Source organism: Dromiciops gliroides, chromosome X (genome assembly GCF_019393635.1).
Source record: "Dromiciops gliroides isolate mDroGli1 chromosome X, mDroGli1.pri, whole genome shotgun sequence".
Lineage (NCBI taxonomy): Eukaryota > Metazoa > Chordata > Mammalia > Microbiotheria > Microbiotheriidae > Dromiciops > Dromiciops gliroides.
The window spans coordinates 81,575,079-81,647,167 of record NC_057867.1 but is presented as its reverse complement, the minus strand read 5'-3'; the positions used below and the strand labels follow the sequence as shown (position 1 = coordinate 81,647,167).

At 42.3% G+C, this 72,089-nt stretch overlaps 1 long non-coding RNA gene and 1 pseudogene across 1 annotated transcript; one reads left to right on the top strand and one right to left on the bottom strand.

The window, feature by feature from the left end:
* Positions 1-27,351: 27,351 nt before the first annotated feature.
* Positions 27,352-32,557, bottom strand: LOC122734023 (annotated as a pseudogene).
* Positions 32,558-40,394: 7,837 nt separating this feature from the next.
* On the top strand, positions 40,395-57,960 carry LOC122733809. The gene is made up of 3 exons (XR_006353975.1): positions 40,395-40,513; positions 48,030-48,135; positions 57,747-57,960. It is a non-coding gene; the product is annotated as an uncharacterized LOC122733809 (long non-coding RNA).
* The last annotated feature ends 14,129 nt before the right edge of the window (positions 57,961-72,089 follow it).

The following is a 72,089-nucleotide window of genomic DNA, read 5'->3' as shown; positions in this document are numbered from 1 at the left end:
ATTTGCCTCAGTTTCTCCATCTGCAGAATGAGCTGGAACAGAAGGAAATGTCACAGTACTCCAGCACCTCTGCTGAGAAAACCCCAAATGGGGTCATGAAGCGTCTGACATGACTGAAAAAATAAAAGTATACAAAGAACCATCCTACAGAAGAAAAATATATATTCAATAAAATGAACCCATACATTGAATAGATCTGAAAATAAATTCATGCTGCTGTGCTGTGGATCTTTCATCTCTGGGAAGGGATGGTAAGACTTGTCTTCCTCTTTTGCTTACTGAGTTTTGCATCACTCTTTTTTTTTTCTTTTGGTGAGGCAATTGGGGTTAAGTGACTTGCCCAGGGTCACACAGCTAGTAAGTGTCAAGTGTCTGAAGTCGGATTTCAACTCAGGTCCTCCTGAATCCAGGGCCAGTGCTCTATCCACTGTGCCACCTGGCTGTCCTTGTATTACTCATATAGTTGGTCTCCATCAATAACGCGTGCTTTTCTCTGAGAGCAGGAATTGTTTCACTTTTGTCTTTGGACTCCTAGCACACAGAGCAGGGTGTGTCCTATAGGAGACTTTTAATAAATGTTTTTTGACCAATTTTGTGTCATTGAAAATTGCTACAATCTCTTACTGCCATCTGTTAGTCAAAAAAGAGATTGAAAAACATTATAGTACTGTGATTTGGTGACATCTAGTGGTCAAAAAGAATACTGAAGAATATTATTACGCGGTCTTTTGGTGACATCTCGTGGTAGAAATCAATATTGCAGAATTTTCCTATTTATTAGTGCAATCTTCTGGACATATACAATATTGCATTGTAATAAAAGTTTGAAACCAAAAAAGAATAGATTATACCATTGAGATCCCTATCTTGTGGCCAGTGCAGATATTACATTTTTAGTCGTCTATCTTCTGTCCAAGCCTCTGAATCATTTAAAACCATCTTTTTATTGAGTTTTAGCCCATGTTACAACTCCTTCCTGGTTAAGCAGGCAGAATGGAACCAAATACAATCCTAAATTTATGAAATGAGGAGGGTACTGTATTCCTTCAGTGTCATTAATGAATTCAGACTAAATCATCAATATAAAAATTATTTAAAAATCATCTGATACAGGATAAGAGTTTATAGCAGTGGTGACACCATTGCCATGATTTTACACTCCATTCTGGTTAGGTGGATAAATGTTGCCCAAAAAAGGAGTCAACATTTTGAGGAAATAAATGCAAAAAGTGGCTGATCTTTGCTGTGAAGGAAATTTATGAAAGAAATATAATGTTTGAATGACACTTTACCAGTGTGAAATCAGCCCTTCAGGTAAATATTTGCCCAGTTGCCCAGCAGTACTTGTTCATTCCGTTATGTCCAACTTTATGTTGTGATGCCATGGACTTTTATCTGTGAGGTTTTCTTAGCAAAGATACTGGAGTTGTTTGCTATTTCCTTCCCTAGTGTGTTCCCATTTAAGAGATGAGGAACTGAGGCAAAGAAGGGTTAAGTGACTTGCTAAGGATCACATAGCTAGTCTAAGGCCAGTCTTGAATTTAGATGTTCCTGATTCCAAGTCTGGTGTTCTATCCACTGAACCACTTAACTGCCCTGTCCAGAGCTAATAAAAACAAAACAACAACAACAAAATAACCCTGGGAGTACACAAAATCATATAGTGAAACTACAGCTGTAATCATTGCCCTCAGTAACCAGGAGTCCAATCTGACTTTTCTACTTCCAAATCTCCTCTTCTTGCTGAGAAGTGATTTTTTCTATTATATTAACAACTATGAAGTTAGGATTAAAGCTGTTTCTCTCTCATTCAGGGACCAGTCCTCGTAAATCAGTCAGTCTCTGAAGGAAACTACCAATAAATGAGATTCACAAGTACCCAGGGAATATGCTCCTAGATCTTGGGCAGCAACCCAACCAACTAGAAGACATTACTTCTATTTAGAGTGTACACAGAATCTAATCTAGGTGAATGCCAATCCCAAAGCATGAAGTCTATGTCTTGCAGCCCTCTCCTTGTTTTTTTAGGGTAATTCAGCTCATGAAGGAAAAAAATCAGCTAGTGTGGAAGAGATGGATTGCTTTGTCCAGATTGCTGGAGGTGGCTGAGTTTCATGATCAAGTCATGTTCTCAGCAGGAGGAGCTGAAAGACTTTAGCCCACGTCCTCATTAGTATCCCTACCTTCTCATTAACTGTTCACCAATCAGGGTTGATTTTCATTTGTCAAGAGTATTTAAGGTATTAAAGAGTTCAGGGATCTCCATGGTTTGGTCTTTGGTAATGGAGAGAGACTACTGACCACCAATTTATTTGTTATCAGCTAGCCTAATTAATAAACTGATCATTAATTACCCTGAAATTCTGTCTCTCAGGCTTCTCATTCATTTCATTGGCCCTGAACCATGGTCTCCATCCCTCTCCAACGGATACACTCCTTTCTGAACAAAGCGATCTGTGTCCTTTCAGGTAAGACCAACATTGTCCAATGTATGGTCCATATCTGTGGCCTTAGTTCTTTCTCTACCCAGTTATTCCTTTAAGGCCTTCAGTGGATCCACAGGATCATATGACCCTAGTTCTAGGGATGGGGGTGGGGACCTCAGAGACCATCTAGTCCAATCCCCTCATGTTACAGAGGTGATTTGCCCAAGGTCATGCACAAGGTTTTAGATAGGGATATTAGAGGTTATCAATAGACAGCCTACTCAATTTGTAGATGAGGAAACTGCAGCCCAGAGAGAAATGACTAGCTTAAGGTCACACATAGGAATATAGATCTGGGGCTGACAGGGATCTTCTCACTTTACTGATCTGGGAAATGAAGCGCAGAGGCCTTAAGTGCCTTGCTCAGGGTGACACAGGTCATCAGTGACAGAGCAGGATTGGAGCCCAGGGCTCTGACTCCAAATGTAAGCTCCTTCCATTCTACCCCCAAATGGCCCCATTGCCAATCCCCAGGTGAGGAGAGTTGTTATCAAGAAGCAATGTCTAATTTGGTGACTCCAAGGTGAGGGGAAATGTGAAGGTGAACAATGGAGCAACTCCATTTAGTCCTGGGAGCCAAGTTGAGACAACACTTTGCAGGGAGTGCTGTTCCCCCAATCCTCACCCTTCCTCTGTTTCATTCTGTAACTTCTTATCTCCACAAAGTTTAGCCTTGTGCTGGATAAGCAGTAAGGGCTCAACAAATGGCTTTTTTTCCTATAGTGACCTGACTTAAAGCCAGTGAACAAGGAACTGATGACTCAGATTTTGTTGACCATCATCTTCTCAGCACTTGTTCAGATGTTTTGAGCCTAAGAAGTTCTTGCTAATGGTTGCAACTCTTCCACCTAGACAAAGTTCTTGAAGATTTTCCTTCCTCTTCTGTCCCCTGCCAGATCCTGGAATGGAAAGGAGAACAAAATGCTGTTGAAATGCACACAAGTTCTTTTTTTTTAAATAATAGTAATAAACATTTTAATTTAAAGTTTTTAGTTCCAAATTCTATCCCTTCCTCCCTCCCCTCTCTCCTCCCTGAGGTGCACCTACTTTCAATTCAATTCAATTCAATTCAATGAATATTTATTGATCACCTACTATGTGTCAGGTACTTTGTGCCAGTCATGGGGGACTTTTTTTTTTTTTAGTGAGGCAATTGGGGTTAAGTGACCTGCCCAGGGTCACACAGCTAGTAAGTGTTAAGTGTCTGAGGCCGGATTTGAACTCAGGTACTCTTGACTCCAGGGCCGGTGCTCTATCCACTGATCCACCTAGCTGCTCCGGGGACTTTTTTTTACAGGGCAATTGGAGTTAAATGACTTGCCCAGAGTCACACAGCTAGTAAGTGTCAAGTGTCTGAGGACAGATTTAAACTCAGTTCCTCCTGAATCCAGGGCTGGTGCCTTATCTACTGTGCCACCTAGCTGCCCCCATGCAGGACTTTTTGAAATTAAGTATCATGTATTAGGAACAATGTGCGAGGTCATTACAGTAAACTACATGGAGGAGAATAGTATATAATAAGTCTAACAAGGTAGGATATAACTAAAATGTGAGGGGCTTTAAATGACAATGAAGAGAATCTCTGACCCCAGATGTACAGTGGAGACACTGGAGTTTATTGAACAGATTTATTGACTAATTCTCTAAGCATTTCAGCAAACTGCAACACACTTTAGACCTTGAGATGTCGCAAAGACTGTGCTACATTCCATAGTGGCAAATAATTGATTAACAAGCATTTATTAAGTGCCTGCTTTGTACCAGTCATGGGGGACAGCCTCTGCAAAGATGTGTAGATGGGAAATGAAGTGTCACATGTGAAGAAGAGTAAGCAGGCAAATCTTTTTTTTTTTTTTTAGTGAGGCAATTGGGGTTAAGTGACTTGCCCAGGGTCATACAGCTAGTAAGTGTTAAGTGTCTGAGGCCAGATTTGAACTCAGGTACTCCTGAATCCAGGGCCGGTGCTCTATCCACTGTGCCATCTAGCTGCCCCAAGCAGGCAAATCTTGCTGAATAGTGCTCCTGAAAGGGAATAGCCCCTCCTACCTTTCCAGTCTTCTTGCACCTCCGTCTTTGAACCAGTGACACTGGCCTCCTGGCTCTTCCACAATCAGGACTCTCCATCTCTCAGCTCCTGGCATATTCTCTGGTTGTCCCCATACATGGAATGTCTCAGCCCTGACAACTGGCTACCCTGGCTTTCATTAAATCCCAACTAAAATCTCACCTATAGGAAGCCTTTCTAAACCTCTCTTAACTTTAGTGCCTTCCCTTACTTAACTAAGATAATAGAGCAGTAACCCTAAAGTTATGAGGACCTGAGTTCAAATCTCACCTCAGATACTTACTAGCTGTGTGACCCTGGGCAAGTCACTTCACCCCAATTGCCTTAAACATCCAGGACCATCTCCAGTGTCCTGGTGTATATCTTGCCACTGGACCCAGATGGCTCTGGAGGAGAGAGTGAGGTTGGTGAACTTGCACAGCCCTCTCTCACTTAAATTCCATTTACTGCAAGTCAAGACATCACCTCCCCTCCACCCCACCCCACCCCCTTGTCATGGTCTCTTGGAGAACCACAACAACAATTTCTGATTTATTCTGTATTGAATTTGTTCGTATGTATTGGATTGTTGTCTCCCCCTTAGAGTTGGAGCCCCTTGAGGGCAGGAATGGTTTTTTGTTTCTTTTTGTATCCTCAGCACTCAGCACAGTGCCTGGCACATTGTAGGCACTTAATAAATGTTTATCGATTAATTGTATTATTATCGAGTAGTATATAACAAGGCCCTAAGGGTAGGACATAGCCAGGGTGGAAAGGGCTTTCAATGACAAATTGAGGTATCTGTATTTGATGCTAGTTGTACTGGGGAGCCACTCCATTTTATTGAACAGATTGACCAGGGCTTTTGGAAAATCCCTTTGGCTGCTGAGTGAATGATGGATCAGAGAGGAGGAAAATCCTGATATGGAAAATCCAATGAGGAGGCTATAGAAACAGTCCAGGTGAGAAATGATGAGGTTTTGTGAGTGGACAGGCAATGGATGAAAGACACTCTGAGGAGGTGGTAGTCACAAAATTTGGCAACTGATTGGATATGGGATTTAAGGAGAGGTGGGATCATGAGATAGAGCTGGTAGCCAGGAAGGGGGTTGAGGCTCGTGTCATACAAATCTAGAGGAGACTCTGGGGGATTCTTTGCATGGCATATTGCCTTCAGTAACACCAGAAAGGCTCAAAGTGTTTTGGTGTCTCTCATAACTAAATACTAAATAGAAGGACATGGACAGATGAAGAGCAATTCAGCCAAGGACAGAGTCACAAGGGCACATGGACCTGTAGCACAAGAATCGTATATATATATATATATATATATATATATATATATATATATATATATATATATATATATATATATGTGTGTGTGTGTGTGTGTGTGTGTGTGTGTATGTGTGTGTATGTATGTATATATACACATACACATACATAAATACATATATACATATACTGTTATGGGGAAATAGGTAGGGGTTTGAGAAAGGGGTAGGAGTTTGGGATAGGAGTTCAGGATAGGGGTAGGGGTCCTTAGGAATTCCTCTTTAAAGAATTACACCCTCTTGCACACAAATCCAATTAGGATAAAATCATAATTTATTTAGGGTGCTAGGGAAAGGAAACCAAGAGAGAAATCCTTGGACTTCTTCTCATAGGGAGAAGGCATGGCACAGAGGCATGGCTCTGAAATACCTATCTCCTCGAGCAGGAAACAGGAAGAAACTTTTATAGAGGACTGATGGTGGTCTGATGAGGTGATCATCTGACTGTGGAAAGTTCCCCTATTGGGGGAGGACCATCCCCCAATGGTGGTGGCTGGGGGAAGCTGGGTGAGTGGCAGCTCTGGATCTCTCAAGCCATCTCTCTGCTCCTCATGCCACAAAGGCAGCAGCCACACCTAATCTTATTTCCCCGAGGTGTGAGGGAGACTGGTTAGGTGTGTCTGTCCTTTGGTTTACTTTCTTAAGGAGAAGGTTTTTTGATTTATACCTAAGAACTTCTGGGGTGCTAGGCCCAAACCAGAGAACTTCTGGGGTGCTATATAACATATACTGTTAACCTGTAAATTAAGGAAACAATCAATATAGGAGAAAATAAGGTCTTCAATTGGGGCAGAGGAACTATAGCTCGTGGTATCACAAAGCAAGAAGCTAGGAATACCCAAAGATGGGAACCCAGGACAGGGTTTTTTTGGGGTAACAGAACAAAAGGGAACCAAAAGAATGCTCCAGAGTCACCTACAGAAACTAACTACTTAATGTAAATGAACCTTTAACAAAAGAAATCATAGAACTGCTCCAGAGTTAAGTATAGATGCTATTTAACTCTAAATAGAAACTACTTAATGTAGGTGGACCCTTTTACATAATAATATAAAGTCTAGGGAGTAAGGAGGTATGGGATCATTTTGCTTGGGGGAAGGTCCATAAGTCAATCAAGAGTCTGGAATTGACCAAGACTGGTCAGGAAGGTGGAATTAGAACTGTGATCCACTGGCAAGGTTGTGGGACAGTTTCAGCTATCTATTCTTATTACAAATTTAAATAATTAAGCTTTTAGCCTATTAGACCTGTATAAGAGGAGCCAGTCTAGTTTTAGAGCTGGGAGGGGATGCACAAACATATGTACCGTCACACAACCAGATGCATAACAAGGCCACGGCTGCACACACGAGTGCACACACACACACACACACACACACACACACATACTGATTTCTTTTCTCTTAGTGTTCCATCCACGTGTTGCTTTGTAAAGGTTGTAAAAGCCCAAATGCCCTCCAAGTAGGGACTGGCCAAACAGACCCTGCTCCCTTGTGTCATGGGGTGCAGAGCACCCCAGAAGTTCTCTGGGGCACATCAAGGAATCTTCTCCTTGAGAAACTAAACCAGAGGACAGATAACGCCTAGAGAGATAAATGGAACCAAATTAGACTGAGCTAGCTTCAGATTCCCACCCTTCATTCTGGTCTCCCTTACCCTGGGGAGATAAGTTTGGGTGTGGCTGTGGCCTTTGTGTCCTGAAGAGGGATCCGTAGCCACCCCTCACCCAATTCCTCTAGTCACTACCAGTGGGGGATGATCCTCCCTCACTAAAGGAACTTTCCACAGTCAATGGTCACCCCTCCCCCTATCAGTCCTATAAAAGTACCTGCCATTCTCCTGTTCGAGGAGATTGGTACCTCTGAGCCATGTGCTTTGTGCCTATCTCCCCATGAGAAGTCCACGGATTTCTGTCATGGTTTCCGTTCCTCCACCCTTCCCTTCCCTTGGCCCTAAATAAACTGCCACCTTATTCTAACTACTTTTTGTGTGCAAGAGGGTGTAATTCTTTAAAGAGGAATTCCTAAGAACCCCAACCCATACCCCATTTCCCCCCATTACATTTTGGCGCCTGAACGTCTGTAGGGACACAGGAATTTCCATTCCATAAAGCAATTCGGAATGATGCAAATAATGTGACTAAAATGTCCATACCCTTTGAATAAGAGATTCCTTTGCTGACCTGATACCTCAAGAAAGCCCTGATAAGAAGGAAGACCCTATATTCTCCAAAAATCTTTATAACAAGGACTTGTGGTGATTGCTAAGAGTTGAAAACAAATAGATACCTATGGATGACAGGGAATGGCTAAACAAATCTCAGTCCATGAACATAATGAAATATTACTGAAATGTAAGAAGTGATGTCCCTGATGCATGCAGAGGATCATGGAAAGAGCTTTATGAACTCATGCAGAATGATGTAAGCAGAGCCATGAAAACAATTACACAGTAACCACAACAGTGGAAATGGAAACAAATCGCCAAAAGTTAAAAGGAAATGTAACAAAATCACAAAAATTAAGCATGATTTGAATGAAGAGATGAGAATATCTGGATGTAAGAGGTCCATGGCTCTTACAGGTTGCATATATTTTCAGACTTTTTCAAAAATATCAATCAGTTTTGTTGAATTATTTTCTTTGCTTTAAAATATATGATGGTTCTCTGGGAGGGGAAAGGAAGGGGATATGTAGGATAACTAGGTATGTACCATGCACACACATACAAATACAAAATGGATAATTTTGATAACATTAAATTAAAAAGGTTTTGCACAAACAAAACCAAGACACCCAAGATGAGAAGGAAAGCAGAAAACTGGGAAATAGTTGTTATGACTAGTGTTTCTGTTAATTGCCTCCTTATTCAAATATATAGAGAACTGAGTCTAATTTATTAGAAAACAAGTCATTTCCCATTTTAGAAATGGTCAAAGGATATGAAGAGGCAGTTTTCAGATGAAGAAATTAAACGATCTATAGTCGCATGAAGAAATGCTCTATATCACTATTGATTAGAAAAATGTAAATTAAAACCACACCAAGGTACTACCTCACACCTATCAGATTGACTAATATGACACAAAAAGAAAATGATAAATGTTGGAGAAGATGTGGGAAAATTGGAACACTAATGCATTGCTGGCGGAGTTGTGAACCAATCCCACAATTCTGGAGAAAATTTTGGGAACTGTGCCCAAAGGGATATAAAAATGGGCATACCCTTTGATCCAGCAATAACACTACTGTCTTATCACAAAGAGATCATAAAAAGGGAAAAGGACCCACATGTACAAAACTATTTATAACAGTTCTCTTTATGTTGACAAAGAATTGGACATTGATGGGATGCTCATAATTTAGGGAGTGGCTAAATAAGTTGGGCTATATGAATTTAATAGAATACTATTCTGTTGTAGGAAATGATGAGTAGGAAAATTTCAGAAAAACCTGGAAAGACATATAGGAATTGATGCTGAATGAAATGAGCAGAACCAGTAGAATATTGTACACAGTAGCATTATATGATGATCAGTTATGATAGACTTAGCTCTTCTCTGCAGTAGTTTAATCCAAGACAATTCCAAAAGACTCATGATGAAAAATGCCCCCCTCATCCAGAGAAAGACCTATGGAGTCTGAATGCACATAAAAGCATACTATTTTCACTTTTTTTTCTTTCTTGTAGTTTTCCTCCATTGTTCTGATTCTTCTATCACAGCACGACTAATGTGGAAATTTGTCGAAGGTGATTGCACATGTATATCATATGTCACCCTGCTTGCTGTCTTTTAGAAAGGACAGGGAAGGGAGAGAGGGAGAAAAATTTGGAACTCAAAATGTTATAAAAATGAATGTTTGGAAGAATACTAGATTATGCCCATTCCTGTAGACGTTTGCTGATGATTTTAGATAAATATTACTTATTTTAAGGTAAGCTCCATTTATTCATTCCTTTGCTCTCTACTGTTTTTAATAGAAATTGGTGCTATATTTCGTCAAAGGCTTTTTTTGCATCTTTTAAGAAAATCATATGATTTCTTTTGGTTTTGTTGTTGATGTGGTCACTTATGCTGATCGTTATCCTAATGTTGAACAAACTCTGCATTCCTGGTATGAGTCCCATCTGGTCATAATGTATGATCCTTCTGATATCTTTCTCCAATCTCTTTGCTAGTATTTTATGTAAAATTTCTGCATCAATATTCATTGGAGAAATTGGTCTATAATTTTCTGTGTTCTGTTTCTTCACTTAATACTTACTAGCTGTGTGACCCTGGGCAAGTCACTTAACCCCAATTGCCTCACTAAAAAAAAAAAGTAATTTCCTCCTTGCTCCTCTAATTTGCTATGGAGCCCCCTTTCACATCTGATTCATGTATCCATTTGTAGTTTAATTTGATGGATGGTGTCAGCTCTTGATGTCTTCTCAAATTTCTGGCAAACTGCTTTTCCATTATGCCATCTTTTAAAAAATTATCAAATAGTTGGCCTCAGGCACTTGACAAATACTAGCTGTGTGACCATGGGCAAGTCACTTAACCCTCATTGCCCCACCAAAAAAAATTATCAAATAGTTTGTTCTCCCCTGTCCCCCCTTCAGATTTGCTAAACATTAGCATTTTATTTGTTTGCTCGTATACATTGCATACCTAATCTTTTTCATTAATCAGTATCCTAATTTTTAACAAGTATCAATTGATTTCTGGTCAGCTAGAGGTTCTGCTGAACCCCTAGTCAGGAAGACTTGTCATTTGGTGTTCAAATCTAGTCTCAAGAAGAATCAACCTCATGGGTTAGTTGTAATGAAATCTCCTTTCAAATCTAGTCTCAAACCCTCAGAGTGGTGCTCAGCAAGTCATTTAACCCTGTTTGCATCAGTTCTTGAAATCTCAAATGAGCTGTAAGAAGAAATGGCAACCACTCTAGGATCTTTGCCAAGAAAACAAACCCCACAGGGGGTCAAGAAAAGTCAGACGGGTCTAAACCAAAATGACTGTTTTCATAATCACTGACTTCTAGTGTAATTTGAGATCTGCCACTGATAATCACTAACCCAAACCCCTTTCTTTCCTCCTTCCCCCCCCATTATTCCTCTTCCGATTATTGACCTTTTTACCAAAAAATTTTGTTGATGTTTTCTGTTTCTTATACCACCAAGGGATCCCACGTATCTCTCCCTCTCCCCATGCTCAAGAGCCATGCGATGTAACAAATTGTATTTATTGTTTTAGGGAGGAAAAGAAAAGTGAGCAGAAGTGATTGAAGCATTCAGGAAATGGTGTGCAACGTGCAACCCCTGTGGACCGCTCACCTTCTGAATGGGGTAAGGTAATGGTGTCTTTTCACCATTTAGGTATCAAAACCATATTTGTTCCATAAAAGGAATTTGATAGGACTCGTCCTTTTCCTGTTGTTTCAGATACTTTATATAGTATTAGGATGAAATGTTTTTAAAATATCTAGTAGAATTCACTTTCTAATATATCTAGTTCTGGGGATTTTTTCTGAGGGAACTCAGTAATGCCATGTTCAATTTCTTCTTTTAACATAGGGCTATTGAAATATTTTCTTTCCTCTCCTGTTTACCTGGGCATTTTATATTTTTTCTAAGTATTCATCCATTTCACGGACATTGTCTCTTTTGCTGGCATATGATAGGGCCAAATAAGTCCTAATAATGGCTTTAATTTCATCTTTGTTGGTTATGAATTCACCCCTTCCTTCTTGAGACTGGTAATTTGATTTTCTTTCTTCTTCTTCATGAAATTAACGAATAGTTTATCTATTTTATTAGTATTTGGATAAAACCAGCACCTACTTTTATTTATTGATTTGATTTTTTCAAAAATTCTTAAACTCACCTTTTGTTTCTGCATTTCTATTTTGACATTTCATTGGAAATTATGTCATTTGTTCTTTTTCTAGTTTTGTGATCTGTTCTGTCTCTGTTTTATTGATGTAAGCATTTAGAAATAGGAATTTTCCCAAAGTACTGCTTTGGAAGCATCTCACAAATTTTGGAAGGCTGCCTCATGGTTGTAATGTTCTTGATGAAATAATTGATTGCTTCTATGCTTTGTTCTTTGAGTCATTCATTCTTTAGGATTAGATTATTTACTTTCCATTAATTTGTAATCTCTCTTTCCATGTCCCTTTCTTTAACATAATTTTTATTGCATCATGATATGCAAAAGATGCATTTAATATTTCTGCTTTTCTGCATTTGACTGTGAGGTTTATATAGAGATTTGGGGGGAGGGGGCTGGGCAATTGGGGTTAAGTGACTTGCCCAGGGTCACACAGCTAGTAAGTGTTAAGTGTCGGATTTGAACTCAGGTCCTCCTGAATCCAGGGCCAGTGCTCTACCCACTGCGCTACCTAGCTGCCCCTGACTGTGAGGTTTATATAACCTAATACATTGTAAGCTTTGGTGTAGGTGCCTTGTAACACTAAGAATAACGTATATTGTTTTGTATCCCAATTCAGTTTTCTCTAGAGGTCAAACTTTTATAAAATTCCCAACATCTCCTTTTGTCCTTTCTTGTTTATTTTGTGATTATATTTATCTAGTTGTAACGGGGAAAGTTTATGTCCCTCAGTAATCTAGTTTTAATGTCAATTACCTCCTGTAAATCATTTGACTCCTCCTTTAGAAATATGGATGCTATGTTATTTGGTAGAAGTATATTTAGTACATATATTACTTCCTTATCTATGATAACTTTTAGGAAGATGTGCTTTTCTTCTTGGTTTCTTTTAATTATATCTTTCTTTACTTTGATTTTTCTGAGATCATGATTGCTACTCTTGCTTTTTTTTTTTTACTTCACTGAAGCATAAAATATTTTCCTCCAGTCTTTTACCTTTCTTCTGTGTGTATATCTACTTCAAATATGTTTCTTATAAACAGCATATTTTGGTATTCTGGGTTTGAATCCACTCTGCTATCTGTTTCTGGTTTGTGGTTGAGTTCATCCCATCGACATTTACACTTATGATTACTAACTGTGTATTTCCCTCTATCCTGTTTTTCCCATTTCTACTTTTCTCTGTCTCTCCTTTTACCCTTTCCCTCCTCACCAGTGTTTTGCTTCTGCCTACTTGTCCCTCACTCTGTCTTTCTTTCAGCCTCTAACATTTATTTGTTCCCCACTCCTCCTATTTCCCTATAGGGTAAGAGAAATGTCTATATGCAAGTGAATGTATATGTTATTGCCTCTTTGACCCAAATCTATTGAGAGTAAGGTTTAGGCATTACTCACCTCATCACCACCTCCCCATGGCCCCTATTTCATTACCATCATTGTAATAAGCCTTTTGCATGTAGACATTTTAACATTGTTGTCCTTTTCTGAGTTTTTGTTTTGATCTTCCCTGTTATGACAGTATCATTATATGTGTTTTTGTTTTTGTTTTTGTTTGCAGGGCAGTGAGGATTAAGTGACTTGCCCAGGGTCACACAGCTAGTGTCAAATGTCTGAGGCTGGATTTGAACTCAGGTGCTCCTGAATCCAAGGCCAGTGCTTTATCCACTGTGCCACCTAGCTGCCCCACTATCATTATATGTTAATGGATTTTTTTTCTTTTTCAATTTTCTAGCCTATATTTTGACTTGTGGTACAGGGACCACTTTCCCAAGTTTCTTGAATCAAGGCTCAAGAACCTTGGGGCCTGGCAGCTTGCCTGTTGTGCCTGGATCTCCAAGCCTCCCAGGCCTGGCCACTAGGCTGCTGATTTCTGAGTCCCACGTTGGAACATGAGGCATTACAGGAAGCCATTCCATATCTAACCCAGCCCAAAGTAACCCAACACATGAAGTGAAGCACAAGACAGATGCTCAACGTTTGTTGAATGAATGAATTTCATATATGTGAATGGAGGTAACATTTCATTAAAGTGAACATGGAAGCTAGCCAGGGGTGTGTGTGTGTGTGTGTGTGTGTGTGTGTGTGTGTGTGTGTGTGTATTTGCTGGCATTGGGGAATTTGGGAACTAAAGCCTCATGGGTCACAAGGGCCCTGAAAAGTGATATTACTGCCTCATAGGTTGAACTGTAGCTCTGTCTCCAGTGCTTAGAGCCAGGAAGAACTGAGTTCAAATCTTGCCTCTGATACCTACTAGTTACATGACCCTGGACATGTCCCTTAACCTCTCCCCACCATTTTGATGCCTGACTGGGCTAATAAAATGTGATAATGAGGGGATCTTCCTGAGACTCTCTTGTCTCCACTCCAGGGGGAAGAAACTCATAAGGACACAGACCATCTGAGGGATGGCATTTATTATGGTATTCTATAATGGGAACGTATTTGATTTTAAAGGAAGAAGCTGACCACACCAGCATGGATTATATATTTCAATATATTGGAGTTACTGGGGATGTTGGATAAAGGAATTCACTCATGAGACCAGTCCTATGGTGGCAACAGGACAGAGTGATGGATCCCTGCACTCTCAGTGGGCCAGGTCAGGTATTATATAGAAACAGAACAAAGAAGACCAAAAGCCAAGAATGACCAGGGCTCAAGTGCAAAGTTTCCCATGGGACAGCTGAAGTTTCCCTTGCTGTTTCATTCAAGGTAGTTTGCATTCTCTGTGGGATTATAGGTCCTCCTCCCAGACACTTGAGCCCACCCAACATCAAGATACTTGGCAAGTTCCTAACTCAGGTAGGGCAACTCAGGTTTTTCCTCAGGATTGGTGATGTACTTAGAAAGGGCTAAGTGTATAAGCTCAGTGTATTGAGAATGAGCCCCTTTTCTACCCTTCCCTGCCTCAAGCCAGCCTCCTGAACAGTGGCTTGGCAACAGTCTTCTGGGATCTCTGAATCTCTCCATCTAGGGGGCTTAGGGTTAGAACACCAGGCTTGGAATTAGGAACATCTGAGTTCAAATCCAGCCTGAGGAACTTATTAGCTCTGTGACCTTTGACAAGGGCAAGTCAGAGTGTTCCAAGTCCAGCCCTCTTTCACTTTCTGCCTCCTCAATAAGATTGACAACCATTTCAACTTGTCTGTGATCTTACAGAGTTGTCTGGGGCATTAAGAGGTTAGGTGACTTGATTGTGGTCATCCTGTTAGCATGACTCTGAAGCAGGGCTCAGTCCCTGAGCCTTCCTGACTTCAGCTGGCCCTCTTTCCTTAGGCCTCAGAAGATCCCCCTCTTTCATCCAGACACAGTGCAGGCATCATCTATTCCATGAAGTCTTTCTTTCTTTTCTTTTCTTTTTTTTTTTTGGTGAGGCAATTGGGGTTAAGTAATTTACCTAGGGTCACACAGCCAGTGTCAAATGTCTGAGGCCAGATTTGAATTCAGGTCCTCCTGAATCTAGGGTTGGTGCTCTATCCACTGTACCACCTAGCTGCCCCCCATGAAGCCTTTCTTGATGCCAACTTCTAGTGGCCTCGCTCCCAGACTGCCTTGGACTTTGCCTTTATTTGCATTTATTCTCTATACCCTTTAGTGTATTTTCTGTCTCATTAGAAGGTATTCTTCTAGTGCTTAGGGACTGTGTCCTACTGAGTGTTTGCTTCTCCAGGGCCCAGCACAGTGCCTGTGAAGCAGTAGGTACTGAAGGAGTGCTTGTTGATTGCTTAATTGGCCCCGTCTTTCTATATGCCCAGCATATAGGAGGAACTTAATCCATATACATCAACGGAATAAATTAATGAGTTGGAGGTCTAAGAGTAATTATTAATGATTATAGTAGTAGTAGTAGGCTTCCGCCAGTTGCGGACGACCATGGATCAGCGCCTTGAAGAGCCACAGGCCACAGTGTGGCTGTGCAATCTGATATGGGAGCCGCAGCTCCTGCCATAATGAGGACATCGGAAAACTGCTCTCTCTGTTGCCCATAGGTTCCTCCATCTCATTCGTTTTTCTTCCTCCAGAGTTTGAAGGCCCATCTTAGCTGCGCGCAAGCTACTCCTGAGTACTGAACTCCATCGGGAGCCGTCCTTGGCCATCTCCTCCCAGCTGCCGATGTCTATTCCCAGAGCCCTCAAGTCTCACTTGCATACATCTCTGTAGTGAAGCTGGGGGCGTCCAGCAGGTCTCTGGCCTGAGGCTAACTCGCCATAGAGTAGGACTTTAGGAATGCGCCCATCTTGCAGGCGGTGCACATGACCAAGCCAGCACAGCCATCTTTGTTTCAGCAGCATGTAGATGCTTGTAAGTTGCGTGTATTGGAGCACTTCTGTGTTGGTGATCCTATCGGACCAAGATATGCCAAGGATGCGTGGAAGGCAGCACATGTGGAAACTGTTAAGCTTCTTTTCTTGTCTAGTGTATGTAGTCCATGTTTTGCTGCCATACAGTAAGGTAATATATTAGTTATATCTCTCATTTATGATTTTGTTATTTTATTATTTTATTCTTCATATTTGATTCATGTATCCACTTATAGTTTAATTTGATATGTGGTGTGAGGTATTGATCTCCTCTCAAATTTGTCCCAAACTGTTACCCACTTATGCCCTCTGTTTTGTTTTTATCCACTACAGAGAGTTCAAGCTTTGCAGAAGTGGACCCTTGGGAAACCTCTGAGTAGAGTAACATTGAAGTCATTTGAAGTTGCCCATGCAGTTAGCTACAAGGGAGGGAGGGAGACAGGAAGGGGACGAGGTGCCTGTGAAGGAATGTGGACAGGAGATAGTTCCAAGCCACACAAGGGGGTCTGGGGACAGAGAAGGAAAAACAAGAGGAGGATCAGGTGTGTGACAGGGCCAGCCACTTGATGGCCTAGCCAGAACTGAAAGGCAGCATACATGGGGGACAGACACTTGGAGATGGGACCTGGTCTCACACAGGAGAGGACAGGCGATACGGGGACCAAAGAAAGACATACGGTCCCTGATCTCAGGTGAACAGAAGACAGACACCTGAATAAATGGGCAGAGAAGCCAACAGTCTGGTCTCATGGCACTGGAGGTCTCAAACCAAGCCCTGATGCTGATGCTGCAGTGGTGGAAGGAGTCACTCTGCAGCCCAAAGTCCCTTTCTTTCCTCCCTCCTGCCTCTCCATTAGTACCCTTTAGATCCTTGACCTCATTTAAAAACTCCTCATTGATGTTTTCTGCTTCTTACATCCTGGGATCCCGTGTATCTCTCCCTCTCCTTTTCCTCCTCCCTGAGAGCCATGCCATGTAACATATGAATGGTGTTCTTTGTTTTAGGAGGGAAAACAAGTCAACACAAGAGTGGGAGACAATATTTCTGGGAACAGTCCAGTTACTTCAGGCTAACTCTCTGTGGAAGCACAGCTAATGTCAGAACACTGAACAAACAAAATGCTGATGGGTGGAGACACATGCTCTGAACACTCAGAGGAAAAGATGCTTGTGGCAGAAGACACACTTTCTGGGAACATTCTGGTGTAAGAGAGAAACTGGGAAGCCTTTGTGGGCAAAGAAATCAGCCCTTAAGAGAAACATAGGTGGGGTCTACAGTTCACCCAGTGTGGCCTGAGACCCCACCTTTGTTTCTCTGAATAAAGGTTGTTTTCTTTGCTCAGGAAGGCTTCCCAGTCTCTCTCTTACACCACTTACTAAAGGCTTGCTTTCTATGAAAAAACATCCAGCCTCAGAACACTCAGAGGAAAAGATACTTGTGGCAGGAGACACTCTCTGAAAACAGTCCAGTTACTACAGACTCACTCTCTGTGGAAGCACATCTAGCCTCAGAATACCCAGTGGAAGAAATGCTTATAGGTGGAGACACCCAGCTTCAGCAATTTTCCATCACTATACTTTTTGCTAGGCTCCATCAGAGGAAGAGACAATTTGTAGACAATCAATCATTCTGATTGTTTACATGTGCATCTGTTTGTAGGTGTAATTTTGAGTTTTTCCCTCTGCACAGGCTCTGACACAAAGTGGGGTAAGGTTGTTGTCCAAGGGATGTCTTGAGAGCTCCCCTGAGAGGACAGAGGCTCCCTGGCTCAGACCTTGGCAACCCCACTCCCTGGCTCCACAAACTTTCTCAAGAAGAGATCAGCCAATACAGGACAAGGGCCCCCAGAGACTCTCTGCCTCAGCCTGTCCAGGTAAGAAGGCCAGTGCTCCAGAGCTGTTTTTTCCATGAAGACTTCCTGAGGTGTCACAGATTGATAGATAGAGGGAGTGAGTGAGCGAGTAAGCATTTCTTAGGTGTTTACTATGTGCTAAGCATAGGCATGGTGTTCATCCCACAGGAGGGCATAGGAAAGGCATCAATATTGGAGAAAGAATAGAAGAATTTGGTAGAGTGAGTCTAGGTAGTGGTGAGGTGAATCACCACTTGGGACATGAGAGGCCATCACAGCCAACCTCATTTTTTACAGATTTGTAAATGGAGGCCCAAAGCAGTCCAGTGACTTTCCCAAGGACACATAGTTAGCAAGTGTCTGAGGGAGGGTTACACTCAGGTATTCTTGACTCCACTCACAGTGTTGTGTCTACTGCAAAGCTGGGCTACCTCTTCATTCTCCATCACCTTCCATATCCTATCAGTTATTAAATCCTAGCATTTCAGCCCCTTATTTCTGGAGTGTGTGCACCCTTGTCACTCCCAGTACCACCACTATTACTTCAAGATGTTCTCTCTAGCATCCCTTCTCTCACTTATCTTCAATCTCTCTCCATGGGTGGCTTCCCACATGCTTACAAACATGCCCATGTCTCCCCCATCCTCTCCTCCCTTTTGTTACTAAACTCTCCTGGTGCTCCTTCTACCTCTCTGACCGCTCCTTCTTAATCTCCTTTGCTGGATTTCCATCCAGGACACATCAGCTCACTGTGGGTGTCCTCCATGGTCCCATCTTATACTTGCCTCTTCTCCCTCTATACTTGGTGATTTCAGTTCCCCTCAATGCAGTTGTCCTCTCTATGATCATGATTCTCCCCTCCATTTATTCTGTCCTAACCTCTCTACTGACCTTCAGGCTCACATCTCCAACTGCCTATTGCACCTGTTGAACTGGCTGTCCCATAGAAACCTCCAACTGAACATGTCCTCACGTGAACTCATCTTCTTCTCCCCTGAAGTCTCCCCTCTTCTGAATTTCCTAATTACTATTGAGGGTGCCAGCATCCTCCCAATCACTCAGGTACACACCACTTGGGGGATATCTTTAACTTGACACACTTTCTTATCCCCCCATACATAATCTGTTGCCAGGGTCTCTTGATTCTGCCTTTGTCACATCTCTTGCCTACACCTCTTCTCCTTTGTCTCTCTTATTACCTGGGTTCTAGCCCTCATCACATCATTAGGCCTGCACTACTAAAATGGCCTTCCTGGGGTCTCCTGGCCAAGGCTCTCCCCCCCTTCACCCAGGTGTCTAGATGGTATTCCTAAAACACAGGTGATACCCAAGCTCATTCTGCCTGTCAGTAAACTCCAATCTTTCCCTCTCACCTATAGGATCTCTTTTTTCTAGCTTCAAAGTGCTTCATTGCCAGTCTCTCCTCCACCTTTCCAGTTTTTTATGCTTTCTTCCCTTGCCCTTCTTATACCTTTTTGATCCAGGGGCTCTAGCCTCCTTGTTGTCCTGCATACAAGGTGCTCTGTCCTCTGACTCTGGGCACTTTCACTGGCTGTTCAAGTCACTACCCAGCCTGGACTCCATATTCCTCTTCAGACACAGTGGTTTAGGCTCTAGCTATCTTCAAACCAAATAGAATATTCGTTTATGACCTTGACATTCAGATTCATCCCGAAGTCTCCATGTGAAATGTACTCTCCCCATGTCTCTACTTCTCAAAATCTACCTTCAAGGCTCTCAGCTCAGGGGACATCTTCAGGAAGCCTTCCCTGGACCTCCTTCGATATCTATGCTCTCTACTGCCTCAGTATTCCTTTCATTTATTGATCTGGTTTCAACTTTCATGATCCCTTGGTGGAATGGAATGGAACCTCACTGAGGGCAGGAATCCTATCTGTAGCACCTGGAACAATGACCCAAGGACCCTTCCTGTTCATTGAAATGAATTAACATGATGCTTGACCTGTGCCTAACACATTATTGCCATAAGTAGAGGTCAGTGCATAAAAGGTTTAAAATGCTGTGTTTGTGGGCAGCTAGGTGGTACGGTGGATAAAGCACTGGCCCTGGATTCAGGAGGACTTGAGTTTAAATCCAGCCTCAGACACTTGACACTTACTAGCTGTGTGACCCTAGGGAAGTCAATTAACCCTCACTGCCCCCCCCCAAATATGTAGTGTTTTGTTTTGTTTTGTTTTTTTGGTGAGGCAGTTGGGGTTAAGTGACTTGCCCAGGGTCACACAGCTAGTATGTGTCAAACGTTTGAGGCTGGATTTGAACTCAGGTACTCCTGACTCCAGGGCAGGTGCTCTATCCACTGCGCCACCTAGCTGCTCCAGTAGTGTTTGGTTTTTAAGAAAAGTGCGATACATACTTGCTCAGTGCTAAGTTCTCATTTGTGATTTCTTGCCAGGAACTCCATTTTGGCAAATTGCCAAGACCAGCCAAGCTTCATTCCCATCTAGCCTGTGCTTCTGGTTCCCAGACCTCCACACCATGTCTCAGCTGTAGCCTCACCCTGAAAAATCCCTCAGCACCTCGACCTCATCCTCACCAACCTGAATTCTATTCCTTGCTCCTGAATTGCTTACACCTAAGGTGCTAGCAGTAGCAGGTTGGCTATTAGTATGTTCCTGATCTCTGGGGTAATTCTGTACCCTGATATGTTCTGGAGCAGTTCTGGGCAGAAGAATTGTATTAGGATTTGGATCTCCGGGGAAGCTAGATGGCGCAGTGGATACAGCTCCAGCTCTGGAGTCAGGAGTACCTGAGTTCAAATCCAGCCTCAGACACTTAATACTTAACTAGCTGTGTGACCCTGGGCAAGTCACTTAACCCCAATTGCCTCACAAAAAAAAAAGGATTCGGATCTCCTAGAATGGCTGAATAACCCCAGACTTCTTCACTGGACACATCACATCAGGTGGCCAAAGGTGATCAGAAAGTCTTTCTACCACCAGTGGACAGTCTCCATTGCTCACCCTTTGCTGAGAGATGTGTGTATCTGCTCTCTCCACCTGCTCATTAAAAAGTCCACCTAGCTCTCCTTTGGAGAACATGTGGTTGGTAATAGTTCCCAGTCAAGATTAGCCACTTCTATTCTCTGGGGCTATTTTGTAAAAAGGAAAGGTGCCCAGTCTTTCAATAACTGGGTATGAGTCAGTTTTCCATGGGCCACCTAACTTGGGAGCCCTTTGAATGCCAAGGTTTCTCAACAGAACTCTGTCTTCTGGTTAAAAGCTTTGACACTATTCCAGCATCATCATGACTTTTGTTTTTGACACAGCTCTTCTGAGATGAAGCCTTGGCTTGCTGGTATGTGCCTCTCGCCTGCCTCACCTATGAAATGCACCCAGTGTTAGTACTGACCTCATCTCCATGATCTAAGCTACAACACATCCATTAGTAGGTGTGCTTCTCTCTCAAACATGAACAGTCATGGTCTAATGCCTGCAGATTCATTCATACTGTAATTACATGCCTGTGCTAGAAATGACACATGTTGATTTGAGTGGGATTTTTGTTCATGTCTCACATGTCCCAGCGTTCCACACGGTTGTTTGAATTAGTGGCTGCAGGAGGCTGAGGCCAAATAGAAGACAATCCAATGTGGAATTGCCAATGTGGAGCATCCATCTCCTCCTCAGACAATGCTCAGACTTCTCCAGAGCTTTCCTGAGTAAAAGAGTGAGACTGACTACTCAGACCATCACACACACACACACACACACACACACACACACACACACACACACACACACACACACACAGACTTGCTATGATGCAAGCCAGCTATCTGGCCAAATTGGAAAGAACATAAATCCTCAGCTAGAAAATTAAGGGGGAGAAAGAAAAAAAGGAGGTGTGTGGGAGGGACAGACTCCTGGGACACACTGGCCTTATAGTCAAGACACCACTGCCTCTGGAAGAGCAACAGACAGGGAGGGGAGTAGTTATGTTTAGGGCAGGGAAATCCAAGGTTACCTGTGGAGGGGGGAAAGATCATTGCCTTGTAGCTTCTTGTTTTAGCTTATTTTTGTCCTTATTGCTGAGACTGCCAGCCCCAAGGTGTGGCAGAGGAGACCCAATGAGGAGGCTGTTCCCATGGATGAGGTGAGAGTGTGGAGGACCATACTGTGTGAGTAGAGAGAAAGGGATGCATGGGATTAACGTCCAACAAGCAGAAATGGCAAGATTTGGCGGTGGGGTGAGAGAGATGGATCTGTTGAGGATCACTCTGAGGTTATGAATTGAGTTCTTGGAAGAATACAGCTACCAGTCAGTTTCCAAAGGAAGAAATCCAAACCATCAACAGCCATATGAAAAAATGCAGCCAAAATTAGAAGGAAAGCAGGAAATGGGAAATGTTTGAACAGCAAGATTCTCAGACAAACGATCTACTTCTCAAATATATAGGAAACTGAACTAAATTGATAAAAACAAGAGTTTTTTTCCCCAACTGATAAACGATCAAAGCATGTGAAGAAGCAGTTTTCAGACAATGAAATCAATGCTACAATAGTCATATTAAAATATGCTCTAAAGCACTAGGCATTAGAGAAATGCAAATTAAAACACCTCAGATATGCCAGCTAATACCTGCCTATCAGATTGGCTAATATGAGAGAAAAGAAGAAATGACAAATGTTGGGAGGGGATGTGGGAAAACTTAGATTCTAATGCACTCTTGGTGGAGTTGTGAACTGGTTCCACCATTCTGGAGATTGATTTGGAACTATGACTAAAGGACTAGAAAAGCATGCATGCCCTTTAACCTGGCAATACCGCATACCCTCATTTGGGGAACAGCTGCACAAGTTGTGATATGTGATTGTGATGTAATGCTATTGTACTATAAGAAATGATGAGCAGGATACTTTACGGAAAACCTGCAATGACTTCCATAAACTGATACAAAGTGAAATGAGCAGAACCTGGATAACACTACACAGTAAGAGCAATGTTGTACAATGCTCAACTGTGAATGACTTCGTTATTCTCTGCAATACAGTGATCCAACACAAATCCAAAGAACTTTTTGCTGAAAAATGCTATCTCCAGAGAAAGAACTAGTGGAGTTAGAATGCAGAACAAAGAACTTTATTTTTCCTTGAGTATGTGTGTTCTCTTTTGCAGCATGACTAATATGGAAATAAGTTTTGCATAATTGAACATGTATAACCTTTGACAAATTGCTTGCCTTTTCAATGAAGAAGGATGGGAAGAGATTTTGCCCCTCAAAAATTTTTACAAGTGAATGTTTGAAATTTTTATCTATAAATGTACAAAATAAAACATATTAAAATTAATGTTAAAATGTTGAAAATTTAAGTGAATATTTAATGAAATAAATAAAACTATGTTAAAGCCAAAAACAAATGTGCACTCTTTCAGCACAGGGATAGCCTTTGTTTTCTTTTTCCTTGCTTTCTATCCCAGGCACATAGCAAGTGCTTTGAAAAACTGTTTAAGTGACAGACCAAAAAGGGAAATGACAAATGTTGTAAGAGCTCCAGGAAATCAGGCACATTAGTGCACTAGTGATCAAGCTATAAATTGGTACAGCCATTCTGGAAAGCAAGTTGGAACCAAGCCCCAAGAGTCACTCAACTGTGTCTACATTTCTACTCAATGATACCAGTGCTAGGCTTATACAAAGCAATCACAGCAAAAAGAATAGGACACACATGTATAAAAATATATCAGCTTTTTTTGTAGTAACAAAGACCTAGAAAGTAAGCGGCGCTGACTTTAGAGAATGGCCAAATGAATCATGGTACACCAATGGGATGGATATATGGGATTAGATATGTCAAGATGGGTGGTTCAGAGAAACCTGCGAATCCTTGTATGAATCAATGCAAAGTGAAGTGAGCAGAACCAGAACAATTTATACAGTAACAACTTTGTGCACTCAAACAACTGCGAAAGATGGAAGATCTCTAATCAACACAACTAAATTTAACTCAAGACTACCCACTTCTTGGCAAAGAGGTAATGAATTCAGCGTGTGCAATGAGATCTAGTTTTGGATATGGTCGATTTGTTTTTCTTGACTATGCATACATATTCCAAGGGTTGTGTTTTTTTTTCTTTTTCTCTTCCCAGTGGAGGTGTGAAGGAGAGAAAATTAATTCTTGTTAATGCTAAAGAAAAACTTGCCAAAACGTTGGTTCTCTTTAAAGAAATTTGCAAATTGGGGGAAGGCCTGGGTTTCAGGGAACTATGATGTCCAGTAGGTGGTCTTGCCTAGTTAGTTTTAGGGTTTGGATTATCCTGTTATCCAGATATTCACAAGAATGCAAAGGGATGCTGGGACTTGGCAGGTACTCTCTTTGAGGATCTGGGCCTATATTAATAATCTGGTAACCAACTGGTGATCCGGATAAGGCCCCCATGAATCAAATGATGATCTCACTGGAGACCTGGCACTCAGTAAATGTTCTCCCTTGGGGGAGGGGGCGGGGTCCAGCTCTCCCTTCGTGGTCTCAATGAGGCCCTGCTTCCCAATGGGTGATCTCTACTGGAGTCTGGCATTTGATTGGTGGTTTTTATGAGGGTCAGCTCCACAAAGGGACATGTCAGTAGAATAATGGCCCTTAATTTTAGGTCTCTTCCTGAATGTCAGTATCTATGGCAGCCATCACCTCTGTGTTGGAGTTCTATAACCATTGGGATTATGGTAGGGAGATTTCAAAATTTCTCATCTCTAAAAACATAGCTGTAGTTTCCTCTAAGACCATGATGCATCTAATGTTAACAGGTGAATTTGACACTTTGGATCCTGAATACTTATTGTGAGGGTTCTGTTTTGTCGTGAATATAGATTTTCACATTGAATTTCCTAAAAGATTTTCAAAATAGGTCTGCCAAATCCCATTAAATAGGTTACAAATCCTAGGTGGGAGCTGTATTTTGTCCCTTTTCAGTGCTCTAAGATGGGGGGTTGTGCAAACCTGTTCCCATAAAGGCACATTCTTTCTGTATCCAATTCCCTGAGAGAGGGGACAACAAAGGAGAGGTTGGAATCCCTCAAAGGGATGGTTTTTGCCACATTGACAGACTTCAGAACTGACAAGTGCAGTGGCCAATTAACATGGAATCCACCTTGTGACAAAAAGGTGATGGACTCAAGATGCGGAATAAGACAACGTTTTCAGACACAGCCAAGGTGGGAATTTGAGTATACCTACTTGTTTAAAGCATTGTTTTGTTTTTCTCCTGGGGTTGGGGGGTGGGAGGGTCAGGGGGGATAGGAATGGAGGAAGGGGAAAATACGAATGAGAAGAGGGTTACCAAGACACCCCCTTTTTAATCTGTCCAACTATGAACATGGCAGTGCTCCCTTGATTGGGCATCCTTGGGGTCCAGAATAAAAATAAACAGTCATTTAAATGAAAAGTCAGGAAAGAAAAGGGATGACTGGGGATGAAAAATTAGGAAACAAACCGAATGAGTGGGGAGGGGAGCTCCTCTCACCAATCTGCTCTCCCTCCTCCCCCAGGAACAGAGGGACCATGAGACACACTACTTCCCACCCTCTGGATTCAGGCTGAGATGCCCGCTATTGGGGACAGGGTGGGGGGACCCCAACAGATCTCTCAGAGGGTCACCACCCCATCCATACCCATGAGCTGATGAAGGCAATGAGCATGCTCTTGTAGGTGGATGAGAGGTGGCCATCTCTGAGGAGGGGCCAGCACATGAGCCCAAGGAATTGAGGCAACAACCAAGCCCAGAGGCCATTCATCACCTGCATGGTGATGCCCCTCTGTGCAATGCCCCTCCCCCAGGCAAGCCTTGGGGCTCATGAGCTTTCTGCTGGATCAAACTTTCCCTCTCTCTGTTGAGGACACCACCATCCTTCTACTCACCAGAGTCACAGGATCAGAAATCTAGAGCTAAAATGTCCTCAGCATCCATGGAGGCCATCCCCCTTAATTTACATTTGTGGAAACTGAGGCCCAGAGAGGGGAGGCACTTCACCGGTGTTACAGTGCTGCCAGAGCCCAGATTTAAAGTGTTGGCTCACCTTTCCCTCCAAGTTAGCAACCAACTCTTCCCCTCGCAGAAGTGCTCTAATCAGAGAAGACATTCAATCTCTGGTAGTCATCTTGGCTTGGGCCTGCTGCTTTTGGTGAATGCCAATCTAGTCACTCCAAGAAGAAAGGCAGCTTACCTTGATTATACATGACCTGCCTAAATGTTTCCAGGGTAACAGACTGAGTGGCCTGGAGCTCTTCCTAGAAGAACCCACATATGGCCTTCTCCTACAGATGACACTAAGGCACAGAGACGTTTTTCAGCCTCTTGGCTTTGATGCACTCTCTTCTCTCCTGGTTTTCAGGATGCTTTGGCCCTCTGATTCTCTTACTCAGTAAAGTGCAGTAGCTCTTTGTTACCTCTGAGATCAAATATAAAATCCTCTTTGAAATCCTCTCACCAGCTGGTCCCTCCTTCCCCTCTTCACTTTTTTTAAAAAGATGAATTTTTAAAAAGACAAATTCACTGTACACATTTTATTTACAGTTTTGTACACTGTCTTAATATGAATGGGACTGCTTTTCTAGTTGAGCCATTTTTTAACCAAAGCAAAATATAACCTAAGTAATACAAAGTGTTAAAATACAGCACAAGATACAAAAACAGACACACTATATCTAGTTAGGAATGTAATTATTATGTTACATTTTTTAAATCCACAGCTATGTTTAGGAAATCACACATAGTTCACTGATTTGACTGAAATGCATAAATTTGTAGCAAATCTCTAATGTTACAAAAAACCCCAAAAAACTTACCAAACAATGCACAAAATTAATGTTTATTCCACCTTTATGTCATATTCCTAGGTCCTTCACCAATGTTACATGAGCAAAAAATTAAACAAACAAAAACAAATGAAATCAGAATCACTAATGTTATCAAGTAGGGAAACAAATCAATTAAATCTAGCAGCCATCAGCATAGATTACGGCAAAAAATGATGCTGTAAAAAAAGAAACAAAGAAATTTGCTAGAAAATGGTATGCATCATACTCTTCCAAACCAGTGAAATATGTTACTGCATGTAATGCAATGTACAACAGAAGTAATTCTCTGTAAGGTAAAGAAATGCAAGTTCTTTTCTGAATATTGTGGATAGATAAATGCTTGTGTAATCGTAATGCTTCTACCAAGCAATTACAGAGTGGGCCAGGAACCCAGTTAGGGCTTCTGGGGATGACGCATATTGTAATTCTTTGATTGGGATAATGGTTACTCTAGTCAAAATAGAAAAACATTTGAACACAGAAGCACAAGACAAAGGCGACTGAGACTTCTCCTATATCTTAGCAACATTTAGATGGAAATCAAATTGAAATGCAGGCCACTCTGTTGTTGAAGAGGCTTTGCTTCAGCTCCCTAATCTCGATTGCTTGACGCAGTCTCCTATGAAAGAATACTCAGAAGGTGTCTTCTTAAACAACAAACCTATTTTTAGTGGTGGAGCTGCTCTTAGTAGCTGTGTCTGCGTGGGACTGATAACCAATCACTACCTTTGGAGGGAGTCCTAAGCTTTCCTTATACATATAGATGTGTAACAGCATCTCTTTTCACACTCAGTAGTCCATATTGCTATCTTATCACCTTTAGCTCTAACATTAACAACAGCTCCACACACATCATCATTGTAGTCATCAAATGGCTCCCCAATAAGGCACAGCAGTGTCTCTAGCCAAAAGCGATCAAGGTCACTTTGTCTCTGCTGTTTGTTTAATGTAATTAGCCATCGTCCTCCTCATTTGTTTCTTTCATCTTCCCACATAGGCTCTATCCCATCCTTAAAAAGTGAGTAGTCACAGCCAGGTATTAAATTACTAGACAGCTGGATATGTTTGTATAAAGCCCAGAAGTCCTCAACGCTACCAAACTTAGAGATCAGATAAAGGTTTGCTTGCCAAGTTTTGCTCTTACCATTTAAAAAAAAAACAGAGCTCCAGTCTGTTCTGTAGTGGAGGTTTAACGTAGTGTTCAGGGTTGGCAACCTCCTGATTGGTTTCAGTTTTTTCTTCTGAAGGTGGGGGGTTAGGAGTGGTGGTGGTTTCCGGTTCCACAGTTGCCACCTTAGATTGATCTGATCAGACCCCTTCTTCACTTTAATGTCCTCTACCTACTCTATACTGCAGTGGCCTAGTCTTCCTTGCTGTTTCTTTCTCAAGATCCTCAAATGCCAACTCTAGGCAGCTTCATTGGATGCCCACTGGAATGCTCTCAAATGTGGTTCTTTTAAAGAGTCTATTGCAACATTCTGTTTTTAATCCATTCTGCTATCCACTTTAGTTTTATAAATTCATTCTATTCATATTTACAGTTATGACAACTGTATTTCCCTTCATGCTCTTTTCCCTGGCTCACTCTCTCGCTCTCTCTCTCTCCCCCTTTCTCCATTCATTCTGTTCCTTTTCATAAGTCTTTTATTTATGACCAATGCCTCCTCCCACTAGCCCTCTCTTTTACCAGTCCCCGTCTTCCTTCCTTCCTTCCCTATAGGGTAAGAAAGATTTCTGTATCCAAATGAGCAGCGACCTGATGCTGCACCTTCCATTCCAAGTTCAAGCCTTGGAACAGTGCTGTGCCCATGACATCAGCCTCCCAGTAAGTTTTCTGTATATTTTTATAAGTCCTTGTTTTCTTCCCCCTTAGAATGGAACCTCCTTGTTATAAGCAAAGCTTATTCCATTCCTTGTCCTTATATCCCCAGCAGAGGTGGAAATGTATGCCCACTAAAATACTATTTTAAAAGACATGACAAAGAAGAACTAGAGACATGGTATTTTGCAACACTTCTCCTGACAGCAGGGATCAAGTGGTTTTCCCTTCACAGTTGTTAGGGCTGGCTAGTTCGTCAAATCCTAACCAACTTAGACATGCCAGAAAAACTGAGCTCCTTTGACATCCTCTGGCTAATTTTGTCTTGTCACCTGTTAATACCCCATGAAGATTTGGCTGCAAATACCTCAAGGATGGATTGCAGGAAAAGGGTGAGCAGCTCGACTTGGAGTGGATAGGAACCCAGCATCACATGGTGTCTGATTCTTTATTCATGGGTGATAATGAGGTTACTGGGTGAGATCAAATAAAGCCAGGAGAAAAGAGGGCCCAGGACAGAGCCTCGAGGGATAGCCACAGTTCATGGGCATGACTTGAGTGAAGATTCAGTCATTTGGATTGGTCAGGAGTAGTCAGGGAGAGCAAATGAGAATTAGGAGAGAACAGTGTCATAAAGACTGAGAGAGAAGGGAGTATCCAGGAGATGAGCATGAGCAACAGCTTCAAAGGCAGCAAAGAGCAGAAGAATGGTGGGGAATGACAGAAGGCCATAAGACTTGTCAATGAAGAGATAATTGTCCCAGTGGAGACATCAGTTTCAGGGAAAGGATGAAGTCAGACTGCTCCATTCATATTCCTAGACCCCAGTTTCCGTCTCATTCCCAAATGGTGTGTATCCCCCTTTTTCCCAGGTCTTAGCTCCCTCAGAGATCATCACCTTTATATTCTGGAATCCTGGGATAGAGTGATTGGTGACTTTTCTCCTTCAAGCTCCTAACTGTAACCCAAACACTGTGAAAGGCCCATTGGTCCCTGCTGCTCTTTAGTTCTCCTCTATTCCTTGGCTTCCTAGCCCCTCTGTCCTTGCATTCCTCTAGGCCTACACCCAGCAATTCCTCTGCAATGACCCTGAGGACCACACTGCTCTCCCACATCCCCTCAGGTTTTTGCTTTCAAAGTTAAGGTCTAGGGGCAGCTCTGTGGCATAGCGGATAAAGCGCTGGCCCTGGATTCAGGAGGACTGAGTCCAAATCTGACCTCAGACACTTAACACTTACTAGCTGCGTGACCCTGGGCAAGTCACTTAACCCCTATTGCCCCACAAAAAAACCAAACCAAACCAAACCAAAACAAAACAAAAACAAAAACAACCCCCCCCCCTCACAAAGTTAAGGTCTAACTTAAAGTCAGAGACAACATAGTCCACAGAACCCCTTTAAACCATATGCCCGGCACTGGTGAAGTGTTGTTGTGACAGGGCATTCTTGACACCTCTCTCCCATGCACAATCCTTGTGTGCATACTTGGGTTCTTCCAGAGCTGCTAAGGGCTCAGTGTCATGGCCAGGATACCACTCCTTATGGAGTTGGAGTCATGCAGAGGAGTCAGACTGTTGTCCAAACCACAGGCCCTGACCTCCCTCACACTTTCCTCCATCAGTCCTTCCCAGACACCTTCCTATCTCCTAGATTGGTTTTCCCTTGACCCATGGAACCTTCTTATAAAACCGACCCTAGCCACCATAAATCCTCAATTCCTTCTGAAGCTATTACCTGCTTTAGTGATTTTGCCAGTATCTGCTGACTTGATCTTTGTACTGCTGTATCCACTGCATAGCTGGGCTGCCTCTTCATTCTCCATGATCTTCCATATCTAATCAGTTATTAAATCCTGGCACTTCAGCCCCGTTATTAACTCGGCAAAGTGTGTTCCCCTTTTGCCCCCAGTACAACCACAATTACTTCAAGTTGTTCTCAACTAGAACATGATAAGGTTATAATCTTATTTTAGTCTTGGATGACTGAAGCCATCCACTACCTCCAAAACTACACTTGTGTTGTTGAGCAAAGCTGGAGAAATTCATAAAACTGTGCCAACTGGCTATGCCACAAATTTTTGTGACAGGACTTCAACTGGGTCCTCACTGCTGCATGGCAATCCTTTCACATCTCCCTAATTAATTATCCACTAACCCACTCATCACAGACGCTCTTCCAAAGCTTTTTATCTCTCCTGACATGTCCCAAGGCCCCCATTTCCTCACCCTCTCATATGAGAACATTGGTTTATACAAAAAAGAGCAAAATGGAGTCCATTCACCAAGAGGTCCCTCTTTTCTCCATTCCATCCTGTCATTTCCTATAGATTTCCCCCTATAGCATCCCTTCTCTCAATTATCTTCATTTTCTCCCTATCTATGGCTTGGTTCTGCCCTGCCTACAAACATTTCTATGTCTCTCTATCCCCTGAAAATCATCCCTTGATCTATTGTAGTCTCTTTGTCCTACAGATAGCATTATTCTCAACTTCAGCAGTTTTCCATCACTATAGTTTTCTCAAGGTTCCATCAGAGGTAGAGACAATTTGTTGAAGAACAATAGTTATGATTGTTTATATATGCATGTATTTGTGTGTGTGATTTGAATTTTCACTCTGTATAGGCCCTGATGTAAAGTGGAAGAAGTTTATCATCCAAGAGATGACAGTGAGAGCACCCCTGAGGGGACAGGGGCTCATTGGCTCATTCCTTGCCAACCCCACTCCCTAGCTCCAGAAGCTACATAAAGAAGAGATTGGCCAACACAATACAAGGGCCCCCAGATACTCTCTGCCTCAGTCTGTCCAGGTAGGAAGTCCAGTTCTCTAGATTCATCTTCTCCATGAAGACTTCATGAGGTGTGATACATAGATAGATAGATAGACAGACAGACAGACATATATACAGAGGGAGACAAACATTTCTTGGTTGCTTGCTATGTGGCAAGCATTTTAATAAGTATACGTCCAGGGTTTATCCCACAGCAGCAGGTGGCAGTTGGCAAGGCAACAATCAAGGAGAGAGAATAGAAGAATACAAGAAAGTGAATCCAGGCTGTTGTGATGTGAATTATGGCTTGGAAAATGAGAGACCATCACAGCCAACCTCATTTTTACAGATAAGGAAACAGTGGCACAAAGCAATTAAATAACTATCCCAAGCATGTATAGCTAGTAAATATCTGAGGTGGGCTTATGCTGAGGTATTCCTGACTCCACTCACCGGAATGTCCATCATTTGAGGAATGGCAAAACAAGCTGTGGTGAAGCATACTATTCACCTCCAAAGAACTGATCCTGACTGAAGGCAAACTGAAGCATGCTATTTTTCACTTTATTTCTTTCATTTATTTTTATTTTATTCAAGTTTTCTTATACAAAATGACTAATATGCTAATGTTTTACATAATTGCAAACAAAGATATTGAGTTAAAAGGGATCTCAAAGGTCAACTAGTCAAATCGCATTTTACAGTGGAAAAAACTGATGCTCAGTGTGGTGATGTGAGTCGTCTGAAATCACAAATCTCTTAAGTGTCCACAACTACCAAGTTAGGATGTGAACACAGATCTTCCTAAAACAGAATTGAGTGGTGTATCCATTAGATTTTGCTGCCTCTTATACTCCCATCTCACTAGTGAGCCTTCATCTCTCTAGATCTTCTGACACGAGAAGGTGGGGGGGGGCGGCAAATTTCTTTTTTTAAATATCCAAAGAAAAGTCATTTCCAAAACCTATCAAATTTCACCGCATGAACATTCAACAGACACTTATTGGTTTGAAGTGAATTCTTTAGAAAAATACCTTTATAGATCCTACTCTCTCTCTCTAAGGTGAAAAGTCCTTAACCCAGTTTTAACTTTTGCCAAAATGAGTTTTCAAGGATTTACACAACAGCTTAAGTTAGATGAGATATCAACAGATATAAAAAGTCACTTCAGCACCAAAGACACTGGACAGCTCTGCCATATATCCTCTCAGTAAAGCACCTCATCTAGTAATACTCACATATGCATCAGGGGGACCCCATGGGCACATGGTAGTAGAATGAAGGGCACCTAGTTAGCACAGTGGATGGAACACTGGTTCTGGAGTGAAGAAGACTCATCTTCCTGACTTCAAATCTGGCCTCAGACACTTATTAGCTGTGTGACTTTGGGTAAGTCACTTAACCCTCTTTTCCTTACTTCCTCATCTGTCAAATGATCTGTAGAAGGACATGGCAAACCAGTACAGTATCTCTGCCAAGAAAGGCCCAAATGGGCTCACAAAGAGTCGGACACCAAATGAAAAAATAAATCAACCATGCACAACCACCTTCTGGTTCTGCAAAAACATGATGTGTACAATGGTCAGAAGCAGCCAGACACACACTGGTCATCTGTCATCACAACAGATAATAATGTATCCTATATCCTCATCAAACACAAAAAAACAGATGCTCTCAAACACCTGGGTCCAGGAGATCACTGCAAGAAAAACTCATTCTTCCTATGCCTGCTTGGCTACATATATATATATGTTCCTCTTTTTCTTTTTCTTTTTTTTTGGTGTGGCAATGAGGTTTAAGTGACTTGCCCAGGCTCACACAGCTAGTAAGTGTCAAGTGTCTGAGGCTGTATTTGAACTCAGGTCTTCCTAAATTCAGGGACGGTACTTTATCCACTATGCCACCTAGATGTCCATACTTTGCTATATTAACAGAATAATGAAAGGCATGGCCCATACTGCCATTTCCTGTCATTTTCCCAATCTGAAAACCAGTGACAGTGAATTGGAAAAGGGCTGGTGTTCAATTCACCATGGTATTTTTAAAAATTCATTTCCAATTCCTGTGGAATAGGCCTAATGTTTCCTCCAGAACATGGGTTTGATCCATGCCTCTTGCTTCCCTACTAAAACAGCATGTAGTTTTCCCCCCAAAGGTGACAGAGCTACTTCTGGAGTCCCAAGACAATCTTTTTCTACTTCTCTAATTACCTCCCTATCCTACAATGGCTCTTCAGAAAATTTCCATCTCTCCTCAAACCTTCCATGGCTCCTTCCCACACTCACCCAACCCACCCAGCTGAGAACCTGCCTCATTTTTACTGACAACATTCCTCCTTCTCCCCTCCTCTTCTCACATCACTCAGATGCCTTCTGCCACTGTCTCCTCCTCCACCCTGTCTCACACATAGAGATGTGCTCACTCCTTCTTGAGCAAAACCCCTCTTTATGTGGACAAGTGGTCCCTTCTAGTCCATTTTTGCTAGCAGATTGCTCCCTCTATCCACATTTGCACACTTATCTTTAGTCTCTCCCTATGTACTGGCTACTTCCCCCCCCCCACCTCCCATCTATAACCATGTCATGTCTCCCACATCCTTAAAACATCTCTCGGGGCAGCTGGGTGGCGAAGTGGATAGAGCACCGGCCCTGGAGTCAGGAGTACCTGAGTTCAAATCCGGCCTCAGACACTTAACACTTACTAGTTGTGTGACCCTGGGCAAGTCACTTAACCCCAATTGCCTCACTAAAAGAAAAAAACAAAACATCTCTCCATAGATCCATCCATCCTCTCTAATTATCATCCCATATATGACCTCCCGTTTGTGGCTAAACTCCTAGAAAAAGCAGTTTACAATAGTCACCCCTGCTTTCTTCTTTCTCCTTAACTCTCTACAGTCTGCCTTCTGCCCTCATCATTCAACTGAAACATCTCTCCCTAATGTTCCTAACCATCTCTTAGACGCCAAATCTAACGTACTTTTAAAATCCTCACTCTTTCTGATCACTTTGCAGCCACTGTCATTTACCTTGTCTTGATACTTTTGGCTAAAGTTTTGTGGCATGATTTTCCCTGGGATCTCCTTTTAATCAGTTAATAAACATTTATTAAGTGACTATTAAGTGCCAGGCACTGGCACTGAGCACTGGAATTAGAAGGAAAGGTAAAAGACAGTAGCTCTCCCTGAGCACCTCACCATGGCCACTCCTTTCCAGTGTTCTCAGCTGGATCTTCATCCAGGTCATGCCTGGTAGCCACGAGTGTCCCACTGGGCTCTGTCCTGAACTGCCTTCCCTTCTGTCTCCATACTATTTCACTTGCTGTTCTTGACAGTTCCCAAGGATTCAGTTATCATCTCTATGCATATGATGCTCAGATCTACTTGTCCAATCTGAACCTCTCTGCTGACCTGCAGTCTTATTAGATATATCCAACTGGTTGTGCTTGAGTCATCTTAAATACAATGTGTCCTAGAATGAACTCGTTCTTTCCTCCTATCGTCAACAGTCTTGCCTTTCAAAATTCCTTATTACTGTTGAAGGTACCAGCATCGTCCCCATCATCCAGGCCCACAACATAAGAGTCATCCTTCACTCTTGACTTCTCACCACTCCCCAAACCAACTTGTTGCCAAGACCAGTCAATTTTAGCTTTGTAACAACTCTCATATATGACTTCTTGTTGTCTCCTCTGACAATGCCACCATCTTGGTGTGGGCCCTCATCTCTTCACAAAATGGACTATTGAAACAACCTTCTGGTTGGGGTCTCTACCTCCAGTACATCCCTATTCTAGTCTGGCCTATGCTCAGATCTCAGAATCATCTTCCTCAAGCACAAGTCAGTCCATAGTCCCTCCCCCTAACCCCTGTCTTCTACTCAGTCAAATCCAGTGGTTCCCTATCAACTCAGGACCAAATATAAAATCATCCCTGGCATGCAAATCCTTTTCTAAAGTACCCACTGTCACCTTTCTAGTTTCCTTACATCTCACACACTCCTCCTGTATTCCTCCTCACCCCTGTGATGTACTCTTCAGTCCAGCAACAGCTGCCTCCTTGCTGTTCCTAGAAGAACATCCTCCATCTCCCAGATCTGGCCATTTTCTTTCAGTTTCTGTCTCCCACACCTAGAACATTCTCTTTCCTCATCTCTGCCACATGACTTCTTTGGCATCCTTCAAGTCTCAGCTAAAATCCCACTATCTTTAGGAAGCTTTTACCCTTTCCCACAAGTCTCTATCTAGGACCTTCTTTATGTTCATTATTTACAGTATTTCCTGTATATAGCTTTTTATCTATAGTTGTTTCTTGTCACCACTATTCATCTGAGTTTTGTGAGGGAGCAGGGACTGTCTTGCAGTTCTTCATATTTTCCATGTCGCACAGAGCCTGGCACATAGTAAGCAGCTTAAAAATGTCTATTAACTGAATGGAACCTGATTGGCACCTATGTCCCCTGATGTATCTTCATTGTCCCCTATGGGCATGAAAAGTCTCTCAAATGGGCACTCAGCAGGTCTCAGACTTCTTGTTTTTCTGAAGACCACTCAAGCCCTCATATTCTGCCCTAGGACCCTGTTCTGACAGGCAGATGTGTTTTATGTGAAGAGGAGTGTTGCTATGTCCAGAGAAGCCATGTCACTGCATCATTATTGTATTTCTATGCTGTGTTAGCTCAGAGTAAACCTGCTACTGTTAACTGTCCAATGACTTCCCAGTACCTCATTTCATGCCAACACTGATCCCGAATTAAGACATTGCTGCCATCATCAAAACTATTTGGTCCTGGGGCAGCTAGGTGGCGCAGTGGATAAAGCACTGGCCCTGGATTCAGGAAGGCCTGAGTTTAAATCTGGCCTCAGACACTTGACACTTACTAGCTGTGTGACCCTAGGCAAGTCATGTAACCCCCACTGCCTCACTAAAAAGAAAAAAGAAAATTATTTGGTCCTGGCTAAGAAATTGAGTTGTTTCTCCTTGTTGTTGCTGTTGTTGTTTGCCTTTGTTCATGAAGAAGACCATGACATCAAGGTTTTGTCATGAGTTGTACTGAATAGAATTTAAGTGAGAGAGGGCTGTGCAAACTCACCAACCTCACTCTCTCATCCAAAGCCATCTGGCTCCAGTGGCAAGATATATATTAAGACAACTATCCAAGGCCCTGGATGTTTAAGGCAATTGTGGTGAAGAGACTTTCAGGGTCACATAACTGTCTGAGGTGAAATTCAAACTCCCAACTTTAGGGCCAGTGCTCTATCCATTGTGCCACTTAGCTGCACCGAGAAATAGAGTAGTGGATCAGTGGAATAAGCTTCACAGGCAAAACATTGTAATGAATGACTATAGTCATCTACTCTCCAATAAACCCAAAGACTCCAGCTTCTGGATTTAGAACTCGCTGTTTGAGAAAACCTTCTGGGAAAACTGGAGAATAGAATAGCAGAGACTGGCCATAGACCAACATTGCACACCATATACCAAGACAAGGTATAAATAGGTACATGATTTAGACATAAAGGGGGATGCCATAAGCAGAATGGGAGAGCAAGAAATAGTTTACCTGTCAGATACATAAAGAAAGGACAAATGGATGAGTAAAGAAGAGATAGAGAAGATTATGAAAAATGTAATCGGTAATTTTGATTACATTAAATTAAAAAGGTTTTGCACAAACAAAACCAAGACAACCAAGATAAGAAGGAAAGCAGAAACCTGGGACATCATCTTTACACATAGTGTTTCTGATGAAGGTCTTGTTTCTGAAATATAGAGAGAACTGATTCAAATTTATAAGAATACAAGTCATTCCCCCAACTGAGAAATGGTCAAAGTATATGAACAGGTAGCTTTCAGATGAACAAATTAAAGCTATGTATAGTCACCCGAAGAAATGCTCTATATCAATACTGATTCAAGAAATGCACATAAAAGCAACTCTGAGCTACCATGTCACACCTATAAGATTGGCTCATATGACACAAAAAGAAAATGATATCTGATGGAGAAGATGTGAGAAAATTGGAACACTAATGTGTTGCTGGTGGAGTTGTGAACTGATCCAACCACTCTGGAGAACAATTTGGAACTGCCCAAAGGGCTATAAAATTGGGGCCTACCATCTGATCCAGCAATAACCTTGCTAAGTCTGTATCCCAAAGAGATCTTCAAAATGGAAAAGGAGCCACATGTAAAAATATTTATAACAGCTCTTTTTATGGTGGCAAAGAATTGGACATTGAGGGAATACTTATCAATTGGGGACTGGCTAAGCAAGTTGAGGTATATCAAGGTTATGGAATACAATATTGTTCTGCAGGAAATGATGAGTAGGCAGATTTCAGAAACACCTGGAAAAACGTTGATGAACTGATATTGAATGAAGTGAGCAGAACCAAGAGAACTTTGTACCCAGTAACATGATGCGATAATCAATTAAGATAGACTTAGCTCTTCTCAGCAATAGGATGATCAAAGCCAATTCCAAAAATTCTATCCACATCTGGAGAAAATATTGTGTAGTCTGAATGCAGGTCAAAGCATACTGTTTTTGCTTTTTAGTTGTTTTTTTTTCCTTTCTCGTTGTTTTTCTCTTTTGTTCTGATTCTTCTTTCACAACATGACTAATGTTTAAACTTGTGTAACATGGTTGTGTGTTTATAAACCATATCAGATTGCTTGCTGTCTTTGGGAAAGGCTGGGGGAGGGAGGGAGAGAGGGAGGAAAACTCCAAATCTTATAAAATGAATGTTGAAACTATCTTTACATGTTGTTGGAAAAATAAAATACTATTATTACTTCAAAAAAAGTTATTTCTGCCACTGAAGCCTCTTCTAACAACCTGGCACAAGAGAGACACTCAGAGACTTCTGGTTGACTGACACTGTCCAAAGGAAGCCTGCTCCTGACTATAGGGGCTGCAAGGCCAAAACATTGATTGTATGTTAGCATCAGAGAGAAGAAAAATCATAACGAGTATATACATGAAAGAGTTGGGAGAATCGGGAACACCATTCCTAGGCTCAAAAAAGTTGAGGAAGACCAGACTTGATGATCAGCAAAATCTGAGTTGAGCATTTCCGTGTTGATTAGATTTAAATTCAAATTTCTTTAGAACATAAACATTTTTGATCACCTTCTGAATGTTCTGCATAATGTTAGGCTGTGCAGAGGAATAAGAAAGAGGAAGGGTGTAGATTAGGGGGGACAGCACCCCTGGGCTAAGTTCTAGAACTACATAGGCTGGCTTTGTTCTTCTCCTTTTTATTTCCCCTCATTTACTTTGTTTTGTTTTTTAGTGAGGCAATTGGGGTTAAGTGACTTGCCCAGGGTCACACAGCCCTCATTTACTTTGAATCAGGAAGTATTGTTCCACAAAATTAGACACCCCTTCTGGATAATAACATTGAATATATGAAGATGGATTTGTGGGGTTCAGAAAGTGGAAGTGGGGGTTGGCAACAGAATTATGTACTATAGCACTTAGCACACTTCTTTACACATATTAATTGCTTAACAGATGCCTTTACATTCATTAACCCAATAATGGCTGGGAGGACAGAGCCTCCCTTGAATAGATGAAGGGTTTGGGGCTGAGTAATCAAGAGCCTCCACCAATTTACCCTTAGAAAAAATCTAAAGGAAGTGTCAAAAACATCATGAAAATGCAAGTGGGATGAGAACTTGCAAAGATCGAGTCACCATGGCAACAGAGAGCTGTGACTATTTTGCAGATTAGAGGAATCGTGCCTGGTAATTTTCCTTCTGGACATGCTCTGATTGCTTGAGGAGGTTTCTCAACTGTTTCAGACAGTGGTGGATGGAAGTTCCTTTCAAAGGCAATTGAGGGAGAAATGGGGGGCAGCATGTGCCAGACAAGTCACTCCATTACCACCACCTTGTCCAGCGTCTCCCCACAGACCCGGATGGAGACCCACCTGTGCCCTGAACCCAGAGTCTTGGAAAGAACAGCCCCCCCCCCAGCCACCAGACCTGCTTCTAGTCCGTTGGCATTGGAAGTGTATCTCAACCTGCCCCCCATTTCTGTATCTGTCATACACCCTACACTCTGCCCCCCACATAGTCCAGGATCCAGTGACACCCTCCTCCTTGCTGCTCTTGCACAAGACACTGTGCCTCCCAACTCTGGCCATTTTCTCAGGGTGTCCCTCTTGCCTGCAGGGCTCTCCCTCCTCATCTCTGCCTTCTGGTTTCCCTGACTTCTTTCAGGCCCCACTGACAATCCCACCTTCTACAGGAAGCCTTTCCCAGATCTAGCTCCTGGGCCTTTATTCTCTTGCTTTATTTCCAATTCATCCTGTATATGGTTTGTTTGAACTTCAGCTGTTTGTATGTTGCCTCCCTATGAGACTGTGAGGTCCTTGAGAAAAGGGATTGTCTGGCTTTTCTTTTCCTTGCTTTGTGCATGGCACTCAGCAGGCATCTTATCAATGCTTATTGACTGAAAAACTTAGTCACCATCTGCAATTGTCATGAATTTTAGCCTCTTTATCATACAGTCCATCCTATCTCCTCCCCAGCTTATTAAGGTCTTTCTTATCACACACCCCTTGTCTTACTCGACTCTCCATCCCACACTGGTACTACCAGGTGTAGCTGCTATTCCACCAAGCATACTAACACTAGTTGAAGAACACTCCCTCCTGTGTTTTCCCTTAACAATCAGCCAGTAGAATTCCTTGCTAGCCAAGGCATTGAAATGGCACAGCAAGAACACTAATCACAAAGGAGTTATCCACAGCCACGGATATGAACTTGAGCACCTGAAGCCTCCTACCCTTTCGGTGTGGAAGGTTTCTTCTAGATCTGAAAGGCCTGCTCTTTTGCCTTTCAGTATTCCTGGTTTTGCCCCCTTGCCCCCTTCAGTGCAGACTGTTTGAAGGCTAACCTGGGCACACTATTACAACAGAAGGAAGTATAAGCTTCTGGACTTGGAACTCTATTCATGAATCAGTCAACCATTATTAAGTGCCTGCTATGTGCCAGGACCTGTGCTAACCTCTTTTACAAATATTATCTCACTTGATCCTCACAACAACCCTGTGAGGCAGATGATATTCTCCCCCATTTCACAAGTAGGATGCACAGGTGAATCCACTTGTTCAGTATCACACAGCTAGCAAGTTCCTGATTTCCTCCTGACTCCAGGGCCAGTGATCCAGAGGTATGCTGGATATCACTACTCTGTTACTGTGTCTTCTGCTAGGTCAGTTAATGTTTCCTTTATGAATTGGGATGTTAAGGCTTTGGGAGTGTAAATGTTTGTTATTACTGATATTTGCCTACTGTTTATGGTTGCTTACAGTCTAATGTAGTTTTTTATTTGCATTTTGTTATTGTTTGAATATCTGCTCTTGCTTTATCAGATATCATGATTTCACTGTCTGCTGTTTTGGAATCAATTAATGCATCATATATTGGGTTTTTTCCCTCAATCTCCCCAGGTTTATTTCATGTATGTCTTTGTATTTCAAATGTGTTTTTTGTAAATGTCATATTGTAGAATTTTGTTTTCTTCTCCAATCTGTCCCTCTTTCTCATTTTGTTTCCATTTTCCTCTATTTGTCTCTACTATTATACTCTAACATGATGATAAATGAACAGATATGAGAACACACCTCCAACCTCACCCTTTCTATTTTATTTTATTTTATTTTATTTTATTTTATTTTATTTTATTTTATTTTATTTTATGTTTAGTGAGGCAATGGGGGTTAAGTGACTTGCCCAGGGTCACACAGCTAGTAAGTGTTAAGTGTCTGAGGCCGGATTTGAAGTCAGGTCCTCCTGACTCCAGAGCCGGTGCTCGATCCACTGCGCCACCTAGCTGCCCCAACCTCACCCTTTCTAACCAGAGCTCCATGGCTGTTATAGGTTGCACGTATTTTCAGACTTTTTCAAAATATCAATCAGTTGTGTGGGTTATTTTGTTCTCTTTAAAAGATTATTGGATTTCTGGGGAAGGAAAGGGATATGTAGGATGGCTAGGGATGCACCATGCACACAACCACACAAAACAAGAAGAACTTAATATTTTAAAAAGAAAGAAATTACAAGATATATCATAAAACATCAATGATATGGAAAACTGTTAAGGAATAAAAATTTAAGAATTTAATATACTATAATTCATACCTATTCTATTCCATTGATCCACCATTCTACTTTTTAGCCAGAATGAAATTGTCTTTATAATTACTGCTTTATAATATGGTTTGAGATCTGGTATGGCTGGACTACCTTCTTTTGCCCTTTTATTGATTCTTTTGATATCTTCATCTTTTGTTCTTCCAGATGGATTTTGTTATTATTTTTTGTAGATGTATAAAATAATTTTTGATAGTTTGAGTTGTATGGCATTGAATGCATAGTTGAATTTAGTTGGGATTGTCATTTTTTCTATACTATATTGTCTCAGGTAACCCAAGGGAAATTAATATTTTTCCAGTTGTTGAGATCTGATATTATTTGTGTGAGAAGCATTTTATGCCTGTGTTTCTATAATTCCCGGGTTTGCCTTGACAGGTAGACTCCCAGGTACTTTATATCATATTGGAATTAATTGTTTTAAAAGGTTTGGTAGAATTCACTTGTGAATCCGTCTGGTCCTGGGGATTTTTTCTTAGAAAGTTCATTGATCACTTGTTCAATTTCTTTTTCTAAGATTGGGTTATTTAAGTATTTTCCCTCTCCTCTTAATCTGTATAATTTATATTTTGTAGATGTTCATCCATTTCTTTTAAATTGCCAAATTTGGGGCAGCTAGGTGGCACAGTGGATAAAGCACCAGCCCTGGATTCAGGAGGACCTGAGTTCATATCCGGCCTAAGACACCTGACACTCACTAGCTGTGTGATCTCGGGCAAGTCACTTAATCCCCATTGCCCCACAAAAAACAAAAAACAAAAAAAACCCCAAACAAACAAAAAAATAAATCGACAAATTTGTTGGCATATAATTGGGCCAAATAGTTCCTAACAATTGTCTTAATTTCCTCTTTACTGCTAGTCAATTTACCACTTTTATTTTTGATAATGCTAATTTACTTTTCCTCTTTGCTTTTTTTTTCATTAAATGGACAAATTCTTTATTTTAATTTTTTTCATACAACCAGCTTCTAGTTTTATTTGTTATCTCTATGGTTTCCTTGCTTACAATTATTGCCCTCTTCTTTGATTTTCAGGATTTCCAATTTGGTGTTTAATTGAGAATTTTTCATTCATTAATTTTCAAGATATTTTAGTTGCATGCCCAATTCATTAATGTGCTTTCCCTCACTTTTATTCATATAAGTAATTAGAAATATAAATATGATGTACCATATAAAAAAACCAATGAAAATGTCTTCCTATAAAATGGAAGAGGGGCAGCTAGATGGCACAGTGGATAGAGCACCGGCCCTCGAGTCAGGAGTACCTGAGTTCAAATCCAGCCTCATACTTACTAGCTGTGTGACCCTGGGCAAGTCACTTAACCCCAACTGCCTCACTAAAAAACAAACAAAGAAAATGAAAGAAAATTTAATATATCTCATGGAAAAAACAAGTGATATGGAAAAAACAATTAAGGGGTAAACATTTAAGAATTATTGGACAACCTAAAAGCCATGCCATAGAAAAGAGCCTTGATGTAATATTTCAAGAAATCAAACAAATCTTTCACGACGTCTTAGAACCAGAAAGCAAAGAGGAAATGGAAAGGATCTACAGTTTACCCCCCAGAAAGAAAGCCCCCAGATGAAAACTCCAAGCAACTTTAGAGCCACAAGTCCAAGTTTATAGGTCAAAGAAAAAAATATGGGCAACAGCCTCAAAAGAAAGAATTCAAGTAGCAAAGAGCCATAGTCAGGAATACACAGGATTTTGGGAAATTCTCCTAAAGGAGGCAAAAGTAAAGGCTGTCCTATATGTGTTACGGTATTACCCTGCTTGCTCATGTGCAAGCTTAAGGTCCTTTACCCTTTCTTTGTGGAGAATTAAAGACCAAATTCTGCTGCCTCCTGGGACAACCATGGTTTGGTGCCAAAAGCTGCTCTGGGAGGCAGAACTGTCCTATGGAAAGAACCTTGGCTTTTATTGGTTGGGGCTGTTATGGAATCACAGGACCTGGGTTCAAATGCTGCCTCCGATGTTGAGTACCTGTGAGACCCCAGGCAACAACTTAATCTTGTTAGGCCTCAGTCTCTTCTCACCTGGCCAGGAGCTGATCAGGGAGGTCACCAGAGTGCCTGGGATGATGTTTTTTCCCTTCCCTGAATGTCTCACGGCAGCAGCTTTATCTTTCTCCTTGTGCACACTGCTCTGCAGTCAGCATCTATATTTCTCTTTCTCTGGCTCGGGCTCTGCCTGCCTCTGTCTCTGCATCTCGATGTCTGTCTTTGTTTTGTTCCCTGTCTCTCTGTATATGCACTTTATAGGCCTGTGTGTATATATGTGTGCATGGGTGGGTACCTCCCGATATTTTGTAGCCCCTGGTGATTTGGATCTGCACCCAGCTGGCAGTCCAGAACAAAGCTGGCAAGAAGCCCTCCCCTCCTCCTGGCCCAGGGGTCATAATGGAGGCTGAATAAGGATGTGACCTGAATGCCAACAACACAGCATTGCAGGTATCCTTGGCAACAACCTGTCACCATGGCAACCAGTGATTAGAGCTAGCTGCTGCTGCCTTGCTAGAGGAAACTTTTTGCCTCTAGAGACATTGTATTCTCACAAAGGTGGGTGGCTAACTTGGTCTGGATTTCCATGTGAAAAGATGTGAGACCCCCATCCTATTCCCTGCCCTTTGAACAAGCCGGAGACAAGCATCCTGGGGCCCAGTGGTTGGGCTTTTTGTCATAGGGAGCTTCAGTGCCTGTTTATGCTTTCACATTTATATGAATTAAATCATTCACTTCATCAGTAATGTGCAGTGATTAAGGTAGAAAGCATCAGCCACTCCTACAAAGGCAGGGGATTAAGCTCTGCTGGACTTGCATGGGTTCATTTGTACAAGATGGCAAGGGGGGAATTCCTTTTTGCTTTTTTATTAATTTATTACTGAAAAATCACTGGGAGTGGGGCAGCTAGGTGGCGCAGTGGATAGAGCACTGGCCCTGGAGTCAGGAGTACCTGAATTCAAATCCGGCCTCAGACACTTAACACTTACTAGCTGTGTGACCCTGGGCAAGTCACTTAACCCCAATTGCCTCACTAAAAAAAAAAAAAATCACTGGGAGTGTTATGGCACAATTAACACAGAAAATACTCAGCCAGGTACTCGAGGTGGAGAGAGAGAGAGAGAGAGAGAGAGAGAATTTATTACACGTGGACCCAAAGGGGGTTTCAAGCCTCCAACAATGCGTGGTGAGTCTTGTAGCCCACCTGGTTATATATAGGAAGAGTAGGCATGGTATAGTGGCAAGTATATCAAACGAAGATGAGGTCAGTTATTCACCGAACAAAGGATGCATAGTGGCGCCTAGTGTTTAAGGGAGGCTTTTAGTTGCCGCTGGGGCACCTCAAGGCCAGGATCTGTTTGAGACAGACAAGGTCAGAGGCTACCTGTGATTTTTCCACATCAGGAGGAGGGCCTTGCTCCAGGATTAGATAGACTTAATTTGCACCATACACCCCCTTGGTTCTGCAGGAAGTCTGATGGCGGGAGGAAGAGTTTGGTCTTAATTAGCCTTGAAGGATCAAAAATTCTAGGCAATTGTATTAATTGACTTGCCCTCAAGTCCACTCCCTGGTTGGTAAGATCTCCAGCACAAACTGTGTGAGCTTAGGCAAATACCATTCCAGCAATGATATTCAGTGTTCTGAAGACCCTCCCAGCTTTGTCTGTGTGGTGACAACCCTTCTAGTGCAGCTAGTCAGCAGATAGCCTGAGGTCCCTCTGAAGCAGTGCCATTCTGGGTTCCAAGGTCCCTTTTATCTCTGGCATTCTGTGATGCTAATCTGATCCTCCCCACCTCTGACATTGTGTGTTCCAGGGTCCCTTCCAGCTCTGACATTCCATCTTCTCTGATCTCTGGGTCCTCCCAGACCTCACATTCTCTCATCTAAGGGTGTTCCCAGCCCTGACATTCTGTGATCTGTTCTCCAAGTGTAACATCACCTGACAGTTGTGAGCTCATTTTGAAAATGATCTCAGGGATGATATAATGCCCCACCTCAGTACACAAGGCTCCTTCCTCTGTAACTTCAAAGGATTTTTTAGAGGAAACTTTATGGGTTAAGACAATTCCTAACATTTAGGCAGAGGTTGGACTCTTTGCTTAAACTGACATTTGTATCTATCTCTATTTAACGTCTGTCCCTTAATGGCTGAGGCAAAACTCAGGTTACTAGAAACCTTTGTGTAAATAAAAATCAGATTACTATATTGTCTAAGCCTAGATAGGGATTCAGAGGGGAAGCTGGTGAAGGAGCAGACCTCTTCTTGGAACATTCCTTAGGCCTCAAGCAATGTGCAGAAATGACTAAATGTGTCCTTAGGTTCACCTTATGATATGTAAACACCAAAAACACATCCAGGGAAAAGGTACCCACCTCGGAGTAGTCTTAGGGCCCCCAGAAGTCCAAATTAGGCTCAGACCTCCCATGTACCTCCTTAAGGAGGAGATTAAGATAATGAGGAGATACCCTACTTTTTCTCACTATAAATATAACCATTTTCATCTCCCTATTCAAGACACATCTCTCCTTGGGTGATTCTCCCTGTGGTCATTACAGTATTTTAATAAAACTTGGCAAACTGAGTCATTGAGTCTTATAATTCCTTTGGGACACCTTCTGATCAATTTGATCAGTTAAATCCATCCCTATTACTACATCACTTCCTCTTGTCATCCTTCCTTTTCTCTTAACTGTTTCTCCAATTATTTCCCTGTTGGATAAGATAGATTTTCCTACACAACTGAGTATGGGTATATAGTCTTCCCCCTTTGGAAAGATTCCAATGAATGATGTCCAAGTGTTGCCCACTAACTCCCCCCCCCTCCCTTCCTCCTTCATTGCAACAGCTCTTTCTTGTATGCTTCCTTCCTTCCTTCCTTCCTTGCTTGCTTTCTTGCTTGCTTGCTTTCCTGCTTTTTGGTGAGGCAATTGGGGTTAAGTGACTTGCCCAGAGTCACACAGCTAGTAAGTGTCAAGTGTCTGAGGCTGGATTTGACCTTATGTCCTCCTGAATCCAGGGCCAGTGCTCTATCCACTGCACTACCTAGCTGCCATTTTATGCTTCTTTTCTATGAGAAAATCTCCCCCATTCTATCTCTCCCTTCTCCTAGTGCCTCCCTCTTTCTCACTCCTTCATTTTCTTTATGAGATCACCCCAACATAATCAACAAACAACCATGGTCTCTGTCTATGCAGAATCCTTCTAATTGATAAAGATCTTATGAATTACATGTATTATATATTGTGACAAATTATAACTTGAGAGGCATAGTTTCAGGATAATTCAATCATTTTATTCATTAGGCCTGCAAGTTATTAATAAAAGGATGGTTCTTTTGTTGTCTCAGACTAAAGATGATCATGGTGGTTGGGTAACAGCTTATATAGCCCTGAAACAGTAGGTGGTTCATCAAGTAGCAATCAAATCAAACTTCTTAAGATAATTGGAGGTGGGCTATCTTAAAATGAAGCAGTATACCAGACTAATTATAGCTTTACACTATCCATTCAAAGCCCTTTTCCCATGAATGGACTGAGAGACTCTGGGAGGAAGAGCCTTCCTTCAGCTATCTAGACAACAGGATTTGTCTCCACCCAAGCTGGAGTAGAACACAATGAGCTTCCCTGCCCTAGATGAAATTCCTTGCATGGTTGGCTAGGGACTGATCAAGATGAAGAGGGTTAAATGCAATATTATCATTACAGTCTCTCAGTAAAAATGTCAGGGTTTTTAGAATATAGGAGGGAAGTTCTGAATCTTCTCACGAAACCAGTTATTGATATCCATAACTTACAGTATATGGGAGTGTAAACAATTGAACCTTATTGAGTCTCTTTTCTGTTTATACATTTATGCTTCTCTAACCTTGCATTTTAGAATGCTTAAGCTTTCTCTATTTTATAAAATGTCCAGTACCCTTGACTACTCAGTTTTTCTCTATAGTTTATTCTACATTGTAATCCTAGCTCTTTGCCTTCCCTAATATCTTATTCATAGCTCTCTGATTCTTTAAAATAGGCGCCACTAACTCTCGTGTGATCCTGACTGTGTCTCCCTGGTATTTGAATTTTTTTCTGCTTGTAATATTTTGTCCCTTACCTAGGAGCTCTGGAATATGGGTATAGTATTTCTGGGAGTCTTCATTTTGGGATATCTTTTTTTAGTGAGGCAATTGGGGTTAAGTGACTTGCCCAGGGTCACATAGCCCAGGGTCACATAGTGTTAAGTGTCTGAGGCCAGATTTGAACTCGGGTACTCCTGACTCCAGGGCCGGTGCTCTATCCACTTTGCCACCTAGCTGCCCCATTTGGGGATATCTTTCAGGAGGTTATTGATGGATTTTTTCACTTTCTATTTTACCTTCTGGATCTAAGATATCAGAGTAGTTTTCTTGGATAATTTTCTTGAAATAATGCCTAGGCTCTTTCTTTTATCATGGGTTTCCGGCACTTCAGTAACTTAAATGATCTCTCCTTCAACTATTGTCCAAGTAAATTGTTTTTCTGATGAGATTTTACGTAATTCTTTTCTTTATTTTCATTCTTTCTGATTTTGTTTTATTGTAGGGAGCAAGCCACTCTCCACTGAAATAGGTTGCGCAAGATGGAAAGGCCAATGTTGAGAAGCAAATGCCTGGCCATCACCTTCCAGAGCTCTACCTATGACAGCACTGTAAGTCATGGAGACTGTGGAGTATATGGGTGGAGGGGAATCTGGAAGAAGAAGGGACATAGTTCACTGGTGGTAATTGTTCATTTGTATTAACTCGATGTGAGCTGGTGCCCTGGAGGATGCCATGCGCTAACCTTTCTGCCAATGCTGCTATGCCCCAGCCCTTCTGAAGGGATCTCTGAATCCCTGTTTCATTCTGAACTTTTTGCCTACTCCCTTCCACCTTCTTAATGGTGGTGATAGTGGTGGTGGTAGTGGGGCACTCCTTTCCAAACTCCCAACTCTGCATGGAAGGCTCCCTGATGTTCTAGGGAGTACTGGGCCTTGTCATTTGCCCTGATACTGGCACCCTTAGTGGCTCTGGTCTTTCCACCCACCCAGCAGGTGACCCTTCCTGTGTGCATTGTCATGCCCAATTAGAGTGGGAGCTCCTTGAGAGAGAGAGAGCACTGACTCTGTATTGATTTGTAATGGCAGTGGTTACCATGGTTCTAGGCTCATAGTAAGTAAGCACGGCACCAATGCTTTTTCAGTCATTCCTTTACTTTTCATTAACACTACTTGTATTTTGAGCCTCCTGACTCTGTGTGCTTGTCAGGAAAGCTCCTGTATACTGGTGGGAGTATACTAAGTGGCAGTAGATTGTCAGATGCTGAAGTTCCTATATTAACTGGAGGAGTGTGATGGTCAGGGATACTAGGTAGTGGTCATGAAAGGTCTCTGAAGGTATCTGCCCCCTTCATTGCAAGAGGGAACCTGAGACCAAGGGTCATTCTCCTATGACCTCATTTGTTGACAGGGTAAACCCAATTAGACTCAAGTTTCCAGAGGACACAGGGACCAAAACCTCAGCTGCATGGCAGATCAAGAGAGTGAGGTCTCCTGGGCACACAGGATTGCATGTGACTGAGACAATGTATGTGGCTCTTCCACTGTGAGTGAGTATGTGTGTGTGTACTTGTGTCTGATTGTTCAGTGCTCTATATCTAGCCATGTAGCTGTCCTAGCTAGAGTGATTTCAGATTGCATTAATACAAGCATGAAGTGGAGCCTGGGGTAGATGATAGGGGCCCAGTCTTGAAGTCAGGAAGACCTAGGTCCACGTCCTACCTACTGCCTTGGCCACATGAACATAAGCAAATCGTTTAAGCTCCCCCTGAGTACCAGCCAGCCAGGAGCAGCAGGACTCTGTAAGCTGGAGTGCCCCCACACCACTGAAATCACTGGGCTGGATAAAACAGTCATGCCAAAGAGAGAAGCAACTCTCTGTGGTCCTGGTCTGACCACACCTAGAATATCATGTTCACTTCTAGGATCCACATTTAGGATTGACAGGCAGGGATGGTGAGGGGCCTGGAAACCTCAGCCTATGAGGGCCACATGAAAGGAGGAGGTTGTGTGGTAGACTCAGGACCTAGGTTTGAATTCTAGCTCTACTTCCTGTGGCCTGTGTGACTGTGGAATTGACCCTTGCCTTCAGTCACTGAACCTCTGTCAGAGGCACAAATGAGAAGAGCAGGGGTCTCAAGTCATGGCAAAAGAGACAAAATTGAATCACAGGATCCCGAGTTTATATACACTCTCAGATTCATGCTGCTGGTCAGTGTGCCTAGGCCAGTGGAACCAACTTAAACAATGTAACAGAACTCTCACACTGATGAATACAGGAACAATCTCTTCTTTAGGGGGGGGATGGCTGCTTTTAACTGAAACACACTGTTCAGTGCATTGTATTTGACTTACATGTTTGTTGATATGTATCCTGGCTACAGCCTTGCCTTTCTTCCAGCTGGCGACCCCTAGGTCATTGCTCAGGTACAGTCATCATGCTGTATTTTGTGAACCCATTCCAATCTATCCCCCTCAAATCTTCCTCTCCAGGCCTGCTTCCTCTAGTTTAAGTGGAGGCGATTGGGCGCTGCCAGCTCTAAATTCCATGAATCTCTAAGTGGGCAGCATGTCACTCTGCAGAGGGAAGACAGCAGAGGCAGTGGGAGGTGTCCTGACGTATCTGAAGAACTGTCACAGGGCAAAGGGATTACACTTTGGCCTAGCTTCAGAATGAAAATCCAGAATCAAAAGGAAAAATATAATGCCTGACACATAGTAGGTGCTTAATACCTCTGTGATTGATTGATTAATGGATTGATGCCAGGGATGCAGGATTGTCTTAACATAATAAAAAACTGAACTTTCCAAAGACTGACCTTGGTTGAGAGGTAGTAAGTCCCCCATTATGGAAGGACTCCAAGCAGAGATAGGAAGGCTTCTTGTCAGGGAAATCATAGAGAGGCTTCGTTGTGTCTCAGGCAGGAAATGAGAGGCTGACTCCATCCTTTCCAGGACCAGGATTCAAGGTGCCTGTGAACTGTGTGCTCTGGCACTGCTTTCATAGGGTTATGATGAGGGGCATCTCCATTTCTTTACTCTTCTCTCCTAGAAAGCTGGCAGCCTCTCTTTCAAGAGCAAATACACTAGTTGCCCTTGATCAATCCCTTCTCCATAGGGGCCCAGGTGCTGGGCCCCAGAGATTGTTCCCAGGAGCACCTTGTGCTACCCATGGGACCCTTTCTGCACTGTCCTCAGGATCTCCGTATGGCCAGATCTCTTTCCTGCCTTTCTCTTCTTAGAGGGACATCAGGATTTTAATGTCTGCAGGCTCAGTGTCCCCGGGCATCTTGAGACAGCGCCAGTGTCTCCCCTCTGGTCAGGGCAGGCTTTTTCTCCAGGTCCTTGTTCTCTGGCTCCCTTCCTTTGAGTCATATGTGAAATTCTCTTTCACCTCTCTTGCTCCCACTAGCAATGCCCCTGACCCTTTCTTGCTGGCCCAGGCTCCAGGCTTCCTTTCTGTAACCTTCCCATGGCTCAGTCTCCCCTCATGCCTAATGTTTCTTGCTATTTACTGTACCAGTGATGCTCACTTTTCTTCCATTCCTGGTCCTTCCTAAAGCTTCCTCTTAGTTGGTTCCCTCTCCTTTCTCTCCTCTTCTCAGGACAGAGATCACTTGAGACAATCATAATGAGAGAACCCCTCATGTTTCTGTAGAACTCTGAGATGGATATAGGGCTTTCCTTACAAAAGCCCTGATAGGTAGGGAATGCCAGGATTATTCTACTTTACAGTGATAACTCTGAGGCTTAAGAGCTTACTGGGCAAGAAGGGCAAGGATGAGAAAATGGCAAAGAAGTTACCAGTCAGTGCTGCTGGATGGAAGGGCCCCTGGAGAATTGATCCCTCTGGCCCCCTCTCGTTCACTCTAAGAGCCTTGACCAAGAGATGGTTTACATTTCTATACTGCTTTACTGTCCATAGATCAGGACAGATAGGTGGCTCAGTAGATAGAGTTCTCAGCCCAGAATCAGTAAGATATGAGTTCAGATCTAGCCTCAGACTAGATATTAAACTATCTGTGTGACCTGAGTAAATCACTTCACCCTGTTTGCCTCAGTTTCCTGATTTGTAAAATGAGCTAGAGAAGGAAATGGCAAACCATTCCAGTATCTCTGCCAAGAAAACCCCAAATGGGGTCACAAAGTGACATGACTGAATAACAAAAATATACAGAGCCATCCTACAGAAGAGAAAAAATTTTTTAAATCAATGAAACAAATCCATACATTTAAAATGTCTGAAAATGAATGCATCCTGCCATCCCTGTGGACATGTCATGTTTGTAAAAGAACAGTAAGACTTGTCTTCCTCTTTTTTAGGGCCATGTATTGCTAAGAGTTTATAAATGTTTAATAAATGCCTTTTTGGCCAATTTAGGGACTGTGAAGATTATAACACAGCCTTTTGGGGCCATCTGGTGGTTGATGAAAGTATTGAAGAATATCATAGGACAGGGCGGTCTTTGGTGACATCTGGTGGCCAAAGTCGATATTGCAGAATTTAGCTCTTTGGGGCCATCTTGTGGACATAACGGATATTGCATCGTAATTAAAGTTGGAGGCCAAAAGGGAATATATTATACAATTGAGATCCCTGTCTTGTGTTCAATGCAGATGTTACACTTTTAGCTCACCATTTCATGTCCAAGCCTCTGACTCCATTTCAAACCCTATTTTTTTTTAAATTTTAGCCCATGTTACAACTCCTTCCTGGCTAAGCAGGCACAATGGAGCTCAATAAAATCCTAAATTTAAGAAATGAGGACAGTAGTCAATTCCTTCAGTGTCACTATGGATTCTGACTAAATCATCAACATCAAAATTATCTGTTAAACTCTCTATCATATCAAAAGTCATCTGATGCAGCATAATACTTCATAGCCATGATGTTTTGAAGGAAATTTAGGGAAAACATATAAAGTTTGCCTAAGACTTTACCAGTGTAAAGTCAGAAATTCAGGTAAATATCTGTCCCGTTGTCCAGGGTTTGTTGTTACTTGGTTGCTCAGTGATGTATGACTTTCTGTGATGCCATGGATTTTTAACCATGGAGTTTTCTTAGAGAAAATACTGGAGTGCTCTGCTATTTTCTTCTCCAGTGTGTTCTCATTTTACAGATGAGGAACTGAGTTAAATAAGGGTTAAGTGACTTGCCCAGAGTCACATATCTAATAAGTATCTCAGGCCAGAATTGACGTCAGATCTTTCTGGCTCCAAGCCCAGTGTTCTATCCAATGGGCCACCTATCTACCCTATCCAGAGATACTAAGACAAACAAACAAACAAAAAATACCGGGTTATACAAAGCCAGAGAGTGAGGCTGCACCTGTAGTTATTGCCCTCTGTTTTAGGGCTGGGACACCAACTTGGCTTTTCTACTTCCAAATCTCTTCTTCTTGCTGAGAGAAGGGATTTTTTTCTATTATGTTGATAACCAATTATTGAATTAGGATTAAGGCTTCTTCTCTCTATTAACTCATTCATGAACCAGCCTCTGAAGGACATTGTTGTTATATAAATTTTCCAAATCCTCAGGGAACATGCTCCTTGATCCTAGGCAGGACCCTAGTCAACTAGAAGATCTATTTCTATTTAGAGAAATCTAATCTAGGTGAATTCCAGCCCTAAAGCATTAAGTCTATGCCCTTGCAGCCCTGCATTATAGTTCAGGGTAACCTTGCTCATGAAGGAGGAAACCAACTAGAGTGGTCTGAGTAGAGATGCATTTCTTCGTCCAGGTTCTTGGAGGTGGCTGAGTCTCATAATCAAGCCAAGTTCTCAGCAGGAGGAGTTGAAGACTCGCCTCTTCATTAATATCCTCACCTTCTTAGTAATTATTCACCAATCAGTATTTATTTTCATCTTTCAGGACATTTCCTTTTTTTTTAGGCATTTTTTTTTTTTTTGCGGGGCAATGAGGGTTAAGTGACTTGCCCAGAGTCACACAGCTAGCAAGTGTCAGAGGCCGGATTTGAACTCAGGTCCTCCTGAATCCAGGGCTGGTGCTTTATTCACTGCACCACCTAGCTGTCCCCAGGACATTTCCTCTGCCAAAGTTACTTAAGCATTCAGTGATCTCCATGGTTTCGTCTTTGGTTACAGAGAGGGACCGCGGATCATCAATTTATCAATTTATCAGCTAGTCTAATTAATAAACTGATTATTGGCTATTCTGAAACCACGTCTCTCAGGCAGTTCAATCATCTCATTGCCCCTGAATTATTTTCTCCATCCCTCTCAATTGATACACTCCATTCTGAAGAAAGCCATCTTTCTCCTTTCAGACATTGCCAACATTCTCAAATGTGTGGTGTGTATCTGTGACCTTGCTTCTCCCCCTCCCCAGTCATTCCTTGAAGGCCTTCAGTGGGTCCACAGGATCACAGGACCCTAGACCTACAGATAGGAGGGACCTCAAAGACCATCTAGAGCGATCCCTTCATTTGACAGCGGCGATTTAGCCAAGTTCACACGTAAGATTTTAGATCAAGAGCTGCAAGGGAAATTACAGGTTATCTATCCCGCCTACTCAATTTATAGCTGAGGAAACTGAGGCCAAGAGGGAAGTGACTTGCTTAAGGTCACACATAGGAATATAGATCTGGGGCTGAAAGGGATTTCAGGGGCTTTGTAGCGAAACTTCTCATTTTACTAATCTAGGAATGGAAGCTCAGAGATCTTAAGGGACTTGCTCAGGTTTACACCAGGTCATTAGTGACGGTTCCAGGACTGGAGCCCAGGGCTCTTTGACTCCAAAGCCAGGCTCCTTTCATTCTACCCCCAAATGCCCCCATTGCCAAACCCCGCTTCCTCTTTCTGTGTCCAGGTAAAGAGTGTTGTTGCCATCAAGCAATGTCTAATTTGGTGAGTTCAGGCTGAGTGGAAATGGGAAGGAGAACAAAGGTCAGGGAGGCAGGCTGGGACAAGGCTTTCCAGAGAGTGCTGTTGCTTTAATCCTCACCTTACCTCTGTCTCATTCTCTACCTTCTCCTCTCCACAGAGCCTAGCCTCGTCCTGTACAGGCAGAAAGGGCTCGACAGAAGGGTTTTTTTTTTCCTAGAGTGAACTGACTTAAAATCCAATGGACAAGGGAGTGATAACTCAAATTTTTGTGGCCATCATCGACTCAGTGTTTACACAAATCTTTTGAGCCTAAGCAGTTTTTGCCAATCATTGGAACTTTTCCACATACACAAACTTCTTGAAGATGGTCCTTCATCTTCAGTCTCCTGTCAGATTTTGGGATGGAAAGTAGAACAAGTACAGTGTTGAAATCCACATCGGGTCTTTTCTAATCATAGCAGATTCACGGCCACTGGCTCTTTGCTCCTTTGAGACTAGTCACCTGGCAGCAAAGGGCACCTGGGTCATGTGTTCCATTATTCTGTATCTATATCAGAGTAGCTGTAGAAAGAAGGAGCCAGGTTTGGTACACAGTCTGTATTTTTCCTCTTTGACACCAATACTTGATGTACTGATGCCTATGGGAATCCTCAGATATGTGGGGCTGGGTGAGAAGGAGGTGTTGTATCCCCATCAGACTCTGGTGTTGGGGATTAGTCTAGAAGGTGGGACCTGGTGGTTCTTTAGGTCCCTCTGGTTCTGGCGGGGAGAGGATTGGGGAGGGGAGCCCCTCCCCACTCATTCCTCTTGTTTCCTGATTTGGCAGTTAATAGTGTGTTTATTTTTATTCTGGACCCCAAGGACGCCCAATCAACATGGCATTTCCATGTACGTGGTCAGATGGATTAAAAGGGGGGGGCGGTTCACCGTCTCCCTCTTCTCATTCTTATTTTCCCCTCCCCCATCCCTATCTCCCCTGACCCGCCCCCCAACCCCAGGAGAAAAACAACACGATTTAAACAAGGAGGCATACTCAAATTCCCACCTTGGCTGTGCCTGAAAATGTTATGTCTTATTCTGCATCTTGTGTCCATCACCTTTGTGCCTCAAGGTGGATTGCATGTCATTAACTGCTCACTGCACTGGTCGGCTCTGAAGTCTGTCAAGGTGGCCAAAACCATCCCTTTTAGGCATTCCGACCATCTGGGGAACTGGATGCAGAAAGAAAGTGTCTTTATGGGGCCAGGTTTGCCCAAGCCCAGCTCCCACTTAGGATTTGTCACCTATTTCACTGGGGCTTGCAGACTGATTTAAAAAAAAAAAAACTTTGAGGAAATTCAGTTTGAGAGTCTATAACCACAGCAATAACACAACCCTTGCAATAAGTACTCAGGGTCCAGAAAGACACATTCCCCTATGGACTAAGTCCAGATGTGCATCTCTTTCTGGATCTTAATCTATAACCTCTAGCACAAGAGCGGTGAGTGGCTGGTGTGATTCATCCTCAGTTCTCTGAATTAGGATTTATCATTGCTTTAATCGGAATTCTGAAATCAAAGGGGTTTTTTCCTATAATGTTGTATAAATTATTCTAGTTCTGCTCATTTCAGTCTTCACTACAATATAGTTGTCTGTCCATTTTCCTCTGGAACTGTCCATCATGACTTATGGCAAAAGCATATTCCATTATGTTCTTTTGCCACAATTCGTTTACTCATTTCCCATTAGGTGCCCACCTTCTTAATTTCTATCTTCGGGAAACTATGAAAGGAACTGCTATCAATAATTGGTGTGTACGATGGTTGCTTTCACAGTAGGCCTCATATTGGTTTTGTTTGTTCAAAATGCATTCACAGTTTAGTGCTTGGGCGGGGCGGGGCATAGCTCTAACTTGCTTTCCAGAGTTGCAGGAACAATTCTTATCTTCATTAATCATGCCTTGGTATGCCTGTTTTCCCATAGCCTCTCTGACCTTTTTTGATTTCCAATTCTGGTGTGTAAGAGGTAGAAGCTGAGAGTTCTTTTAATTGGCATTTCTTTCATTATTAGTAATTTGGAGCATTTTGTCATATGGTCTTTGATAGGTTAGATTTCTCCTTTGAAAATTGCCTGGTCAAAGAAGCGAAAATTGAGGGGATGCCCATCAATTAGAGAAGGGCTGAACAAGTTGTGCTACATGATTGTGATGGAATGTAATTGTGCTGTAAGAAACATATTATATGCAGAAATATGTTTAATGTGATCGTACACATATAACCTATATCAGATTGCTTGCTGTCTTGGGGAGGGGGTAGGAGGGTATGGAGGGAGAAAAATTTGAATCTAGACATCTTATAAAAACAAAGGTTGAAAACTAAAAAAAGTATAGTGTAAGGTGAGAGAATTGTTGAAGTGTAAAATGGATAATTTTGGTTAAATTAAATTTTTCTTGCATAAATAAAACCTATACAGCCAAGAATAGGAGGAATGCAGAATACTGGGGACAACTTTCATAGATAATCTCTCAGGTTATGATTGGGTTGTAATATTTCTGTGGTGTAGGAAATGATGAGCTGTTCGATTTAGAAAACAACAAGGGAACACCTGGATTTAGGAAGGAAGATGCTATCTACCTTCAAAGAAACAGATGACAATTGGAAATAAGCCAAGTACAGTCTCACATATCTGTGCATGAGCATATATGTATATGTTTATACATATCTAGGCATATGTATATGTGTGTATACACATGTATGTGTTAAATATATATACAAACATTTGTGTTGTATATATATGTGTGTGTCCTGCTTACTTGTAGCCTTCTTTAGGGTGGGGTTGGGGAGAGGAAGGGAAAACAGCAAAGAAACACAGAAAGCCTATAAGGAAGCAAAGCAAAGCTGGGTAGCTTTGAAAACAAAGTGCGGTATTTATTTCATAGGTTTTCTTGAAATGGAAATTTATTGTTTTACATTGAATCTTCTCTTATGTTCTGCTGTGTACATGGCAATTTTTTCCTCTTTTCTTTTTTTCTGTTTAAGTTTAAAATAAATTCTAAAACTTATTTTAAAAATTAAAAAAAAAAGAAATATATTATGAGCAGGATGGTTTCTGAAAAACCTGGGAAGATTTACATGAAATGATGCAAATTTCAGTGAGCAGAACTAGAACATTGTAAACAGTAACGGCAATGTTGTGACATTGCTCAACTGTGAGAATTAGCTACTTTCATGAAGACCATGATCCAAGACACTTTCAAAGGAATAATGATGAAAAATGCTGTCTTCAGAGAGAGAGAGAGAGAGAGAGAGAGAGAGAGAGAGAGAGAGAGATTGAACTGATGAATGCTGAGTGTATATTGAAGTCTTTGTTTTCACTTTGTTTTTCTTTCCTGTTTTTAGACTTTTCTCAACTTGGCTAATATGGAAATATGTTTTGCATGACTTCACATGTATTATATTGCTTGCCATCTAAATGGGTGGTAGACAGGCAGGAGGGTATCAGAATTTGGAATTGAAAAAAAATTTTTAATAGAACATTAAATGATCCAAGGCAGTTCCAAAAGACTTATGATGGAATATGCTCTCCACATCCAGCAAAACAACTATGGAGCCTGAATGCAGATCAAAATATACTATTTTTACTTTGTTGTTGTTATTTTTTTCTTGTGGTTTTCCCTTTTGTTCTGATTCTTCTTTTACAACATGACTAATATGTAAATAAGCATAACATGAGTGTGTATGTGTGTGTGTGTTTGTGTAAATACACAGGGATGGACGTGGATGGAGAGAGAGGGGGGACACACAGACAAAGAGAGGGGGGACACATGAATGGAGGGAGAGCACAGACAGACAGGGACAGATGGGCCTTCAGGCCATCTGGGTGAATACTTGTCTGAGATGTAGAGTTTCGGGAAGGACAGCTGAGCTCTTAGCTTGTTCTTCAAAGGACATTCACAGTCTCCATAATCCTTGTCAGAGAGACGTTGCTCACAAGGGATATATTTACCTGGGGTCTTTCACATCTTTTTAGGAGGGTCTTAAACTAAAAATGCCTCCATTTTAGGCAGCTAGGTGGCACAGTGGATAGAGCACCAGGCCTGAAGTCAGGAAGGCTCATGGTCCTCAGTTCAAATGTGGCCTCAGACACTCACTAGCTGTGTGACGTTCAGCAAGTCACTTAACCTTGCTTGCCTCAGTTCCTGATCTGTCCAATGAGCTGGAATAGGAAATGGGAAACCATTCTATTATCTCTGCTAAGAAAACCCCAACTGGGGTCAGGAAGAGTCGGGCATGACTGAAACGAATGAAAAAGCTCCAAATGGAGGGAATAGGAAGGTGAAAAAGCCTCCCCCACTTATCAGCCCGGTCCTCTGGGTGAGGAAGAGCCAAGAGGTCAGTGAATCCTGGGCTCCATGGAAAGGAGTAAATTGCAAGAAGACTGGACGAGAAGGACGGGGTTTGGTTATGAGAGGCTTTAAAAGCCAAACAAGATTTTATATTTGACCCTGGAGATGATATGCGGCCACTCGAGTTCATTGAATAGGTTCATGACATGGTCCTTCCTAATCCTCTGGTTTAGGAAGGTGATGTTGGCATCTGAATGGAGGATGGATGGCAGTGAGGAGAGACTGGAGGCAGTGAGGCCAACCAGCAGGCTGTGGCCATGAGGTGACGAAGGTCTGCCCCAGGGTGGTGTCAGAATGGGAAGGAGGGAAGGGGGTGTGTATGAGAGGTGCTGTGAAGGTAGAAGCAATAGGAATTGCAGGAGATTGCAATGTGTGAGGTGAGGGAAACGACCCTCTTCTTCCTCTTGGTGAAAAGGACCCTTTTCTCCAGTTCAATCTCTAACTCGGCATTGGTGTGTCCAAAGCTCTTTGATTTTCATTCTCAGGAGAACAGGCACTTGCAAGTAAGTGCTACAGCCAGCAAGTGCAAAGCATAGGGGCTCCCAGGCCCCTTTTATCCCTAGTCCCTAAGGGAAAATGGAAGCTCCCCTTGTTCATCACTGGCTGATTACTTATGGGTTACAGTCTAAGGGCAAAAGCTAGCTAAGGGGAATGCAGTATTCTTTTTTTTTTTAATTAATAAAGTATTTTTTTCCCGTTACATGTAAAGATAGTTCTTAACTTTTGTTTATACAAGCTCTCCATTTTCAAATTTTTTCTCCCTCCCTCCCCCCTCCCCTAGACAGCAGGCAATCTGATATAGGTTTTCATATATATATATATATATATATGTATATATATGTATATATATGTATATATATGTATATATATGTATGTATATGTATATATGTATATGTATATATATGTATGTATATGTATATATGTATATATATATGTATATGTATGTGTATATATATACATAATAACATTAAACATATTTCTGCATTAGTCATGTTATAAGAGAAAAATCAGAGCAATGACAACAAACCTCAAAATAGATAAACATCAGCACCAAAAACAAAAGAAGTAGTATGGTTCATTTAGCATCTATACTCTACAGTTCTTTTTTTTCCCCCTGGATTTGGAGATCCTCTTCCATCATGAGTCCCCTGGAACTCTTCTGTACCATTGCATTGGTGAGAAGAATCTAGTCCATCACAGTAGGTCAACACACAATGTTGATGATACGGTGTACAATGTTCTTCTGGTTCTGCTCATCTCACTCATCATCAGCCCATGCAATACCCTCCAGGTTTCTCTGAACTCCTCCTGCACATCGTTTCTTACAGCACAATAGTATTCCATTGTATTCATATACCACAACTTGTCCAGCCATTCCCCAATTGATGGGCATCCCCTCAACTTCCAATTTCTTCTTTGAGTTCTTAGCCAATAGGGAGGTGCCACAGGGACATATTTCTTCAATCCTCCCTTATATGGACACAGCCCAGGAGCGCACCTAGTTGAGACCAGCTCAGGGCTACTTGAACCACGTGATCTGTCTACCTAAGGGGAAGGGGACTGAGACCTAAGTCCTCAAACAGGTCCAGAGGAGTACAATTTGATCAGTACTGATGTGGCGGTTGTGTCCTACTGAGAGGAGACCATTACTCCTTTCCTCACATGGGGCAAGTGCAAGAAAGTCATTCAGAATGGCAGCTAGGTTGAAAGCCTGGGTGCCTTGGGAAGTTGGTGTTGCCCACAACAGGAATATTGGATTTTGAAAATAGGAAATTATTTTGGGGGGGAGTGACCTCAGTTTTGGCATCTTGAGTTGAAGATGTCTACAGGCCAAACAATTCAATCCATCCTAAAGGCAATTGGAGTTGCTAGACCGGAAGTAGGTACAGAGATTGTTGTTGTTTGTTCTTGTCAGTCTCATCTGACTCTTCGTGACCCCATTTGGGGTTTTCTTGGCACAGATACTGGAGTGGTCTGCCATTTCCTTCTCCAGCTCATGTTACAGACGAGGAACTGAGGCAAACAGGTTCAGGTGACTTGCCCAGGGTCAGTCACACCACTAGAAAGTGTCTGAAGCCAGATTTGAAGTCAGGAAGATGAGTCTGACGATCTATCCACTTCACCACCTAGCTGCCCTGGAGAGAGATTAGGGTTAGATGAAAAGATAGGAGAATCATCTGCATAGAGATGATAACTGAATCCATAGATCTGGATGCAATCACCAAGTGAATAGTATAGAAGGAGAAGAGATGAGGGCTCTGGGGCAGCTGCTTGTAACACAATCACCATTAGTGGGTATGACCTGGATGAAAGTTGAGTAAAGGAGATCCAGAGGGAGGGGTCAGCTAGGTAGGTGGAGAACCAGGAGGAGAACAGCTTCAGGAAAACTAGGAAGGAAGAGAATATCAAAGGGAAGAAGGTGACAGTGTCAGTGGGTCACCTACTGTATGGCATTATACTGTATTTCCCCCTCGTATTTCTAGGTCACCTTTTCTGTTGCCCCCATTTTGGGCATTTGTGCATGTCCATCTCTGGTCATGGACTTGATTTGTCTGTCTTCGTAGAGATTTGTCTCTGGTGAATTATGGATTCTCTAGTTCCATTCTGCTTCCTAGGATGCATCTGCTACTTGCTATGCTACTGGGCTTGGCTGACATGTGCAGGATGCTTTTTCCCTCCCTCTTCTCACTATTGTTAGTTCAAGACCCTTTTGATGCATGTGCAAGACTCCAGTTAAATATCTGTAACCCTTGTTAGCAAGGAGACTATATCTATCCTGTGAAGACTTGGGTAAGAATCAGATATTGTTCCTGAAACGATATCTCTGACAAGGGGCCAACCAGATTTTGCTTGAAGTGTCCCTCATACTGGGGACAGCTAGCTGGCTCAGTGGAGAGAGTCCCAAGCCTGGAGTCAGGAAGACCTGTGTTCAAATGGGACCTCAGATACTCATTAGCTAGGTGATCCCGGGCAAGTCACTTAATCTCCATTTGCCTCCACTCCTTCTTTTGTGAAATGGGGAAAATGAGAGTAACTGTCTCCCAGGCTGTTGGGAGGATCAAATGAGGCAATCATTGTAAAGTGCTTAGCATAGTGTCTTTCCCATAGTAAGTGTACACTGTCTCTATCTGTGTGTCTTTCTCTCTGTCTCTCTGTTAGCTATTTACAAGGCTCACCACCTCCCAACTCCGGGCATTTAAAAATGGTTTTGGTGGTACTTTCTGTATCTATCATAGTCATTCCATATTATTCCGCCCCCTCCTCCAGAGCTTTCCCACATGACATATGGTATTTTTTTATTTTATTTTTTCCAGTTACATGTAAGGGTAGTTTTCAAGATTCATTTTCATAAGATTTAGAGTTCCAAATTTTTCTCCCTCCCTCCCTTTCCTCCCCCCTCCACAAGACAGCAACCAATCTGATATGGGTTATATATGTAAAATGCACAAGTGCTCTTTTTATCAGTTCTTCCTATGGGAGTGGATAGTATGCTTCATCAGTATGTACTGTTATTATCTCATTTTACAATTGAGGAAACTGAGGTCAGTAGAGGAGCAGTGACTTATTCAGGGTCATACAGCTAGTAAGTGCCTGAGGCCAGATTAGAACTCAGGTCTTCCTGACTCCAGGCCCAGCGCTCTATCCATTGAGCCACCTGTCTGCAGAGCATGGACTGTTCAAAGGTGGAAGAGAATGGAGAGAATCCAACATAGGGCTGAAGGTACCTTGGAATATAGAATATAAAAGCTGGCAGAGACCTTAGAGATAATCTATGACAGAATACTCATGTTCTTGATAGGAAGACTGAGGCCCAAAGAAGAATGTGACTTGCTTAGTGACCACTGCCCAAATTACTGGAAGCTCAGAGATTCAATCCTATGTCTTTATTCCAAGTGCAGTACTCTTTCTTTTTCTTTCTTTTTAAAATGTTTTTTGCTAAAAAAAATGGTTTTTGCTTCTTTTTTTCCAGTCTTAATAGTATTTCATTTTTTCCAGTTACATGTAAAGATAGTTTTCAACATTCATTTTGATTTTTTTTTTTTGGCAGGGCATTGAAGGTTAAGTGACTTGCCCAGGGTCACACAGCTAGTAAGTGTCAAGTGTCTGAGGCCGGATTTAAACTCAGGTCCTCCTGAATCCAGGGCCAGTGCTTTATCCACTGTGCCACCTAGCTGCCCCCACAACATTCGTTTTTATAAAATTTTGAGTTCCAAATCTTTCTCCCTCCCCAGGAGAGAAAGCAATCTGATATAGGTAATATATATCCAGTCACATTAAGCATATTTCTGCATTACTCTTGTGGAGAAAGAAAAATCAAAACAAAAGAGAAAAACCTCAGAAAAGAAAAAAAATGTAGAAATAGTGTGGTTCCACCTGCATTCAGATTCCACAATTGTTTTTGGGGGGGGGATGTGGAAAGCATTTTCCATCCTGAGTCCTTTGTAATTTTCTTGGACCACTGTATTGCTGAGAAGATCTAAGTCTATCACAGTTCATCATCTTACGATGTTACTGTTAATATGTACAGTGTTCTCCTGGTTCTGCTCATTTCACTCAGAATCAGGTATAGTTTAAGACGATCTACAGGTTGGTAGGCTTAGAGTCAATGCCCTACTAGTGACTATTGGGAACACTGAGGCTGGGGGCGGGAGGCGGTGAAGAGGCTGATCTGTCATCAGAAACAGGGTCCAAGGAGCAAAACTCACTGGGCCTTCTGTGGCTTTAGAATCCAAGAAGCTCCCGTGCTTTTTTAGGGAAAGTAAGATGTAGGGATCTAAAGGGCTCTGTGTGAATTCACCCTACGTAGGTCCAAAGCTAAATCTCACTAGGCGTTTAGTGTCCTTTGTAGTCAAAACTTTTAAAATAAAAGAAAAAAATTATCCTAAAGCATAATAGAACTGGAGGGGAAACTGAGTCCCTGAGTCCTGAGAAGGGTCTATTGTGAGTTCATCTAAATGGTTCTGTGATTAGAGTTCATACCCTGGTAGGAAGTGTTGGGATCAATGAGGTGCATGAAGAAACTGATGTGACATCCTCATCAAAAGGGTCCAAGTAGTAAAACTGACTGGGCTTTCAGTGGCTTTAGTATCTAAGCCACTCAAGTGTTTGTTTAGGGAAACAGAGGCTCGGTGATTTGAAGGGACCTGGATGAATTCACTAGAGAGGTCTAAGACTGAAAGTGAGAAGGCCTGTAGTGTCCTTTTCATCAAAATCCTTGGAGAGGCTGACGTGGGCTCCTGGGCAAAGTATGGTTTGCAGGAGACGTGTTCCATGCGGCCCACTGGGCTGGCCAGCCCTAAAGGTGGCCCGACAATGGCTTCTCGGCCTCGTGGGCTCTGGGTCCCATTTGGGGCTCTGTCTCCTGCAGGGGCTTCCCTCCTTAGGGCCCAAAGGCTTCTGCTGCCCCAGGAGCAGGACTGCCCTCTGGGGTTCTGAGGGACCAAGTCTTGTGGAGGTCAAAGGGCCCTAGGTTTCTCTTTGCTGTGCCAAGGCAGACTGTCAGTTGAGATTGATTTAGAGGATGCCAGGGGGCAGGCAGGGTGAGGAGGAAGAGCTGGGCCCTGGGCTGGCGAGGGCTTGGTGGTGAGGGGCCCATGGGCGGAGCAAGCCGGAGGGAGCAAGTGCAGAGGGCCCGCCCACCTGTGCGGGTGGGCAGGCGCTGGCGCCCGGGGCGGGGGGAGGGCGGGCAGGGATCTGGCACCTGCGGCCCAATCACCGGGGGCGGGGGCGGGGACAGGTGTGGCCACTTTGGGAGGAGCCGCGGGGCGTCAGCGTGGCCCGTGAGGGAGCCGGGCAGCCGGTGCAGAGGGGCCGCCGGGGGAGTCTCTCTCTCTCCATCTCGTCCTCTCGTAGTTTGCCCCTCTTTAACCTCCTCCTCCTCCTCCTCCCCCCACTTGACCGAGGAAGGGCAGTTCCCTTCGTTGTCCCTCTTCTTCTTCCCGCGCCTCGCCTCCTGGCCCGGGTTTCTTTTCTTTCTGGGCCTCCCTCCCTCCCCCTTTGGTTCAGATGAACGCGAAGTTCATTCGTTTCATGGGAGAGAGTGAGTTCGCTCCCCTTCTTCTTTCTTTCCTCCCCGGGATCGTCTCCTGTTCGGCCATTTCCTCACCCCGAAGCCCCTCGGACCTTTGCCTGTCTTTGGAAACTGTCTCTGTGACCTTTCGAGACCTTCTTCCAATCCCGAGAGGACACTCGTTTCTTCTCCCCCGTCAAAAGGTAAGCAATTTTCAACCTCCCCTAGCGCCTTCCGCTTGATTCAATAGATTTCAATCTATGAAATACTTTCCTATGTTTCTCTGGTTGCTTACGTGTCCATTTGGGGGGGCGGCAAGGTGGCACCGAGCCTGAAGGTGAGAGTTCAAATCTCGCCTCAGCCGCTTACTATCTGCGTGACCCTGGACGAGTCACTTAACCCCAGTCACTTCAGACACCCAGGGCCATCCCCAGTCGTTCTGATAGAGATCTTGCCAGTGCACCCAGATGGCTCTGGAGGAGAGAGTGAGGTTGGCGACCTTGCACAGCCTTCCCTCACTTAAAGCCATTTTGTTAAAAGCCCTGACATCACCTCAATCTAGAAGGAAGGACAAGCAATGCCAATAGCAGCAGCAGCAGCAGCAGCATTTCCATGTAAAAATGTTTACTCGGATCTGGACTTTCCACCTGAGCATCCATAGACATTCTCCATTTCATGTTCCATTTTCCCTCCCTGGACAGTATTCTTCAGTGGTAGCCTTTACATGTTGCCGTGGCGGGGGAGTGTCATGTGCCAAGCGTTTTGTTGTTTTATGTTGCCAACTGCCAGGTCTCCTGTGATCCTCATCGTGGCTCCTTGGCACTTGAACTGTTTCTTTCTGGTGGTTTGCAGTGTTTTTCTTTGACCTGGAAATTTGGAATTGTGGCTCTGATGTTCCTGGAAATTTTCATTTCGGGGTTCCTTTTAGGAGGCAACTGCTATGTTTTTTAAATTTTTATTTTGCTCCCTGGTTCTAAGAGTGCTGGACAGTTTTCATTTGTGAGTTGTTGAAATATGGGACTCAGACTTCTGTTGTTGTTATTGTTGTGATTTTCATGTAGTGCAATGATTCTATGATCATCTCTCCTCGTCTTGCTTTTCAAGTCACTTATTCTGAGAAACGTTTACTCTTTTCAGGCTTGTGATTTTTCTTTAATATTTCTTGTTTGTTTCAGAATCATTTTCTGTTTGGCCCATTTTATTTTCTGGGAGGTCAGTTCTTGGGTTAGGATTACCTGTCCGAAGGAATTAATCGTCCTCGCCATTCTTTCCTTCCTAGATATTCTGTCTGGTATCTGTCTCCTACCCCTAGGTCACCTCGTGCTGGATGCTGGTCTCCTGATGTGGCTAGGGCCCTGGGATCATCCTTGACCTACCCAGCCTTTTCTCTGTTTAGGGCTTCCCCGGGATTATGGGAGCTTTCTGTTGCTTTTGTTTTAGTACTGAATTCTATGAAGGAATTTCTGATGCTCTTTGGTGTTCTTATGTACATTCGTGGAGCTCTACTGAAGTATTTTTGTGCAGTCTGTGCTCTTCTGGGACTTAGTGAAATGTTTTTCACTGTCTTCTTAGGATTTTCATAGAATTCCGTTTTGATCGTTGCCCTGTCAATGTGTATGGTATTTCCCTAGTGGAGCTTCTTGTGCCGCATCACTTCGGGTATCTTCCCATGTTTTGGTGTATATGCAGCACTTTTTTAAGCACTGTCCTCACAGTACAAACTCTGTCCAAGGGTAGGGACATTCTAGGAACTCTATTCACATGATCCCATTGTGTGCTAGTCTTTCCACAACTCCTGCAACGTTGACTATTCCCATCTTTGCCATCGTACCAGGTGTGAAGCGAACGGAACTGTTTCGATTGGCATTTCTCTCTTTGTGATTTTGAGCCATGAGAGGCAATATGGTATAGTGGATAGAGCCTTGGACTTAGAGTCAAATCAATAAGTATTAAGTACTGTATGCCAAGTGCTATGTTGAGGATACAAAGAAAGACAAAAAACAGTTTCTGCCTTCAAGGAACTCACATTTTTTTTTTTTTAGTGAGGCAATTGGGGTTAAGTGACTTGCCTAGGGTCACACAGATAGTAAGTGCTAAGTGTCTGAGGTCGGATTTAAACTCAGGTCCTCCCGACTCCAGGGCTGGTGCTCTATCCACTGTGCCACCTGACTGCCCCAAGGAATTCACATTCTTTTTTTTTTATGTATGAGGTATTTTATTTTTTCCATTACATGTAAAGATAGTTCTCAACTTTTGTTTATACATGCTTTACAATTTCAGATTTTTCTCCCTCCCACCCCTCCCTCCCCTAGACAGAAGGTAATCTGATATAGGTTATATCTATATATCTCTATACATATACATATAGATATATATATATATATATATACACACACACACACACACACACACACACACACATATAGGAATTCACATTCTAATGGGGGCAGGAGGTGGGTTTAGGGGTCGGGTCAGGAAGATGTTTTTGGATCCTGAACCAGATACATTAGCTGTGTGACCCTGGGCAAGTCACTTAACCCCCCCTGGACCTCAGTTTCCTCTTCTGTGAAATTAGGAGTTTGCCTGGATGACTACTCGGGTTCCTTTCAGTTCTGACTCTATGCTATCATGACCTTGTGGTTCATATGGTGGTTAAAGAGTTTGTCATTCTTCTTCTCTTAGTTCCCTTACCAGGATTATTGAATGGAAAGATTTTTTTCCCAAGTCAACTACTTTCCTTCTATCCTAGTTTATTAATTTTGTTCATACAAAAGTATTTAAATTTCATATAATCAAGATTTCCAAATTTGTTTTTAGTTATTGCATTTCTCTAATCAATAGTGATTTAGAGCATTTTTCCATATTGCAATAGATATCTTTGATCTCTTCATCAGAAACTGCCTGTTTGTATCCTCTGACCATTTCTCAGTTGGGGAATGACTTGGATTCTTATAAATTTGACACAGTACTCTATATATTTGAGAAAGGAGGCCTTTATCAGATGTACTGGTTATAAAAATTGTTTCCCAGCTTTCTGCTTCCCTTCTAATTTGGATCCATTGCTTCTCTTTGTACAAAAGCCTTTTAATTTAATGTAATCAAAATGATCCATTTTGCATTTCATAATATTCTATATCTCTTGTTTGGTCATAAACTGTTCTCCTTTTCAAAGATTTGAAAAATAAACTTTTCCTTCCTTCCTCTCCTAATTTACCTGTGGTATCACCTTTTATGTCTAAATCATGCACCCATTTTGACCTTATTTTAGTATAAGGTGTCAGATGTTGGTCTATGCCCAGTTTCTGCCATACTATCTTCCAGTTTTCCCAGCAGTTTTTGTCAAATACTGAGTTCCTATCCCAGAAGCTGGAGTCTTTGGGTTTATCAAACAGTACATTACTAAAGTCATTTACTACTGTGTCTCCTGTGCCTAGCCTATTCCATTGATCCTCCCTTCTATTTCTTAGCCAGTACCAAATAGTTTTGATGGCTGCTGCTTTATAGTAAAGCTTCAGATTTGCTACAGCTAGCCCACCTTCCTGTGCATTTTTTTTTCCATTATTCCCCTAGATATTCTTGACCTTTTGTTTTTCCAGATGAATTTTGTTATTATTTTTTCTAGCTCTACAGAATAATTTTTAGGTAGTCTGATTGGGACGGCACTGAATAAGTACATTAATTTAGGTAGAATTGTCATTTTTATTATATTAGCTCGGCCTATCCATGAGCAGTTGATATTTTTCCAGTTATTTAGATCTGATTTGATTTGCGTGAAAAGTGCTTGGTAACTGTGTTCATAGAGTTCCTGGGTTTGTCTTGACAAGTAGACTCCCAGGTATTTTATATTGTCTACCGTTGCTTTAAATGGAATTTCTCTTTCTATCTCTTGCTGCTGCACTTTGTTAGTCATGTATAGAAATGCTGATGATTTATGTGGATTTATTTTATATCCGGCTACTTTGCTAAGGTTGTTAATTGTTTCAAGTAATTTTAGTTGATTCTCTAGGATTCTCTAAGTATACCATCATATCATCTGCAAAGAGTGATAATTTTGTTTCCTCCTTGCCTATTCTAATTCTTTTAATTCCTTTTTCTTCTCTGATTGCTAATGCTAACATTTCTAGCACAATATTAATAATAGGGGTGGTAATGGACATCCCTGTTTCACCCCTGCTCTTACTGGGGAGGCCTCTAATTTATCTCCATTTCATATAATGCTTGCTGATGGCTTTAGGTAGATACTGCTTGTTATTTTAAGGAAAGCTCCCCCTATTCCTAAGCTCTCCAGTGTTTTTATTAGGAATGGGTGCTGGATTTTGTCAAAAGCTTTCTCTGCATCTATTGAGATAATCGTATGATTTTGGTTAGTTTTCTTATTGATGTGGTTGATAATGTTAATAGTTTTCCGAATGCTGAACCAGCCCTGCATTTCTGGTATAAATCCCACCTGGTCATAGTGTATTATCCTGGTGATCACTTGCTGTAATCTCCTTGCTAATATCTTATTTAAGATTTTAGCATCAATATTCATTAGGGAAATTGGTCTATAATGTTCTTTCTCTGTTTTCGTTCTGCCTGGTTTTGGTATCACCACCATATTTGTGTCATAAAAGGAATTTGGTAGAACTCCTATTCACCTATTTTTTCCAAATAATTTGAATAATATTGGAATTCATTGTTCTTCAAATGTTTGGTAGAATTCACCTGTAAACCCAGCTGGCCCTGGGGATTTTTTCTTAGGGAGTTCATTAATGGCATGTTCACTTTCTTTTTCTGATATGGGCTGATTCAAGGATTTTACTTCCTCTTCAGTTAACCTGGGCAGTTTGTATTTTTGTAAATAATGATCCATTTCGTTTAGATTGTCAAATTTATTGGCATACAGTTGGGCAAAATAGTTCCTAATTATTGCTTTAATTTCCACTTCATTGGTGGTGAAATCACCCCTTTCATTTTTGATACTGGTAATTTGGTTTTCTTCTTTCTCTTTTCAAACCAAATTAACCAATGGTTTATCTATTTTATTGTGTTTTTTTTTTTCATAAAACCAGCTCTTAGTTTTATTGATCAATTCTATAGTTTTCCTTCTTTCAATTTTATTAATTTCTCCTCTAATTCTCAGAATTTCTAATTTAGTATTTAGTTGGGTATTTTTAATTTGTTCTTTTTCTAGCTTTTTAAGTCCCATGCCCAATTCGTTGATCTCCTCTTTCTCTTTTTTATTGATGTAAGCAGTTAGAGATATAAGATTTCCCCTAAGCACTGCTTTGGTTCCATCCCATAGATTTTGGTATGTTGTCTCATTATCGTCATCTCTTGGATGAAGTTATTGGTTGTTTCTATGATTTGTTGTTTGACCCACTCATTCTTTAGAACGAAATTAGCTTTTATATCTTCATCAGAAAACTGCCTGCTCATATCCTTTGGCCAAAAAAAAAGTTACTTTTCCTATCACTGGAATAGTTATTGTGGTAGCATTGTTTCCATTTGCTCATTCTTGTAGCCTATTTTGTAACTTTGTGCTTTCTGTTAGGGCTGAGCTTGTGTCCTCTGGGGTCATTCTAATACTTTCTTGGAGCTCAGCGTGTTGGGTTATTCCAGAATCTCAGGGACAGCTCATATGGGGGCCCCACAAGCTTTTATTTCCCCCATGGTGACCTGACACATGGCAAAGTTTGAGCATTGCCCCTCTGGTCTGAGGTTCCTCTCCTGGTCATTCCTCTACAGGCTTCAGACTGGAGCCAAGACCCCACTACACTCACAGCATCAGAGCCACACAGATGCTGCTGCTGCTGCTGCTGCTTCTGAACTTCCTCTTCAGGCCACAACCCAAGGCCTGCAACCCCTCCTCACTCAGCCCTGGATCTGCGACCCAGAAGTGGAGAGTGAGCAACAGATCTGGCACTTGGCAGCCATTTCTGCACCCTTCATAAGGTAAGGATCCTTTCTGCTAGATGTCCCCTCCTTCTCTAGCACCCCCCCCCAAACACAACCTCCTCTCCCTCTCTCTCCCCTTCTCTACAACTCACACAAGCACACACTATGTCCTCCCTCTGTTCTTTCCCTATTTCCTCTCCCTGCTCTACTCACACTCTCACACACTCTGTCTTCCCTCTTCCTTTCTCTCTCCCCTTTCTGTAATGCTCCCTTTCACCTACACTCTCTCCCTTCTCTATTTATACCTCCCCCACTCACACACACACACACACACACACACACACACACACACTCACACTCACTCCCTCTCTCAAGATCTCTCCTCTCTCTCACTCACACCTAAACACTCTAGTCCTTCTCTACCTCTCTGTCTCCTCTTTCCCCCAACTCTCACACACAAACATTCCCCTTCTCTACCACTCCCACACATACACTCTTTCTCCTGTCTCCCTATCTCCTTTCTCCCCCCACCACACACTCACATACACTTTCTCTCTGCCTTTATCGACCTTCTCTACCTCTCTCTTACACTCACGCTCTATCTCCTTCCTTTCTTTCTCTCTCCCTCCATCTCTCCCCCCCTTCTCTAACACTCCCCCTGACCCACACTCTCCCCACTCCCACAAAAGCACTTTCTCTACCTCCTTTCTTTCCCTTCTTTCCCTGTGTCCTCTCTCTTCCCTCCTTTCACACACTCAGACATAAATACTCTCTACTTATCTCCTCTTCCTCTCCCCTCCCTCCTCTCTCTCTCTCTCTCTCACACACACACACAGTCTCTTAACCAGTGTTCTCCATCTCTACTGCTCCAACACAAACTCTCTCTTCCTGTGTCCCCCCACTCACACACATCCACTCTATCTCCTCTCTTCCTCTCTATACCTCCTTTCCCTATCTTCTCTCTCTCCCCCACTCACAGTAACACAAAACACTCTCTCTCCCTTCTGTCTTTCTCACACACTCACACTCTCTGCCTTTTCTCCCAGTTCCCCCCCACACTTTTTCCTATCTCTCACAAACATTCTCTATCTTCTCTCTCCCTCCTTTCACTATCTCCTCTCCCATATCACATACTCTCCTCTCCCCCCTCACACACACTATCTCTTCTCACCCTTCTTTCCCTTCTCCTCCTCTCCACTTCTCTCTCACACTCACACATAAACATTCTGTCTCTATATCCTTTCTTTCCCTTCTCTACCTGTCTTTCTCTCCCAATCTCCTCTTTCCCCCAACACACACACAGTCACACTCACACTCTCTATCTACCTTCCCTTATCCCTTTTATCCCTCTCCTTTTTCTACCTCCCCCAACATACATTCACACTCTCCTAATCTCCTCTCTTCCTTTTTCTCTCCATCCTTTCCCTATGTCCTCTCTCTCACATACAC